We start from the raw sequence: 61,884 nt of genomic DNA on the forward strand, positions 1-61,884 counted from the left end.
TGCTGTATCATTAAAGGTGTTATGGCCTACAATACAATACAAGCACTTTTTGGGGTATTAAAATTGTCCAGCTCCACAATTTGTGTGTGTGCATGTGTGTGCGCATGCGTGTGTGTGTGTGTGTGTGCGTGCGTGTGTGCGTATGTGCACATGTGTGTTTGTTCGTGTGTGTGTGCGTGTGCAAGTGGGTGTAGACATTAATGTAGAACAATTTTTCCTTTCTTACCAAGGAACACACCGTACTATTTGATGAGAACAGTAAAGATCAGCAGCAGCTCTGTTCCAGTGGTATGCACTGAGCAGATGGGTAGGCAATTTTTCATAGCGCTTCTGTATGTATAATGGTGAGGGAATAAAGTGTTCAATGTTTTAAGTTCTCTACATAATTAATTCTTTACATATTTAACCCTCCTGTTCTGTTCATTTTTTAGGTACAGCAAAAATGTTCCCGGGTCAATCCCCATACAGGGGGGGTTTGCAAATACATGAAATGAACCATTTTCATTTAAAATGTTGATTACACTAATTAAGGCCAGTAGAAGAAGTTTCATACTGAAAAAATAATTTTAAGTATTTTTCCTAGATTTTCAAACTTTAAAAAGGGTCAATTTGACCCGCAACATAACAGGAGGGTTAATTTATTTTTCTCCCTCCTCCCTTGATGTAGGTTCAAACTGGGCAAGATATCCTCGAGACTGCCATTTGACAATTATCATATCTGTACAGGAGTTAGTCTCCAGGTTGGGACGGCCTTCCTCCAGAGGTTTATGTTTACTTTTGGTCAGAACTGGGTCCTTTTCTATTAGACATAATTAATACAGAAATGAAACAAGGGTTGTTGGAAGAGATTTAAATACACAAGGTGCATTAAGCTCACTTTTATTATGAAAAGGGGAAAGACAAAGCTTAGTGCTATGTTTATATCCTTGCTGAATGGAGACCTTAAGCTGTTTGCCAAAGTTTTGTCTCATCATTTAGAAGTTGCTTCCCACTCAGGTTGCTTCTTCCTGGTTTCGCTCAAACTCTCTTGTCCTCAGACAACATTCCCCATCTCTTACAGTACATATCTTATCTGTTACTTCAGAGAGAAGGGTGTCTGAAACTGGCCTTTTTGTGGTCTGTTCTAGAACGTATGGGATTTAGTGCAGATTATATGAGAATGGTCCAAACTCTTCACAGCAATGCTTCCCAAATTGTCATAACTGAGAACAACAGCTGCCCAAATTCAGTATTTCTAAAAGCATCTGTCTACAAAGTACTTTTTTTTCCTTTGCTATTTGCACTGTCCTCGTATGGCACAGGTAATACAGCAGTGTCAGCACATCTAATAAATTTCCATACGCAGCAAAAGAGTACAATATCACTGTATGCTGATGATTGTTTATTATTTTTGACAATGTATCACAAGCACATCCAAATGTCCTTAAATTTAAAGATTTTAACAGAATTTCTATTTTTATGATTAAGATGAAGTCATCTCTGTTGCTGCTTCACTCCCAACTGAATGAATCAGTCTGTCTTCTGGTATACTGCTGGTGTCTTACTTTATGTTTTTGGAGGTACAGAGAAGCCTGAAAATATTTTGGCAGTGAAACCATTTTTGTTGTTTCAGCTCTGTACTCCAGCATTTGGATTTCAAAAGAAACAAATGAATATGAGATTAAGGTTTCCTGTAGGAATTAAAATCTTTTTTTATATAGTCACAACCCCCCCACCCCCCGCCCCCTGCCCATTTTGGGCCCCACAACAACACAAATTTTGTCACTGTCCAAATACTTACGGACCTCACTGTATTCCCCTCCTTAGAAAAATACTTATGACTGTAATGGAACATTACATTACATGCAGTCAGACCTGAACAGATGGCCCAATATCCGTGGTTCAACGTCAGCACACTGCTGTAAACATAATGAAAATTTAATCTTAATTTATACAATGGGATCAGACTTCTATGGTCCTGATATCTCTTCCTCCTGGCTTCTGAGACAAAGTACACACTGTCATATATAAATGTTTCTGGGAAGCAAACGAAAGATAGAAAAAAATAATCTCTTCTGAGAAATAGAGATGAGCTGGCTTATTGGTGCTTAATTTGAAAGTGCGGTAGTCAGATTTTGGAAATCATTCACTTGGGGACCTGGAAAGCAATGGTTTGAAATCATTTCAGAAACCGAAGGACACTTACGATCTATCAGGTACATCTTTCTTTTACTGCATATTTACAACTCTGTTTGCCATGCCTGCTTATGGTGTGTCTTGGGAGACCCAGACTTTTAAGCACTCTATAGTAAAACTCCAAATATTTCTGCTGCTTTCAAAGGATGTGTCTGTATTATATTATAAACATTTCCCCCCTATTTCACAGTTTTATTAACCTGCAGATCTTGGTGATTTAAAACTGGCAAGACTTTGGAATAATGTGACTGCAGCGTTCCATAAACCAGATCTCCATTTCAAACTCTCCCACAGAATGTATCTAATACCTAGGAGACATTTTAAATGAAGTCCTAGCCACAATTGTCCTCATTGTCCTTTCATTGAACCATTGTCATTTTTCCACATATGACGTGGGAGTGAGGGATGTTATTCATCGAGGTGCACAATAAAACTCCCCCTTGTTCTCTTGCCTTGCTCCGTGCTGACAGCGCTGTCAATATGACTGAAATTTTAAAAAGGTTACAGCTCACAGGTAGCACCGCTTCAAAGAAAATTCAGATGGGAGCCACCTCACGCACCCCCAGTAGAAAAGTGAAAAAATATTCTATCCGACGTGTTTGTATTCAAACTCCCCACAGTTAGGATGGCTGAAGCCATTGAGACAACTGCTGAGATCGGTGAAATATTGCTCAGATTGGTAATAGAAAAGCTTTTTGAATGACTGTGCCTTTTACTACTGAATACTGTCATCAGACTTCTTTTAATGTCTTTGCCTTTCAGTTATCATTTATTCAGTTATTTAAATGTTCATTACTAAATGAAAACAAGTTATTCAAAAAAAAGGTGAAACACATAAACCAGTACTTATTATTTCCTTAAAGTATTTATTGTTATGATGTATAACCTGTGTATTAAAAATCCTTCAAGGGAGGGAGGTGTGAAAAAGAACTGTTTTGGCCTTTTCACATTATATACCATTTAGCAGACGCTCTTATCCAGAGAAAATTACGTAGCTTCTATATTTTATTTTATTTTATTTTTACATAGCATAATAATTTAAACCACTGGACATCTCCTGAAGCAATTCAGGTCAAGTACATTATTCAAGGGTACAACAGTACTTCAGAGATACAATTACAGTTCCCTAACCATTATACTAAACTGCCACCCAGGTTCATAAACAATGCCTCGCACACACAGGTGTCCTCTGTGGAAAAATATCAGCTGGACATTTTGAATTACAAACTCAATCTGCAGCGTATGGGCTCCTGAAAAGATCAAATTATATTTGTGCTATATTGCCGTGGGTGTTTACATTACAGTGACAGAACTAATAAATCAAATCAGGCTACATGGCGTTCAAACAAAGGATTGCTTCTACTGGCATTAGCTTCCTGTTCATAAATCAGCAGAACTGTAATTATGGTGTGAACCAAAATGTCTGCTTGATTATGGGCTTCAGTTTGAACACAGATACTCAAATTAACGTCAAGACAGACGGAGTGTCATTAATACTGCCGGCCTCAAATTTCCTATTTCACCATCCACAAAGGCCCCTATCTCTGTGCTCTTGAGGAAACAATAAGGACAATTTGCGTCATCGTGGTGGAAATGTTTGCCCAGCATCAAATGACAAAAATTCTGTTTGCTTAGGAAAGCAGTTTTAAAGCATTTGATATTTGCATAGCTCATGAAAGCACGGCAATGGCGAAAAACCAGTTAACAAAACCAACAACTGGTATCTTGTGCATTTCTGACACCAAGCATATGGAACACAAATGTCACAGAAAGCAGACAGAACACTGAAGTGTTTCAGTACAACTGGTAATGAATACGCAGTTTAGGTTGCCTGAAAAACCAGTGGTAGACCAAAGGGGTGGCACACTAAATAAAAGGCTTTTGTGTCTTCTTCAAAAGCTCTATCTTGGTAAACAGGTTAATGTATTCCTGCCCAATCTTACCATTTCAGACGGAAAAGAGAGCATCAAAGAACCATAAGCTAGCCTACGGCAGTGAATGTCTTTGGATTTGAATGTGTTTGGTCTCAGCGGAATTGTGACATCACTGGGACTTGAATAATAACCCACAGCCTTCTGCTGAGCAAGGAGAAGGGTGTCCCAGTTCTGCCTGTTTGTAGGGTCACCATACCCACCGCTGCCTGCAGGGAAGTGTGTTACTGGCCCTGGTCTTGCGTAACTGCTCGGTTTCACCAGAGATACTTTGATAACGGCAAACGGTCTCAAGTTTCAAAGAACTGCCAGTTAAGACTGATCTGGCTGTACTTATTGTTATCATTTCATCATATCTTATCTGTCTATCTAGAACTGTGGAATTGAGGGCTTTGGAAGTGGGCTTTTAACATTTTTAAATGCTCCGATCCTTGGCAAACATAGCTAATGGACACAACGCCTAGACCTGGAAATATGCATTTTGTCTGTAAATAAGGCATGATTTGGGGATCACACTTCCCTATGCAGCAGATTTAGTCCCAAAGCGTCAACTTTTAAACCAAGTTTAACACCTTCATTACCAGTGCACACCATCATTATAAAGCATTCATAAGCTTTTGTGTCAGACGTTTTGACTTTAAGGGCGACCTTAAGGTGAGTGGCTTGCTACACATGATGTAATTTTACATATCACCTGATATGGCATCCTTCATGTAGCACTACATACAGCACAGCCAGAACTCAAGGTGTGGCCCAGGCGCTGTTCCTCAGGGAGCAGCCACAGCAGAGAGGGTCACGGGATGCCGAGGGAACCAAATTACCACAGGCTGCCTATCTCATTCAGCGGCACATCCACAAGTGTCATCATCCGGTGAGAACAGCCTCCCACTGAGGGCGCCTACATTAACAAAGCGTTCCACTAGAATCTCCGTGCCGCTTTGACACGAGGGAGGAGAGGAGAGAAAGAGGAGGCGAGACTGAGGAAGCGACAGCTCCAGGGAAGTGAGCAGGCGGGCCTTCGCCCCAAATCTGTCACACCCAGTTGAACTCAGTGCCGTTTGTTTTCGTGACAAACACCAGATCGCTGGAAATGGCATCAAACATGACAAACCAGAGATGTTTCGTAATTATGCGGACTGATCAAAGCAATAGAGATGAAGCTACAGAGGAATTAATTATTTCAGAGACTGCAGGGGTAACAGTATCATATAAAAACTGGGATCAGTCCCAATCCCAATCCATTTTTTAATGAGCTTTTATGATCTTGCCAAGACTCTTTTCTAGTGTGTAAAAGCATCTGGCATCATGCTCTGGTATCCAAGCCTGACTGCAGTGGTGATAAGTGACCAGCTGGAACTGGAGGGGAAAACATAATTGTCCAGAGTTGATTGTGAAAAGAAGTTTTTAATACGTCCGCATGTCAATGTCCAACAGCAGCGACCCCTGGTGGATCGGATGTCTGCAGTTTGCCTATGTCAGCTGTGCATGAAGCATGACCCTCCAGTGCATTTACGGTGCAGCTCAGCAGAGGAACTGCAGAGTGAAAGATGAGGTGGTTGGCAGAAAGTACTATGGAGGACAACATGTGTTTTCTGCACTCTCCAGAACTGACAGACATTGCAGCAATAACATGGGCCTATGAATATTACTGGACATTCAATGTTGGGAAAATTGGGGTTGAGAACTGGTTGAAAATGGAAACAAAATGGACCTTGATGTGCTTGTGTGTCCATGTCATTTTTCCTTCTGGAACGTTCTATTTTTAAAGAACCTCTGCAGTCACTTCCTTTATTATGTGAACAGAAGTGTACGTGGGGCTTTTACAGCAATCAGTGGTGTCATTCAAGCCAGAGATCATCAATCTCAAATCCTCCCAAAATGCCCATTCATTTTACTGTGACTCTTCTACACAGCTTCTCTCTTATTGAACGCTGGCCAAAGGAAGATCTTTTGAGGCCATGGAAAGTTCTGAACCAGGATATTTTTTAACATTCCAATCAGACCTCGTAATGGCAAATACCTTCTAGGGAAAAGAACAAAAAATAAATAAAAAGCAAACATATTAATTGTAGAACTGACCCCCTGACAGTGCTTGTTATGCATAGGGCATATTCAGAATTGGTTTCTCATTACTAATGGATCTCAACAGAATTCATGACTATGTCGTATGATGTGGTTAAAACTTAATGGAGGTGAGCAGCACTTTGTCTGGGCACATAGGGTTTGGATTTCAGCACTGAGCATAGACTACAATTGGAACCCTCCACAAAGCCTTTCACCTCAATAGTGTTAAAAGTAAACCAAAATTCAAAGGCCCACTCCGTAATTTTGGTTGCTAATCAGCCGAAATTATGCAGATGGTAACTAAGTACTTTGGTAGATCATGGTACTCATAGTTTTTAACGTCTTGCACTAGTGTATTGCATTAGGCTACGGTGACAATGTCAAGTACATCTGAGGCATGCTTTATTAGGCAAACGTTAGCTAACTATTCTTATGTCTTATATGGCAAGTGAGTGACAAGTGGGTGATGCGCTGTGCAGCAACTACAAAACGCTCAGATATCAAAAACAAAGAAGAATGAAATGTGGAAGACAGAAGATGAACAAGGAAGTAGTGTCAGTCTGACAATTATTTTAAATATTTTGTTTCCTTTCAAAGTTCTTTATCGTTATTTTCATTAGGAGAGTAATTCTCAATACTGAAGTGCTGTAGTGAGTGTTATTTCTGACTGAATGTTATATGCATCATTACATACATTACAGGCATTTAGCAGACGCTCTTAGCCAGAGCGACTCACACAACTTTCACGTAGCATTTTACAATGTATCCATTTATACAGCTGGATATTACTGAAGCAATTCAGGTTGAGTACCCTACTCAAGGGTAAAACAGCAGGAATCAAACCTATGACCTTTCGGTTACAAGCCCAGTTCCTTACCCACTGTGCTACACTGCCACCTGTCCCATTTACCATTTCCATTATTATATATGTGGAGAGAATAAACCTGCTAACAGCCCAAATCTGCAGTGTCTCATCTTGACACAGACTTACCACAGGGTGCCTGTTAGGGTCTCCTGGTGCAAGATGATGTTATTGCCGTGAGTGCTAAAGCTGAACACAGGTGGAGCACCACTGCACCATCGTGCAATCTGGCATTTGCAGGTAATGTTATCGATTAGAACTTTCTGGAGTTTTTTTTTTTTTTTTTTTTGAAACAATGCCACACTCCACTGTTGCCATGGGGAAGGGCTGTTAAAGTACATGCTGTCCAAGGTTTTTTCTCTCCGACTTTAACTGAAAAAGTTCAGTTAACTCCGGAGACAGCATGTGGTTCTTATATCATTTTATGACTGTGTAACATCTGCAGATTTTACCATTTAAAAGAAATTTCCCTGAAGAAATATATAACAGAAAATTGAGATATATATATATACACACACACAAAATTAGCATTTCATAATGAGCAGTCTAGCAAGTTAAGAGTACTGCCCAACTACAACCCTTATTTTGTGTTCCTCCTTTGATGGCACTGAATGATTGCGTGTACCACATAAGGCTACTGAACCATGGTTCTCATGGTATGAAGTCCAGCAGCTCCCTTAGAGCTACTGTGCTGAAAACGAATTAGTTTGATTAATATAATGGTTATCAGGCTTGCAGATACCGTGTTTCAGGACAATAGGTTAATAGCTTACTATATTTTTATTATAAGCCCATGCATCTTCTAAATATATTAACATTGCGGGGCTGTTATCTGGCTTGTGTGGCTAATCTAGCTAAAACACAGATTTTCAGTGTAGCAACAAGCCAAATTGCCAGAAAGACAATGATTAGGGACAAAAATTGGTTGAAATGTTTTTTTTTTTTTCTACGTTTAAAAACACATTATGGACCTTTCATTTCTGTAAAGAAAATGCAAGTGTTACGCATGAAATGTAAGAATAATAATGCATTTATATGGCCCTTTCCTGCAATGACCACAAAGCGCATTACAGTGAATGGATACACTAGAGGCCGAACTGAAGAATTAACTACTGGTTAATTTCAGACTGGTCTTTTACAGCTTATATTTAAATTCAGATTAATTAAATAGCAAAATCTGTTGTGATCAAAAAATTAACCAAATGTGGAAACACAATGAAGTAGATACATTGAAATGTGAAGGTGAGAACAGGTATTCATACACTGGGCTCCCAAGGGGTGTTCTGTTGTATCTACTAGTGACCCTCTTAGTTAACAGTCATGAAACCCAGAATGAGGCTCACCATTTTATTTGCCAGCTTGGAATTCTAAAATTCAAGATGACTTTTTGCAGAGCCGGTGAACTGAACTCAAATATTCAATGCACTTTAAGTCAGAAGTTTATCTGCGTGAGGACCTGTCTAATAGTTGAAGATGACGAAGTGTATTACTGAGATCTTCCTCAGTGAAGGTTGACAGTCCTTCCTTGCACTGTTGCTACATGCCACCTCCACAAGTGGTTATAACTGCAGTGGTCCCTGTGAACCAGGGATAGGTTTGAACACAAAGGACCTCCAGAAAAAACACTGCAATGGGTTCAAACCAGTGACTCACTGTGACCCATTATTACCTGCTTTTTGTAGCTTGGTTGCTCCTTTAGAAGGTTACCTCACATGCAAAGGCGGTCACCTAAAAACCAGCTTGGCAAATGAAGCCAGTTCACTACAACATGCCCAGGTCTTCAAAGCCCATCAAGCCCCTCCTTATATCACCTGCGACTTTTGGGGCGATACCGCTTTCCCCGTTTCCCTCTCTTTGGTTGCCGGTCTCAGTCTACACCCCCACCCCCACCACCTGAACACCCCCTAGTGCTAGCCTCCAGGGTATCAGGCCCTAAACCCTGCTTTCCCTCATTAACGCTCACCTCTTCATAGACAGACACAACCGCTGCTGCAGTCTCCACAGAAACGCGGAGCAAAATAACGTTAGCAGGAAACATTCTGTCCTTGAAGCCGAACGGAGCTTCTGAAGAAAAGGGAAAAGCCAGCACACGCATTGCCATGGCAAGAGCGAGCACCGCTGTGACCGGCTAGCAGCAGTGTAGCAACGTGACTGACTGTATGGTCTGAGAACGGCAGCCAGAACCATCCTCTGCCTGACATCACGCTAACAAATCAAGCAATTGCCATATTACCCGGCTATAATTAGAACGGTGAACCATGTGTAGCTAACAGCGGGGGTAACGATGAGTAAGATCGTCTGCATTGATACACATTTGTTATACTTAAGACATGATTTTTTTTTTCCACAATAAGGATTTGTAATACTATTAAATTGGAATATACACTTCAGTATTCCACGGCTCTGAAGGTCAAATAATCGAATAATGGAATCCTGCTTTTTAAGCCACTCTCTATGTGCCGGATAAAGCTGTGGATCCCTTCAGCCAAAAACCACCATTCACTGCAGAGAGCAATGAATCAATGCATCCTCCTACACCTCCCACAAAAAATGAACCACCTGTTACTGTTACTGCTGGGCTCCTGCACTCTCTTTCATGCACACTGATGGTGAAAAGGCAGTCAGATGCTCTCTCAACTCTCCTCGAGTTTCCAAGCATTGCTTGGACAAATCTTTTAACACGCAAACCAAACACAAATGAAACCAGAAAGAAGCACGTCTTTTACTTTTACTAGCGTTTATGTAAACAGCATTCTGTTCTGAAAAAGAATCAAACATTCAATTTCCTACCAATTTGTATAATCGAAAATGAATCAAACTGGCGTTCTTCCTATTTGATTCATCAGAATGAATCTGTAACGTCCTGGCCCTGGGGTTTGGACAGGTTTCTCCGATTCATTAAGGTGAGCTGGCCTCTCGCATGCAGAACAATTGCTTCAGTCAATTTTTATTCAATTTTTTGTATGAACCTATACAATGTAAAAACGGAATTTAGGTATTCACCATTGTTTCAATTAAGAACAAAAGTGCTAAGCAACCAAGGAAGAATATGTGAAGGAGATTATTAGAACATACTTTTTCTTATTTTTAAGAAAAACACTGAATGAAAATCACTGCATTCTTTACATCCTATAGACAATTGCATCTATACACATTTATACACCTAGAATGAACGCATTGCCATTTAAACACATTTACAACCGGCCGTCGCCACTATTCCTCAGTGTCATAAGCAAGGGTCTCCTAAGGGGAAGTACAGAGGTGGTTTGGTGGGGCACTGTCGCTGTACCCCCTGATCTACAGTCCATCAGAATAGCCCAGTCCAGCTGTATAAATGGAAAACATGTAGAAGAAGAAACAGGGTCGATTCAGGGACTGGTTAGTGTAACAAGACCTTGATGAGGACTCTACGTTACTCTACGGTAACAAGCAGACCACACAGTAGTCCTCAAGCACAGTTATAGAATATGTCCAAGAAACGAAGCTGGTATCTTGGAAGTAGTCTTTTTTTTTTTTTTTTTTTTGCTGACATCATCTTGAGTTTCCTCTGGAACAGGGACAGCATTTTAGCCAAAGGCATAAATATTTCAACCTGGATTCTCCCCGTTCGTCTTTAAAGGACTTCCTTACGTCATGGTGTATTAAAAAGGTCACGGGTGTTTGGGGCCCGAAAACAACCTCTTTTGTCACCGGCATCAGTCCAGGGTGAAAGGTCAATGGCGGTCAAGCTCGCATGTTTCTGCTTCTCGTGAACCTCACGAAAAGTTTCCGCCCACTCTGGAGATAACGAATCACGTCTCCGGGCTACAGTGACAAGGTGCGCAGAATAACGTTGGCCAATCCCCAGTCCAGCTTCCCCTCCTTTACAGAGGTCCAGCTTAGCATCGCTGACGCTACAAAAACGTGTGCTGCGGTGGGCCGCCCTGATGTTATTTGCTATGTTAACTTACTTGGTTCGTTGAATACGACAAAAAATGAGACGGATGGGTTTGAGTCCTGTGTTCCCCAGCCAGACCTGTCCATCAACTGGACTGGCTCGGTAGTGACTGGGTTCCACCGGGCCCGGTGGGGAATCCTGTTTCTCGGGCCAAACAGGACCCTGTCAAAAAACAGGTTTGGGTGGCCTGGCTGTTTTCTGCACAGGGTGGGGAGGGTATGGGTGTGTGTGTGTGTGTGTGTGTGTGCACGTGCGTGTGTGTGTGTGCGCATGTGTGTGTGTGTGTGTGCGTCTGTGTCGGGGGAACTTGCATTAAAAGCAGGGCTCGGGAGCCGTTACAGCGTTGGGACCCGCCCCCCCCCGATCACTGGCCCTCGGGCTGGGGCTCCGCCTGCTCGGCGGGGGGCCTCGGGGGGGGCGCCGGCCGGAACACGGCCTGGTGCTGCCGCTGGCGGTACGCGATGACCGTGCCCAGCAGCAGGGCGATGACCGTCATGAGGTACAGGTCCCACTCCGGCCCCAGGAGCTGGTCCAGGTCCACCTGCGTCAGGAGGTCTGATAGCTGTATGGAGACAGGGATGGGTCAGAGTGTTAAAATACTGCTGTCCACTGCCATCTTACACCAACTGTTATCTACCGCTGTCTACCATTATCTACAGTCATTTACAATTATCTACATCTATCTAGCATTAGCTACAGCTATTTATCATTATCTGTGCCTAGGTACCATTCCCAACAGCTATTTATTATTAACTACATCTATCAACCCTTAGCTACAGCTATTTACCATTATGTACATCACGCTACCATTATCATTACCAACAGCTATTTACAATTATCTACATCTGGCTACCATTACCTACAGTTATTTACCATTATCTACAGCTATCTAGCACTGTCCACTCCTGTCTATCGTTAAGTGTTACTGTCCACCATTACCTAGCTACCTTTACCTTCTATTGTTTACAGCCACATCCCACTACCCACTGCTGTCAACCGCTACGTACCATTATGTACCTTCCATTATCTGCAGATATCTACCAGCGTCCACCATCATTTCCTGCCATCCATCATTACCCTACACCTTACAATGAGAGTGGACAGGGCACCCTCCTTGGGCAGTTTTTCCCTCTTTAATTCAGACGGGGAAAGCAGAGGGCTACATAGAGATGGGGTCACAGCTGTAGAAAGCGCCACGGCGGGGCATCAAACCCTCGACCATACGGGGGGGGGGGGGGTCCGTTATAAGAATGGGTCGAGAGTCGGCAGCCCTACGGACTGCGCTACGCCGTCTCCCCCCCCCGTCAGACGGTCGTTCTCGGCGGTCGTTCGCCAGCTCTTACGTTGAGGTCGCGCAGGTACTGCAGAGAGTACATCAGGCCCAGCTTGCACAGCGCCAGGAACACGGGCACCTGGGCGTCGGGGCTGGCCTCGGCCGCCATGTCGTAGAAGCGCTTCGCCAGGTGGATGTCCTTGTAGGGGGGTGGGGGGGGGGGGGGGGGGGGGGGGGCGGAATGGAAAAAAAACATGTAACCCTTTGAAGAGTACGTTTGTTGGAATGGTTTTCCAAAATTTTCTGTCATTTAAGTAATCCAGAACTCCATTGCTTACAATTACCAATTAACAATTATCGTGATTGTTACATCTGCATTGGAATGTTCAGTTAGCACTCTAACCAGAACAGTCTAAACATATGTGATCTTGCACCTTAATCCTGCGATGAGCAGGTTTTTTTGAATGCTGCCTGCTCACGTTTTGCCCTTTTCCACTTCCTGTTGGCTGTTCTAGAACACCATTGCTTTCAGTTACTAATAGCGGCTGCTACAGCATCAGCATCGGAGTGTTCGGTTCACATTCGTGCGCGGGGGGGCCGCGCCCACCTGCTTGATGCCCAGGCCCTTCTCGTGCATGTAGCCCAGGTTGAACATGGCCTGCGCGCTGTGCTGCTGCTCGGTGGCCAGCCTGTAGTGGATCACCGCCGTCTCGTAGTCCACGTCCGTGCCGTAGCCGTAGAAGTGGTAGTCCCCCAGCTTGATTCTGGCCACCATGTACCCTGCCCGGGGGGGGGGTAGAGCCATCATCAGTAAAAATCCAGTGGATTTGTGTAGTATAATGGGTAAGGAGCTGGTCTTGCAACCTAAAGGTCGCAGGTTCGATTCCCAAGTAAGACACTGCCGTTGTACCCCTGAGCAAGGTACTTAACCTGCACTGCTTCAGTATTTATCCAGCTATATAACTGGATGGAATGTTGTGCAAGTAACTCTGGATGAGAGCGTCTGCTAAATGCCTGTAAATGAAATGTAATGTAAAATGCAGTCACAATTGGGAAGACCCAGTTTCACGCCAAATGTTATCTACTATAATTTAAAACTATTCTCAAAGCAGGGTCAAAATTATATTCCTAAATGCCTTGGAGCTCTATTTAGATATATAACCAAAGGAAATTTGTAAGAGGTTTTATCCAGTGTACAAAAATTAAAGTGGATTTGCCTGTAAATCAGTAGGTATGAATGACTCCATTACCATGAATGGACAAGACTCTAGAATATCAATTCCCCAACGTGACTGAGGATTCGACTTGTCCATTGGAAAAGACCATTATAAGTGAAAATACAGACATCTGCTGACTTTATGGAAACACTAGAACTCAGCATTTAAAATTTTTTGAAGCACAAGCAAACAGTTGGAAACTGCAAGGCACAAACATTTAGACACACAAATTATTCATGTAGAAAATGGCTAACAGACAGAACTCAACAGTGTTCCTATAAAGGTTATTTAGGAAAATCTGTGTGGGCGGCTGTTTTGAGCATAAGCAGAAGCAACTGTACGTTTCCAAGGTAGATTAGTCACATTTAACCCTTTAAGAGCAGGTTTATTAGAACACTTTTTCACAATTCTATGCCAGTGTTCTAGAACTTCAATGCTTTCGATTGCCAATAGTGACTGTTACATTAGCATTAGAATGTCCAGTGAAAAGCATTCTAATAACACATTAGCGACCTTACACCTTAAAGAGCTGACATTACATGTACATCTTCTTCCCCCCCCACCCCCCCCCCCCCACCCCCCACTTTATCCTGTGAGGGACAAGCTGTGCCACAGGGGGACGGGAGGAAGGACGGACGCGGACAGAGTGAGGGACGTGTACAGAGAGGAGGAAACGTCGGCGGCGGCGGAGGGAGGCCGACCTTGGGCGGCCGCGCGCGTCCAGTGAAGCAGGGCTCGGGGGTACGTCTCGTTCTCGCTGAAGATGTTCGCCTCTTCTGCTTGAGAAACACAAGGGCGCGGGGAAGAGCGTTCATATCCGGCAGCGCAGTGCTACTGCTCAGCACGCAGCGAAAAATCTGCAGCGTTTCACCATGTCCTCAACAGAAAAAAAAACTAACACCGGTTTTTTAGTTATTATCACCAGTAAAACTTTGCACCCAGAGAACATGCTGGAATATTCAAGATCAAGCTTACACTGCCCCCTGGTGGTGACTGTTCTGTTTTACTAGTGTTACGCCGCCATTTTTCCCTGGTAGTGGTTGTTCTGATGTGCTACGCTGCCACTGCCCCCTGGTGGTGGCTGTTCTGTCGTGCTAGTGCTACACTGCCATTGTCACTGAACTGGATAAGAACCATTGTTCCCTGGTAGCGGATGTTCTGATGTGCTACGCTGCCACTGCCCCCTGGTGGTGGCTGTTCTGCTCTGCTAGTGCTACACTGCCATTGTTCCCTGGTATGGGGTTTTTCTGATGCGCTGCACTCAGACTGCCCCCTGGTGGTGACTGTTCTGTTGCGCTAGCACGGCACTGCCACTGCCCCCTGGTGGTGGCTGTTCTGTCGTGCTAGTGCTACACTGCCATTGTCACTGAACTGTGTAAGAACCATTGTTCCCTGGTGGTGGTTGTTCTGATGTGCTACACTGCCACTGCTCCCTGGTGGTGGTTGTTCTGATGTGCTACACTGCCGCTGCCCCCTGGTGATGACTGTCCTGTTGCGCTAGCACTGCACTGCCACTGCCCCCTGGTGGTGGCTGTTGTGCTTTGGCGCACACGGGCTTACTCTGGTCCAGGATGAAGGCCACGTTGCTCTGGGCGACCTCGTAGCCCTGCTCGGCCAGCAGCAGGTACTGGACCACGGCGGAGTTCGAGTCGCCCTCCTTAAAGCTGCCGTACGCGGTCATGAGCCTCTCGGACCAGCGACCGCGCTCGCACACGTTCTTGAACAGCTGTCGGCAAACAAAAAAATTAAAAATTAAAAAAAAGACAGAACGGGTCAGGAGGACGGCTTTTTCGGCACGGTCGAAAGCCTCGACCACAATGGACCGCCCCGTTTAGGCAGGTGGTACGAGGGTCCCAGTTTGAGCGAGCCTGATGCCAAGTGCAAGGCCTTGCGTAAAACAGGACACCTCAAGATGTGTCATTCAGTCTCATTTCCTTGCCATTCCAAGAGCTTGCTAAATATAAGCATAATAAATATAAGCATATGATGCAGCCAATCAGGAAAAAAATCTGATGTGGAAATGTTCATAGTGTTTTTAAATAAAATAAAAATAAATACTACCATTACTACTATTAATAACAACAACAACAACAACAATAATAATAATAATAAATCTCAATTTAAAATCACAAAATGTTGCCACATCGTCGCTGCAAGCCAATGGACTGAAACCCCTTGTGCGTGCGAGACGGCGCCCCCTGCAGGCTCACCTCCACGGCGGTGTGGCAGGAGCGCATCACGCCGGTGCCCGTGGCGTGCATCTGCGCCAGGTTGTAGAAGGCCAGGATGTGCCCCGCCTGCGACGCCAGGTTGAAGTACTTCAGCGCCTGCTTGTAGTCCCGCTTCACCCCGATGCCGTCTGCGGACACAAGAGTCGACCGACCGTGGCTCGGTGGGACTCGAACCAACGACCCGCGGGTGCCCAGTGCGTCGCTAAAACGAATCGCTTGCGAGTGCTGTATAACGTCACTCAATCTAATGATTGACAGGCATTAGGCGATTCAAACGACAAATGTAAAGAAATAAATGTTTCATTGTTGTGCACAGGGTGTACAGACAATTCCTACAAACGTAAGTGCTTGAAAACCTGTCAGAAAACGGGTTGTTTCGATCATGGATGCTAATTGGACTAGACAGTGTTCTACAGTAATTGTAAATCCAATACAGCGACAGTCAATCAAACAGTGCGCTTGTAAACATTATCACTCCGTGCACAAACTGCTACTTACAAATTACATTTAAAAATAAATAATATTGTGTTATCAATTAATTCTTATTCTGATTCTATATGTTGTAACCATTTTATAAAAGCCATACGGCACTGAAGGCCCTGCTGTATCATGAACAGACACAAATAGACGGGCATACAACACCCCCGCAGCTATGACTGCATTCACGATACAGCACGGACTCTCGTGCCGTGTTGCGTACGTGCGGTGGTTTGTCATTGGGTGGCTGTGTCTGCTGTGCGCGTGCGTGGCAGTGTGCTTCTCTGCAATTGAAGGGGGGGCGGAGTCAAACGGAGACGGCGCCCACTCACTGTAGTACATGGTGCCCAGCTGCAGCTGCCCGTCCACCGAGCCCTGCTCCGCCGCCTTCTGGAAGTACTTCAGCGCCAGCTCGTAGTTCTGCCAAAGCGAGGGAGTGAGCGTCGGGTCAGACGCGAGCACCAATCGCCTAGCGCCGTGCTTCTGAGTGACAGCGGGACTACCCAGTCCCTACCCAGGGACTACCCTGCAGGGTTTCCTTTACGACAGCCAATAAAACTCCCTAATCCGGCAAATCGACGGTCCGATTTAACCATTTTACGACCCCTCCTCCTTCTCATTAGCTCCTTAATTGCACAGGGACAAGTCACATTTATCAGCATACTTAACCTGCATTTTTTCAGTACACATCCAGCTGTATAAATGTACGCATTGTAAATGCATTGTAAAAAGTTGCGCAAGTCGCTCTGGATAAGAGTGTCTGCTAAATGCCTGTAATGTAATGTCATTTATAAGCATGGAATTCAGGCAATTCAGTACAGTGTAGAGATGCAGGGCTCCTTTTTGTCTGTAGTCTATGGTAGGTCAGGACACTATAAAGGGAAATGGAAAACCAGTAGAACTGGGCTCATTAGCCTAATGGGCACCCTCATTAAGAATCAAAGACAAGGATTACAACGCCATTAAAGCCTTTCAACAGGCCCGGTACCACTAGACACAGCAAAACAAACGCAATAAAATACATGTAAACACTGAGGTATAAAATTTAGCTTTCTCCACGCTGATGATGGAATGTGGGCATCAGGCCACTGCTTCGAACCGTCGCTCGGACACATGGGAAACTCACCACGGCCACGCCCCTCCCATACAGATAGGCCATGCCCAGACCACTCTGTCCCACCGGATTTCCCTGAGAGCCAACAGGAAGTGGAAAAGGGCAAAACGTGAGCAGGCAGCAGTCAGAGATATCGCGGTCGTACGTCACACGCAAAGCTAATTTGCATCACATTACTGCTCTTATGGACAGTGATCTGAGAACACAATGTCAGTAATCACCCAAGGATGGGCACTTGAAAATCCTTCCTTTACTCCAATACACTTTTATTTTACGTTCAGTTCTTTATTTTTGCCCACTGGCACTGCCAATAATACAAAGATAATAAGCATACAATAAGTACATAATACAGTATACACAACACTGTAGTAATGAAAATATACAGTAACAGAACACTTTTACGTAAGCTTTTGTAAAATGTTACAAGAATAGTATTAAATGAATGTAAAATTTTATTTTAGAAGCTCTATCTAAGGTTAGGCAGAAACTGGGCGGTCGCTCACCAAATCCGCAGCTTTCTTGAAGTACTGCAGGGCTGTCTCGTTATTCTGGGGTAGGGCCTCACTACCCTCAGAGTACATCTGCAGAGGAGAGCACGCGTTACCTTTGACCTTTCATACCCCGCCCCTTTTTCCTTTCACACCTCTTTAATACCTATAAATATTACCTCACAGTGCTTCTGTAGAGGAGAGCATACGTTACCTTTGACCTTTCATACCCCGCCCCTTTTTCCTTTCACACCTCTTTAATACCTATAAACTTTACCTGAGGGTACATATGTTGAGGAGCGCACGCGTTAGCTTTGATCTTTTGAACAAAATTGTAATAAAACTCAATAATGTAATAAATCTACCAATAATGATATAACTTGACAAATTATTGCTCCGGTGGTCACTTATTACATTATCCAGTTGGTAAAATGAAAAAATAACTACTCAGAGCAAGCAGTAACCATTAGACTGGCTTCTTTTTACCCCCCAGACAATGTAATGAAGACCAATAATGTCATATTTTGTCATGTTATTAATATTAAAAATTATAATAAATTGACCAACATCATCAGTCCATTTATTATAATAGTACAATTTCATTCCAATATTACACTTTTGTTGGCACTCACAGCAACATTTTATTCCATTACAGGTCAGTTCAGTCAGTTATTGCATTAGCAGTCAGATATTACATTATCAGTTGTTATACCCTCCCTAAAACAGGCCAAGTTTACCCCACAGTATATCCGTAGAGGAGGGCACCTCTCTCTCTCTCTCCCTGACACACGACCGCCACGGTGCGTGTGCGCTCATGCTAACGCGCGCGCGGGAACCGTACCTTCCCCAGGAAGGCCATGGCGAGCGTGTTCCCCGCGTTGGCCGCCTGGTTGAAGTAGTCGTAGGCTCTCTGCGGAGGGAGAACAGAGACGCGGGTGAGCGGGGGACGGCCTCCGTGCCGCGGTGATGCAAGAGTCACCGCGTTTTGGGCGTGGCCAAAAATGTCAGGCCGTCGGGGGGGTTACCTCGTGATTCTGCTCCACCCCCCGTCCGCCATGCAGGTGCAGCTGACCCAGCCCCACCTGGAAGGAGGGCGGTGATGTCACAAATAATAGAGCACTGTCGAACCTGGGCATGCTGATAATGGAGATGGTAGTAACAGGGCGTATAATAGTGGTGTAATACAGTATATCATAGTAATATAATAACAGTAATAGGGACTGTGTTCAATGCATGCATGCACATACGCGCGCGCACACACACACACACACACACACACACACACAGGGCTGCTTTAACCTGTGCCTGCACGTCGCCCTTCTCTGCCAGGAACTGGTAGTACTGGATCAGGTCCTCCTCCAGCATCCCGCTGGTCGAGCCGGGATTCTCCACCTCGTCCAGCAGCCTGATCCTCTGTACCGCACTGCCCCCCATTAGGGACACATCGCTGGCCACTGCACACGCACACACAAAACGCATACACATTTTACACAAATGCACACGCGCAAACACACATGCACACACATTATATACATACAAATACGCTTACACACATTATATACATGCAAATGTGCATACGCACATTATATACGTACAAATATACGTAAGTCACTCTGTATAAGAGTGTCTACTAAATACCTGTAATGTAATGTGACAAGCATGCACGTACTCGCACGCACAAATGGTATTTCATCTCCTACGGTTTTCATTATGAATTTAAAAATGTTTAAAATACTGTATTCAGTTTTCAATACCAATTTCTCAACACAGGCTACCAAATTTTTATAAAATGAGAATATTAGTATTGGACAGACTTTATTACGAGAATAGACTCTTACCGTGGTTGGCCACCAGTCGATAGTGAGTCAGAGCAGATTCACAGCTCTGAGGCACACCGACGCCTCCCCAGTATCTGTACCCCTGCAGCAAAAAAAAAAAGAAACCAAAAGAGGAAGTGACTTCAGGATGACACTAAAGACAAAAAACCAGCTCAGCTCAGCCGTCTCCACCCTGACAATGCTCACAACGAAAACTTCCCCTTTGCGTTCACTGATTTGTTTAGGACGCCCATGCAAGAATATGGTACATGGACTGCATTTACATAGCGCTTTTATCTATATATATTTATATATCCAAAGCGCTTTACAATTGATGCCTCTCATTCACCCATTCATACACACACACTCACACACCAACGGTGAAAGGCTGCCATGCAAGGCACCAATCGGCTCGTTGGGAGCAATTAGGGGTTAGGTGCTCCGCTATGTCGTCCCAGAATAGTGTCAATTGAGAAATTTCAGCCCATACGCCGGTTGAAGAGGGTACTGGTGGATTCCTAAACCATAGTAGAGCAGACCTGCAAGGCTTTTTTTTGTCATTTTTTTCATTTTAGAAAAATTAAACAAGGCCAGGTGATCAGATATAGTGGTGGTAACCAACCCTATTCCTGGAGATCTAGCATTCGGTAAGTTTTCGTTATCCTAATTTGGCACACCTGACTACTAATTAGCAGCTCGATAAGATCTCTAGCTGTTGAATGAGGTGTGCTTTGTTAGGGTTGGGGGAAAAAACCAATGGAATGGTAGATCTCAGAACACTGCTGCCCAGCTTGTCTTCAACCTTCATAAGTTCTCATAGGTCACTCCACTTGCTACTGGTCGCTGCCAGGATCAGGTTCAAAGCCCTGACTCACTGCAGCCAACAGGACAGCCCCCGCCTGCCTACAGGACATGATTCAATCCTACACGCCAGCTCGACCACTCCGCTCTGCTGCGGCGGGGCGATTTGCACTCACTGCCATCGGGGATAATGTCTTGAGCGTGGAGCTTCTCCACCCGAGCTCCCCAGCGGGCAGACTGCACCAGACTGTACACAGCTCCTCTGCAGGGTCACGCCTAAACCCGGATCACTCTTATCTCTTGTCTAGTAGCACTTCCTTGTATCTTTGTCTTGCAATTTTATGTTACACTCGCACTATCATCTTGATGTTGTAGCTCCTAATCATATCACTTGTAATCATGCCTCACTTCTAGTTTGACTTGCCATAATTTTACTGACTTAGCCTATGTTTACTGTGTGAACTAGACCTGATGTTCATGGTTATGGATAACTGGTGCTTAATGAGAACTGTATCTTGTCGGATCTGTGTTCTGTAGTTGTTCCAGTGACCTTCAGGGTGCACTTATTGTATGTCGTTTTGGATAAAATGTGTCTGCCAAATGAATGTACTGTCATGTAATCTCCAGGAACAGGGTTGGTTACACAGATTTACCACAGATATAAAGGAATATATAAAGAGCATATACTACAGATATTGAGATGTATTTTGCTACATCATGCAGCTACGGAGTAACAGGGTACATTGAGACTCACCAGTATCATGTGTGCCACAAGGTTTCCTCCTAGCGCTCCAAAGGTGTAGTAGACCAAGGCCTGCAAGAATAAAGGGGAGGAGCCGGAACGTGTGAGGATCTGCTCCGATGTCCGGTACTTTAACTGTTCATTCACTTCAGGGACCGCTTACCTTTGCTTGACTGGAATTCACCCCTAGTCCTGCTGCGTAAAGGAAGCCCAATGCCTGATGGGAGCGTGGAAATTGTGTCAGAAAACAGAAGGTCCACATAACCAGAAGTCCTCAAATTTATCAGGGAAAACAATTTATATTAAGCACCCATGCAAGCTCTGGGGAGCATGCTACATTGTTTAGGTTTTAAGGGGGTATTATGCAGTACTATATGAGCTTTTGAGAGCATGCTACATCATTTGGACTTTAAGAGTCTGTAATACTGTATGAGCTTTGTGCCATACTGTTTTGAGCATTAGGGAAGTATGCTGTACCGTTTGAGCTTTGGGGGACCCCTCCAACACCAGCTTCTCAAAAAGCTCCTTGGCCTGTGGGAGGTTCTGGGGCATGTAGTCTCCGAACAGCATGGCGTACGCCACCTTCTCCATGGCTTTGGTATGGCCCATGTCAGCCACCTTTGAGAGCAGCTTGTAGCCCCTGGAACGGAAGGGTACACACTGAGGGAACGTACCTAACTTTGCACACATATTTCACTAACTTCATACACAGTGCTTATATTTGCATATTAATAGAGGTAGGACCATACGGGGGCTTTAGGACCCCCCCCCCTCCAAATCTCCAGATTGTTATCATGTCATCCAGTGATTGCTTCAGTTTGTCATCAAGTCATCCAGTGAGACTGCTTTAAGATGACCTGGTCAGAACTGCTAGTTCTGACTGAAGAAGGGGGTAAGGAGAGCGAGGAAGAGGAAAAACAAAAGGAAGAGACCAATGGAGGAGTGTTCACTCACTCCTTCTTCTGGCTCTTCTTGCCAGTGTTGCTGATTATCCTGACGGCCTTCTGGTACAGGTCTTCCGCCTCCTCCGCCCGGTGTCTCTGTTCTGCCTGCTCCTCCGCTGGGGGGTGGGGGGGGGGGAGGGGAGGTTTTCAAAGTGCTTTAGCCCTTCCTTACATACAATTCAATATAATAACTAAACAGGAAATTGAAAATTGATAAAATGAAGGCCAGCAGCAGTGAGAGTGAGCAATGAAATTTTTCAAATGAACGCCCCTTGTGAATACTCATAAAGTTGCATGACAAAAGACAGTATTGCTGACACGGAACCAGAAACCTGTCCTTGGGCAAAACTCTTCACAACATATAGCACTGTATATTCCTGTAAACCACCACAAAATCTTAAGGGTAAGATGTAAAGGATGGAAGGAATTTGGGGGTTGACCTTCTGGCTTCTGCAAAACAAAATAAACTGGGGAAAGATGGAGCTGCCGTCTCAAACCATCGCGAGATGGATTCCGGTGTACATACTTTCGCAGAAGCCCCATTTCTTGTCGCGGTCGTAGTCGAACGTAGTGGCGCACCATAGCCTGCCGTCCCCCCGCCCCTCCGTGGTGCAGTCCGAGTACTCCTTCCCCAGGAAGAGGAAGGGGAAGATGCAGGGCTCCCCAGCGGCAGTGCCCCCAATCGCCACAGGAACTGCAGTAACCAGAAACACAGTCAGCAGGGACACATTAAAACGCAACACATGTACGGCAAGCAGGGGTCAAAAGCACTTGAAGGGCAGGAGACATTACTACAGTTACAATACAAATGAACACAAGTAACGCATTTCAATCCCTTCAGCGGTCTGTTGCGTTTCAGAATGTGTGCAAAATAAACTAGAAGAGTGCACTCAGTAGAGTGCAAATCTCCGCCAGGCATTCCAAACGGAAGCAGTTGCTGATCACTTGCGGTCCCTAGCGGCCGGTTAGGAGTTAGCACTCAAACTATTTCAATGGACAACAATGATGGAAATGAATTCAAATAAAATACTTGTCGTTGACCGATTTGCTATATATATTTGAGAATACAGGTCCTTGGCCAGCTGCCAGCATGCACCAACAAATATTAGGCTGATCAGCCCAGTAGTATGCGAAATTAGCTGCGGACAGAGACACAAACACACACACACACATACACACACACGCGCGCGCGACCAAATGCATGATCCCGTCCAGGCTCTGCCTGGCGGAGATAATAATTATTCACTGAAGCATGTTTAAAATGCTTTACGCTTTGCCTGAATCAGAACAAGGACTTGCTGTATTGCAACAGCCACTAATGTTTAACGCCATCCTGGCAGGCTATATATTGGATAACCGACAAAACCTCAATAGCATAGCTATCCACTTTGTGTTTGGCTAATAAATTAGTTGGCTTTCAATAAAGCACTAAACTGCACCTCTCTCATCGCAGACATTCTCACAGACTCCATGGCTCTCTTGGCTAATGTGATTCCCTCGGTGTCCACAATACAAAACGAATTTCATCATGCAATTGTGGACTCAATGACAGCCAGCATCATCTTGGTCTCTTGGAATTCTGGGATCTGTGTTACTTCAGAGATCTGGCACCTTCGCAGTAAATATCAAGTCCATTTAATCGCACAGGGTGCTTCCCTTCCTGTGTGTGTCTGCGTGTTTCTTGGGGGGGGGGATGGGGGGGCGGCAGTATATCATTTTTATATCAATGTGTTGGTGGCATTTACCCTCTTTCGGCTTTTCTAGTTTCGGGGCGGGCTGTGAGGGCAGGTCCTCCTCCTGGGTCGCGCCCGTCTCACCCTCCGCCTCCCGAACAGTTTGCCCCTCACTCAGCTCCTCTTCCTTAGGGGCATCATCCCGGGAGAGTATCGCCTGTCCCACAACATCCTTTGTGTCCTCTGGCACCTTATCTTCTGCCTTCTGATTTTCAAAGGACTGCAAAGCAAAGCCAAAGGAGAAACACTGAAAGCACCTCTACATTTTGGTACTCTCAGTGAGAAGTACAACCTCATTGAAGAACTAAGTGGCAAAACACCACAAATTTAGACATTTTCCTAAGATGATGTCGATTTATACAAATGAATCTCATCCATTGTCTGTTCTTATGTTATTGCAAGCGCTATTTAAACTAAACATTCAAGTGGGGAAAGAACGAATAGTCGGACGTGATCTATATGTTCATTACCTTGGAATCTGCTTCACCATTCATTTCCTCGACGTCTGCAATTACAAAAAAACACACAGTCAAACATTTACTCTTTTGAAAAGATATTGCCCTAGTCTATATCATTCGTATCACAAGAACAACTATGTTTTAGCTGCTTTGAAAATGACGTCTTAACACAGTGTATAGTGCAGTAGCCAGTATAGGTGTTTCCAGTATGCACCATGCAACACATAAACTAAGTTTAACTTAATGTAGCCCAAGTTAGTTAAGGTTAGCTAGCTAGGTTATGTCCATGAACTTACCAGCAGTTACGCCTCGCGAGATAACCAGCAACAGTGTAAACAGCAGCCAAGTTGTCACCATCCTGTCAAAAACTGACATGCTTGTCTATCTTCAGAAATATAATTTCAGCTAGCTAGATGGACAGTATAAAGCTAGCTAGCTGGCTAGCTATCGAACTATCAACAACCTTATCATCAGAACTTCCCGTTGACTAAAGTATAACACCGTTTCTTATGCATACGTTGGAAAAACACCGAATAAATAACTTAGGTCAGCTAAGAAACGAAGTTATTTATATTTGACTTGCTTGTAAAAGCCAGTAAGCTAGCTAACTGTCTGGCTAGTCTGACATTGTGTTGCTCCTAATACGAGATCAACAAAAATCCGACATTTTAAGTCTTAACAAAAGACTGTCGTACTAATCAATAAGCGCAGCAATTTTCCATACATTTAGCAAACGTTTGCTGTCATATATAAAGTCACATTCGTATTATTACCATCTACCGTTGGCTAGCTAAATTCAGAATTTCATCGGGGTGGGCTGTTTAACCCCGAGTAGTACTTCCTGACCTTATACAATACACCAATTGCAGCTTGCAATGATAACTATAAGCCAATCGTTGCCCTTTGTACATACCATTGTCCAATAGGATTTGCACACACCACAGAGTACGTCACTGGCTCTCTGTAGGGATTGGATAAACGGCACCATCCATCAAGGTTAACTGTTTTCACTGCTTAGGTTGAGTCTGAATATAAGCACTGGATCAGCTTTTATGCGCACAAAAATTGGTTTCGATACAATCGCGTGTGGGCAAACTGATTCTGATTCAGCTGTTTGGTGTAAAGTGTATGCAGAACGGAATACCGATGGCACAGACCCTCAAACTGACATCACACAGAGGAGGGTATCATCGAGGCGTACACAGCCACTGGTGAACAGCCTGGTATTCGTTAGGATTTTGTATCACCTGTAGAATAAAATGTCTCGCAGAAAATAATAATAATAATAATAATAACTTTGTGCATTACATAAAATACAGTTTAAAAAATAAATATAAAGATAAAAATAAATAAAATAAAATAAATTAAAATAAATATGGATTAAGAATAATCAGAACATAAGAAAATCCATACAATTCTAATGCAAAATCGCAACAAAATAAGAACATGAAATGTAAAACAATATAAGATAAATAAATGTACATATCAAAATATTAATTTCAAAATAAATAATCGGTTAAAAGCTAAATTTAAAAGCCAAGTTTAAGTTCTAAACTGACACTTAAAAGTGTCCACCTGAGTTTGCCCCTCTGAAAACACTTGGCAGGATGTTCCACAGCCTGGGGTAGTAATTTAAGAAGGCTGCTTCACTGTTGTATTGAGAGTCCAACAAACCAACATAAATGACTTGAGGGCTCATGCAGGGGTGTAAGGAACAAGGTAATCTGTGAGCATTGTTGACCCTTGATATCATAGAGAAATGTTAAGAACTGCTAATACTAGGATGATGTAAATTCTTGCACTCAGAATTTCTCTTATTATCCCATAACTTCTCCATTTAGTATGTTAGGAGATGAGGAAATGTTTGAATTTAAAGTATGAATTTAATAAATTCAAATGCAACTATATGCCTATAGCCACTGTAGCTTTAAAGCTTAAATAACTGTCAATGTATACATTGCACCAGGTGCATGATGCCATGATAGCCCTAAATGTCAATCTAGCAACAACAAAAAAAATAGCCACTTCTATTCTAAAAAACAATAAAATAACATTATTTTGTAAACTTTCATAACAATGCTGAATTCTTTCCATTTTAAACCTCTATTTTACTAAGCAGGTCAACTGAGAACTCAATTATCTTATGCAGTGATGACCAGTTGAATGGGTTGCGGGTGGGGTGTGCAGGAGTACTGACCTAGGATCAGTTTCGCCATTTAGCTCATAATGAAGGTTAGGATCAGAACAAGGAAAACCTGATCCTAGATCAGTACTCCCACTCAGAGACACTTTATAAATTTGGGCCCGCATTTCCAGTGTGCTAGTTAGAGTGTAAAGGACACCTCATGAAGACATTTGCCTAAGGCAGCAGGGCACATCCCATCAGGACTATTCAAATGTTCAACTGGAACTTCCAGCATTGGGGGATGAGATGGAACAGGGGTGTTAAACTGATTCCCAAGGGGGCCGCAGTGTTGGTGGGTTTTATGAGACCACCCCAAAAACCAGCAGACACTGTGGACCTCCAGGACTTAAGTTTGACACCTGTGAGACAGAATGTTCAATGTAAATAATACAGACTTGACCATCAGGCTATTGTCAAGAATTATTGGTGACACCTCATCCAAATTAAATGGCTTCTAAATAATACCAAGTGCTGAACTGAGTGTTGTTGGTTTTCGCACATATTAAAAGCTTTAATTAGCTTTTTTTAATTATTCAAAAAACCTCACCAATAGTTGGTGTATCCCTAATAGTCTTGATAAGTTCAAATGGCATCATTAGCAAACATAATTTTGTAACTGTCAGAATAGCATAATTTCTTAAGTAAACTCAAGCCTATTCAAGGATGTTTCAAGGTGAGCTATTCCTATTTTCACACAGTTTAACAGAATAAATATAAAAATATTAAATATGAATCCACATACATTTAAAATGTTACAGAATTTTGAAAATACGAAGGCCACAGCTGCATGTCCTGCAAGGAGGTTAAACCGCATTGAAGGTTATTTTTAAAGCTTAAGTGGAGTAATTTGCTCATTCAACAATCACAAAGAAAGCACAAAGAACACTTGGGGGCACATGCATATATGACCCTTTGGCCCCTCTGAGACAACATCAAAACACAAGCAGTTCCATAAAAATTGTATTTATTTATATTATCGTGCCGACTTATCTATAGAAAGAACAAACCGAAAAATACAGCCCAGTTACCAATTCGAAATAATTATTAACTGAAAAGGACTTTTATTTCTACCGATTTGACTTTACCAATCCATTTCACTTCAGCCTCTCTCTCCTTCCAGGTCACATGTTACAGAGCCAGAGAGCAAGCCCAGGCTCAGAACCACTCTGTCATAACGCAGCCTTTCCATCTGTCAAGGCACCATTCAGTCATGCTCACTAAAACAGCTAGTGCTTGCAGCATCCAATATCTGCGCCAGAAATGAAAGCATTGACACACACAAATAAAGATAGGTGACAATCGTTTTTTTTTTTTTTCCCCCTCCCTCCCTTTTTGTCTCATGGTTTCAAGTTCAGAGGTCAGAGGTCTAAGGATGAGGACGACGTGGCCCCTTGTTTTCAGTAGAGCCTCGCCCCGTAGCCAAAAGTCTGTTTGATGGCCTCGAAGTAGTAGCGCTGCCAGCCTTGCTTCGTCCTCTCCTCCTCGCTCACTGGGACCCCTTTGCACTCCGCCCTGATCTCGGTCTCTCCACCCCGGTCCAAGAAGTTCAGAGTGATAGTTGCGTAGTGCTCTGGGGAGGAGAAGGGGGAACATTATGTGAAAATTCAGCCAAAAATAAAACTTCCACAATGCGCAACATGTCCATCAACAGCTGAGTACACTAATCCAGGAATGGTCAGAGACCATGAAAATAGATCTGTCCACAGCTATGGAAAAGTCAGTATTTATTTTTGATAGTCTATATGATAGACGGATAAGATATGACAAACAAATCGACAGACAAAAAGGTAGGAAACCTACCACATGGCCAGGTCTTGAACCTCCACTTCATGACAATTTTCTCCTCAGGAATCTGAAAAATTTTAATTTTTGTTTCTTTGTTTCCTGGATCTTTGATAATGTAAGAGAACATACGTGGTCTGCTGACATGCACCCACCCACCCCTCACTATCTTACCAGCTCCTGGAACTCTCCAGAAACGTTCCCCTCCATCAGCCGAAATTTGCCCCCCTTGTCTCCGTCCACCACAGCTGCCCCGTGGGTGAATGCCTGCACCATCTAAGCAGACAAAGGGAAAACCCAGACTTATTACAAAGACATATCTGCCATTATGGGGTATGTTACTGGTGACCTGTGGCCACCAATGGGAATGTGAGGCTTCACGACCCCCCGAAACAAGAGGAGCCATCTTACCATTAGCAAGTCAACAATTCAAACCTATCATATTGACACGTGATGATGATCACAGTCTGTTGGATGCATGGCAAAGCACGCGCTCATCCCACCTCGCAAACTCACCTCCTGGTTGAGGAAGATTCTGTAGAGCTCCTCCGGGGAGGTGAGGAAAGTTTCCTTCAGGCTGAACTTGCAGGTGGGGATCTTCACCCCAGTGCTGGGCGCAGGGGTGGAGCTCCCACTGTCAACCTGCGCGTAAAGAGAGACACCATTGGTTCACATCATGTCCTTCATTACCACTAAACACACCCCTTTGTCTAGAGGCTTCAAACCTGGCTGTGAGCCAGCATGCAACAGTCTCTGGAGGTAAGAACTGGGTAAAGCGTCCAGCCAAGGTTGTCATGGGAACAGAGCACAAAGCACTTAGTTCACAATGTCCAGTCTAACTGCACCAACAAATGTCAAAATGTATTCATGTTCATGAAGCGGACATAAATGTAGCCATGTTCCAGTGCTAATGTCAGAGTATTCTCATAACTTTAACTGGAGAAAACTGTACCCCTAAATAGAAAGCCTCTGATAACTGATATTCACCATCACAAAATTTCAGATATGTCCAGCACTTTTCATTAAACGATATCATATTTCATGCTTAGTGGCTTCGAGAATTTCATAATGGATCTTCCTGCCGACCAACATAGAAATAAATTTTAAAATCCCATGTTTGAATATCACGCATCACAACACACACATTTAGGAGCTCAAAACACGGAATAGAAGGAGGGGAAAGGGCTTGCTGAAAATGATGTAAGAATGACAAAAAAAACTCCAAAGCTAAATTCTTACACACCCAACCAAATCCCAGCATACAATGTTTATACTTGCCCCAGTTCAGAGAGCAAACTATTTTAATGGTTTGAATCTCTTAAGGATTTCACAACCCTTCATTGTCTCTTGCCCAACATCTAAGGCGCTCTTCTATTGCAGGCCAACGGTAAGCTAATGTGCTAGCAGTAGAACCAGAATCTTCACTGATATCAACAATCCCTAGCATTTACACAGACCATAAGCTAGCAGCATTAGCAGATGAGATCAAATGTCTTAGGTTCGCCGTCAGGCCCTTTCCTCCAAGGTAAGAGGACTTCACCCACCCGGGTTTTATCCACTTTGGCCTTGGACTGAGACTCCTCCTGGGGCTGCTTGCTCAAACCATTGGCCGTAGGCAAGATCATCCCCTGAGTAAATTCTGCAACAAAAAAAAGAAGATTCTGTTTTCCACCTCAAGCCAAAATAGATACTGATAACACGACGGAACAGAATGTCTCAGTCAGAGGTAAAAATGAAACAAAAATAACTTCCGTGCGACGATTTCAACATTTGCACATGCAAATTGTGCCTATTCTTTCCATTTGCTGTTAAATTTTCGTATGTCTTTTCCAGGTTTCCAGGTTCCAGAAGTCCATTTGTGCCGTTGTATAATTAAATGAGAAAGCTATGCACTTGCCTTAATTTGGGCAGGTAATGACACAAAGTTGACCGACATATCAAATCACGATTTTGGGTGCCACTGTACCAAAAAAAGCAATAGCTCTGTGAACATTCTTTTGGTGTTCATTGTAACCATGCCAGTTTTCACTAGCATCACACCAACAACTTACAAATTATCAAGTGCCTACTGTCCTCTCTAGCACTAGAGTTTGGTTCCCGACTCGAACAAAATGGCTGGCCAACATGAACCTCCAAGCTACAAATGAACAGTTGCACTTCAGCCACACTGCCCCGGCAGAACCAGCGAAATGGAGCTTACCCGTCTTCAGGTGGCCGATGTAGCTCCCCAGCGCGGCTCTCACTACTTTGACTCCCTCCTTTCTCATGAAGCCCAGCAGCGGAGTGTCCGGCTCATCTTTACAAAGCGACACAGAGATCTGTGGGGACGACCAATGAGAACCGGGTCACCGGTGCCGTTTGATCAAGACAAAAACGCTGCGCTAACAAGGGGACCCTTTTTCCCCATTTGAATCCGTTTTCATAATTCACTTTTTACATACGTACATCCAGGTCATCCATGTCATTTTCATCCGAGAGATTGGGAACCTCCACATTGCCTTTGTACTTGATTCCTGTTTTGGATGTTCCTGTGGTAAAGAGGGAAACTGCATCATGCTGCTCACACACTGCTGGTTCAAACACACCTTAGGCCAGGCTGCCAAAACAGAAGTCTTTCCTAGAGGAACATTTACCCAAGTGGCTTCCAACTCTGTTCCTGGACTTCTACCATCCTGAAGGTTTTCATTGCAACCCTAAATTGGTACACCACATGCTAAAGCCTGATTTATACTTCTGCGTAGAATCTTTGTTAGGGTTGGCGCCAGTGGCGTAGGTTCCGTTTGAACATTGGGGGGGGGGGTATTAAGTTGGGGGTCCTCCCCCAGGAAATTTTGAGTGTCAAACACTTCATTTCCTGAATTCTGGTGAATTTTTATGCACCAATTTGTGCCATTTCTGCATCAATTTGAAAGTCCTCTGCTTCTTTCATGTTTTTATTGGGGGGGGACAAATGCACATGTTCTAAATATTGAGGGGGATGTATCCCCTGTGTCCCCCCCAAAATCTACGCCTATGGTTAGAGCGAAAACCTACAGGACAGTAGATCTCCCGGAACAGGGTTGGGAGCCACTATTCTACCCTCTGTCTAATCGACCAGAGTCAGTGCTACTGCTCAGCGAGACTGGAGGAAAACTGACCGACACCTTTCCTCCCTTAGCAACAGTAAGCACTGGTGCAATAAGGATCAAAAGTCAACATTTTAATGACTCATCTCCAAAAGGGCTCACAAGGGACGGATTGGTCAAACGTTTTTAAAAGAGTGCTTTTCTTGTTTCTTTTTTAAAATGCAGATTTCACACAGCATACCTGTCCACGTGGCCTTGATGTTCCACTCGTAGAAGAAGATGAGCTTTCCTTTGCGGTTGTTGATGGATGCCTCTCCCTCCAGCTTGTCAACCTCTGTTACCTTGCAGACGCCGTCCTCCCCCTCCACGTGCACTCCCAGGAGCAGTTCCTTCAGCTTGTCCGTTGACCAGTTTGTCGCATCCCGCTCAGTCCTGAGGGAGTGAATACATAGAAGAGCTGCAGAGAACCAGCAGATAGCCAAGAGTACCAAGGAGCTTAAGACTTCCAGATGACATTGGGAGAGCCTTTACATTAGACACAAGGAAAGCAGCAATTTGTGAGAATATGCCTATTCCAGTGTCACTTTTGCATCTGGTGCACCAATATTCCTCCTCGTGTAGCCTGATAACATTTTGTAAGTTATTTTGGGGGAGGGGGTATACAAACGTATACCTTTAGCTTTACTGAAGCTTGACATGCGGTCATGGATCAAAAATAACCCCCATGTGCAACTCAAGTGGCTGCCCTGCCCAAGAGCTTGAAATAGACTAGCGAATCAAACTGGTCTAAGGTCTTAGAGCCAAAGTATTTATACCGCGACAACATAGTGTTACTGGTCCATTGTTTATTCTACTTTAAAAACCAGCAATCCGTTGAAGTTCATTTTATTTCCAACGTCAGATATTCTTAGCCACCTCTAATTTTCACCATCTATTACCTATTGCACATCGGTTTGAGTGACAAGGCCAAATGCATGGCAATTACTCCACACTTAACACTCGTCCTTTCATACAAACATGCTGGACAAGTGCTACAACTTTTCCATTCATGTGCACTGCGTCCTTGGAGGTGGTAAAACAAAATAAGCGTACCGGATTAGCTAACCAAGAAAATACTAAATAAATGTTGATTACGTAGCAAATGAAACAGGTTATCTAAATAGCATAGCTAGCGCGATACATGGCTAGAAAGACACTAGCTATTTTCAGTTACGATAGCTGTCTGCTAGCTTTCAAATCAGTTACCGTTGCTTGGTGAGTAGCTAGCTAGCCAGCCACCCCACAATTAAATTATGAGTAAGGTAGTTTTCTGGTGATCTTGGAAAAAATATTGTGACTGTCAACAAAATCTTCGCCATCGTAACCCAATGAAAATAGTTAAAGATAGATAAAGGGCATTCAGGGCGCGGGCCAATTAATTCATTGTTACTATGTTAATTTCTGCTTTCAGATCAGAGAGCTAGTATGGAGATTTCATGTTAGCAGCCACATCTTAGTGGTTAGGGTTATTTATGCCAAATTAGTTAATGTTAGAGCGACAACAATTTCGATCGTCTTCAGACAGTCTTACCAGTGCCAGTTGTTGACGTTGGTTGCATCGGCTCTTTCTTCTACTATCCAGCGTGGATCCCCTTCACCCCACTTGGCCATGATTGATGCTAGGGGAGGTAGCTAGCTATCCCTAGATCGAACACACCACTAGATAACGCTAGCTACTTCAAGAAGCACAGGATGGTGCGAGTATATAAGCTATGTTAGTTAGGTTAGCTAAACTAGACTTTGTGCTACTCTAACAATCAGCTATAACTCAAATGCCCCGTAACTACAAATATCCAATGCAATATATCGATAAGATCTCTAGTCGGTTAGGTAGCTAACTAATATGAAACGGTTAACTATAACGTTGGTTAGATAACGTTAATGTTAGCCGAGCCGTTTGAATATCAGACTGCCTATAAGACGTATAATCGTTCTGTTCCTTGCTAACTAAGAACGGACTTTGCTATGTCCGCAGTGCGCCTGGTCAGATGGCTTGTACAGAACAAGCTAGCTACTTTTCGAGAATGGTCAGGTTGAATCCTGAAGCTGGGATTCGAGATCACGCCGTAGAATGTACTGGAAACGGAACTGAGCTGAGTGTTGCATTGAAATGTCTCCCCCTAAAATGATCAATTCCAGAATTTACGTTCTGCAGTTAAAGCACGTAAGTACGAATGCTTGGTTGAGTTGTATTTTGAATTTAAATTAATATAAGCAACACATGCAATGCGTATATGTACGTAAGGGTTTCAGCATGACTGCAAGATTAGTTTAATGATTGCGTATGTTAACGGGCGCCTCTTCAATACAGGGGTTGCGCAGACGACAAGTGGGAGAAGTGGAGTGGGATAAAGTTGTGCAGATATGCGCAACGCTTTCCGTACGCGCAGTTTTCACCAAAACCTACCTTACAGAGTCCAGTTTTATGAAAGGGAGAAAAATAAAAGTATCATCAACATACAGCTGTTGAACCCTTTCCTTACAAGCATATAACTTTTCCTGTGTACTAGAAAATAAAGTGCATTAAACCAAAAAAAAAAAAACATTCTTTGGGCACTGTTGTATAATTCTTAGATAACAAGCTGCACAATTAGGCTAGGCTCGACAGATCATTTCCAATATCCTATCAGCAGGCAGACAAGAATATCTTGTTTGAATCCACAGTTCAGGTGCTGAAATAGCTTCAATGCAGGATCGTCCGAATATTACAGGAGTGTGCAGTAATGTACTCAGAGTAGTAAATGTAAATTTACCAGAATGAAGGTGAGGTGTGAAGTTTTCTAGGCTTTGGTTTGCACCCTAGCAGCGCTATTTTGAGTATGCTGCACAGTGAGTTGCCTGGGTAAAGAAAGCATGGGTGTGATGAAGCAAGGAAGAGAAGATGGCATGAATGAGTTTCTCTGGGTTAAGCAAGGACCTAGATCTGGAAATGTTTTAAGTGAAAGTATAATGTATGCATATATGTTTGATATTGTTAATGAAGGACAGAAAGGAATCAAATGTCTTTCCCAGATTTGTCACAGCGGAAGCCAAATTTGTTGGCACATTGTGACCATATTTTTTGACCGCATCTTTTGATAGCTTTTACAGAAAATGGTCCGGATGTAATACCCAACATTGCAGCTGGATTGGGTGAAAGCTCTAGGAGCTGGATATGAGTACTAAATGTTTTATTTATTTATTTATTTATTTATTTATTTATTTATTTATTTATTTATTTTTATACTAAATCCAAGATAGCTGAAAAGCAATATTGTCGACACTAAGGGCATATCATTTGCTGGTTAGGAATATTTACTGCAAGGTTCTACGAAAAGTTTGTTTGAAATATCTGCTTTCATTGCAGAGTAATCAGCATATAATCTTTTTCCTAGTGTAGCACTCCACGTGGTCATATTTCATGCAACTTGCTGTGTACTTAGGCCCCCTGGCAAAAAAGTACCAGGTTTGGCATCAATACAACAAAGCATCACAGATATAGGACTTGCTTCCTGTTTGGCACCTTCAAATTTGTTTGTATACAGTGGCCATGTTGTTTGACCTAGCAACCATCTTTTAATACCTTTTGGTTTCACTAATCTCCAGATGATGCCTGCCAAATATTGCGGTATTCTGTCAAATGCTCTTGGAGGAAATGTCTTTTAAATGTTTTTCAAAAAATTATTAGATTACTCCATGAAGAGAGACTGGTTGTCCATAAGGAGAGACATAATGTGAGGTGGTAGGATTCAAGTCTCTAGATCAAAAGGGGTAGGAGCTATGATTACTTTAACATTGGAAATTCAAATGACAGTTATAGTACCACCAAGTGGCCAATCTGTGGTACTATAACTGGTACTATACAAAATCACCCAATGGTCATATAAACATACCCTCTATGAATGTCTCAAGTTTCATAGGTCTTCCACGTGTGGTTAGGCCAAAACTGGGAACAGAGGAAAATTGCTAATATCTTTTCAAAAATTGTGGCAATAAAAAATGGCTGCAACACAAAAGGTACATATATGTTCCAGATGAGGAAATGTATCACTATAACAAGTTTTAAATATCTAAAAGGCTACGATGATATTTCATGAACTTATGAATCTTGAAAAAAGTGATTAAATTGGTCCAATACTTTAGGGTTGGGCTCATGATGTGAGCGACTATATAATTTCATAAATTTACGTCAAACATTTTTGGAGTTATATTTGGAGACATGCACACATCAATTTTTATTGGCTTACTGTAGCCATATTGTTTGACCTAGTAATATCTTTTAGCAACTTTTGGCCAGACTACTATCTAGAAGATACATGCCAAATTTGGTGGTGATCTGTTCAATAGTATAGGAGGAGATGTTGATGTGGAAATTGAAGTGGGTGGGCACGTTCAATTTGGCAGGACCTAAGGATCATGGAGAAAAAAGAATTGTGATTCAAAAAAATGGTTCAGTTGTTCAAAATGGTGGATGACCTGACCCCAAACTTGGTGACTGAATACCTGGGCCTGTCGATTGTCAATGCACAAAATTTCACAAAAATCTGCTGAGTGGTTCCATGGGCTGCCATTGACTCCCATGACAGAAATTATAATAACAGTGAAAAATTCGAACAACTACAATAGGTGGCCCCTAATAATAATAATGATTTATAAGTGACTTTCAAAAAACATTATATATAACTTTATATAATTCTTTTTGTTTGGGGGGGGGGGGGGGGGTTTAGGGAGTGTGAGTTGGCCATCTTTGGAGCTGTGTCCAGTGTGAGCATTGGCTTTCTATTCCCTGTTTTCCTTGCTGAGTTGCACATGAGTGTTTTCTGCATATCTAGCATTTGATAAGAAGTGGTGGCTGACATCATCATGTGCTTCAGAGGAGGAGCTCAGGCTTTTCTGCATTTTCCTGCATCAGCTTCGGAGGGCGGTGAGAGGTGCAGTGTAAGCATGACTGGGCATTCTAAACATGACAGAAAAGTGGGAAAGGCATTAAACACAGCTTTAAAGACAAATTAAAAGCTGTGTTTGAATGTGTTTTCTTAGCAACAGAAGCTTTGTGAAGGGCTGACAAGCATTCACAACGGTGGTTCTGGAAGGAAAGGACGGGGCTGAACGCCCTCTGGAGTAATAGGCCCCCTGGGTGTTATTCTCTTGCAGTACACTAGATGGCACCAAACACAACCAGCACTTTTATGAAAAACCTGTGAAAATAATCCACTGTGAGATTTAGTTTCTCTGTATTAGAAGGCCTCTTCTGACAGCCCTGCTCAATTTATTAAATATGTTAAACTACACATTAAACAGGTGTGGATTATTGTGGGCCTGCATGTGTAAGTATCATTGTTTTTGTTTCATTATCCCGCTCCTTTTGAAATGCGTTCCTCCAGCCTACATGCTGCTTTTTGGAAATTAAATTGACATTACATTACAAACAGGCTGTACAGCTTGCTTCTTGGATAATAAACAATATAAATAAACTGCAAATTAAATGAATAAAACAGGTCTATACTAAATACAAACTGAATAAATATTCTAATATAAACTGTTAATTTAGTATATTTTGCAAATTGTATTATTAATCATTTCAAAAGTAGTACATAGACAAACTTTGCTGAACAAAAGTAATGAACAGAGCAGTCTCACTTCCTATTGACTGTGTGCATGTGGATACTTTATACTCTTCATAGCTGCACATGTACATCGAACAGGCTGCAGCCACAGCACGAATATATTGCACACAGGTATACCCCAGGCTTGTAAAACAAGTCCAGCCTGATCTGTGACTGCAAAAATGTGACTGAACCAATATTATCTGAGAGCAGACAGGAGAGGTAAAGTGACAGGAACAGTGGCTGTTAGTCCCAAGATTAGTTCCTATCTCACTTTACTATAGGTTGGCACCCAGTGCTGTGAAGCACCTATGAGCATTACACTGTACGAGTGGTTTCTCTCTAATAACTATGGTTACGTACCTGTCAAGGTTGACAGTTGCTCGCCTGAGAATGAATACTGCGACTTAAAGTTATGAAAAACCACACTTTTACCAAGAGCCGTCAATAAAACAAAGGTTATACGTGCATTCTGATAGGCTAAAAGGAGTAGCAGTCATTTGAGGCAGTAACAAAACCAGTAGAGTCAACCATAATGTTGGTGTAGTCAACTGCCCTGATGGTAATGTCTTTCAATCTACACGTTGGGTGCATATACAACGCTTAATGCAACATTGAACCTCACTCAGTGTCTGAAAAGTCTAGTTCACTCTTAAGGGTTTTTATGTTACTAACTACTGCAAATAATGTGATGTCCTGCAAAAATCTTGTATGGCCATAAATAAATAAATAAATTAATTAATTAATTAAAAAATAATAATAATAAAATAAAATAATAATAATAATAATAAATAAATAATTATATATATATATATATATATATACACAAACACACACACATACACACACATTGTAATAAAGTCAGTTAAAACCCCTATGGGTTTAAACCCCTAGACCATAGAACTGAATTACAGCTGGAACAGCTAATCATTATTTCACAGATTTGGATAGCTGTTCCAGTTGCAATGCTGGTCTGTGGTGTAGGGGTTTAAACCTGAAATGACACTCCAGCTAAGCACACTGCGATTGATCATGTGTAACAAAATCATGACGTGTTCAAAAATATAACTAATTTTTTTTTCCTTTTTTTTTTGGTTGCTCCTAAAAGTTTTTTTTTTTTTTTTTTGGAAATACGAAGTGTTTGCACCAACTAATTATATGCATCTTCAGAAGATGCTGTTCTGTGCCCCTGGGTGCCAGTCAAATTAGTCATATTAACACTTTAACCATTATGTGGCTTTTCAAACTTTTATGTTGTTAGCACTTGCCCATTAAAATGAGATTTATGGTCCTTCTTGAGTTGTGTTTTCACAGGTGTTGAATATGTCACACTGACAGTGGGGGGGTGGGGGGAGAGAGGCTGCACTTTGTCATTGCTGCAGTCCTCCTAAACCCCATCTGCGTGCGGGTCGGCTGCCATTGTGTCTTCTGTGTGGGCTTGCAGGGCCCAAGGCTGCACATATGTTGGGGGGGGTGGGGTGTTGCAAACAAAAGAAACAAACAGAAAAAAACCCTAATCTCAGTTTAATTTGAGAAATTAGGGGGTCTCGTATAGTGGTGCTAGGAAGTGGAAATGCCATAATAGAAAGTTTGACAGATTAAATTTGTTAACTAGTTTCGAACACCTGAATGTAAACCTAAAGAACACGGCTGAATTCCAGGTGACTCTGCTGTACCCTTTAGCAACCAAGGCACTTCACCTCAATTGCTCAAAGTAAAAGGAAAATGATTAAATACAGTACATATAAAGGGATATTGTTTATAGTAGGTTTCAATCACTGGTACAAATGTATTTATTCTCTGACATAGTGCCGTACATTCCCTGCGACTTATTTAATAAAACGAAAATGAAGCAGGCTACATTACGTGGCTCGTGTGCGCTCTCCAAACATAACATTTTTAATGTGAGATTGCCAAAAAAAAAAAAGGTTTCTCTGCCCAGAGTATGGTTATGCTCCACGACCTTCATTACATAAATGTGCAGACTAGAACACAAAGTTCTTAAAATAACTGATGAAAAAGGAGAGTTGCTACAGCCATCTCCATTCGGCTCATTTCCACCTCAGCGGCAGCTCGTAGGCCAAGTGTTTTAAATTTAGGTTTAGCGTGCTTCGAATGGAACGCATTAGTCACAAAAATGCAGGACCCGCAAACAGTGTGCATATTGTGCCACTGTCTGAAGACCTTGGATAGGATCTCTAGTTACTTCTGTGTGGCTTTTGTTCCCGGTTAAAACGACGGCCTGTCGATCATCATGCATGTGTCCGCCCACTTCACCCTTCCTGCTGCAGCTGGCCACTGAGCACCAGTGCTACGAGTGCAATCGGTGTCGGGGAAGTCGAGAGAGCTGTAACGTTACCTTTAACACGTACAACCTACCCACTAAGAGCTTATGACCGCCTCCGGTGCAGAATAATACACTCAAAAGGTAAGCGCCAAGCAAAAAAGTGCGCCTTATATTGAATCGTACCGCTTAACAGTAGTTTCACGAGGTTAATACATTTTAATAAAACTAGCTTTCAAAAAGACTAATCAATGTGTGTTGGCCATGAAACACGCATTTAATGCGGAAGTGTCCTGGAGGTTCCTTTACTTACTCTGGGGACTTGTGGGTAATGAGCATGTGTAAATGATTTAACATTTAATCGGTTTAACGACTGGCACGTGTGGCTGTTTAACTCTGCAGTTGTGGCGGTTGAATGTGTTTAAAAGTTAGGCAAGAAAGACTTAGGGTAGCTAGCAAATTCAAAATGGCTCCCATCCCTGTTGTTGTCGCCTCTGCTTCACAAGCCTTCGTTTCTGCAGAGGGGAACAAAGCGTCTGGTCAAAACAGGAAGTCGTAATTCAACGGAGATGATATGCGTTTTACCATTATGAAGTTATTTGTGTTGCATTGTCCATTTATACCATAAGATGGTGATGGTATTTATTCATTCTAAGACTTTTAACCGGGAGGGGAATATTGACAACGTCAGTGCGGTGGGGGAGGGAGACGTGCACCAGGGTGGAGCTTGAATGCGTTTGGGAGGGAGACTGTACTGGGGCATGGACATTATCCGGAGGGAGGGAGGCTCAAGTTGAAGGGTTCTTATTTAGTGAGGGCATTTTTACACAGTGGCACTTTAACTGACGTAGGGGGTTGGCGCTGAAAGGGACGGGACATTTTAAATGTCAGAAGCGGGCACTATGAAAAGGAGTTCCATCCTTTTGCTCTGAGATTGGCAGCGCATTTCAGCAGTGAATTGGCTCAAAACAACTTTTTTTGCGCTTCGTGGAAGTTTTGAGTTTACATAGCCTAACAGACTTTCTAATAACGGTAGAGCTTGTTAAATTCAGCCTACATTTGCCTACCCATTTTCAGATGGCTAGCCCTGCTGATTTAGAAAGCTAGCTGAAGTTGCTATTTGCATAGGACTGGGTTTTGCATTTTATATTGGGATGGAGTACATGTGAATAAAGATTTAGCAGTAATCTTGCACAGCTGTTTATTTGCCTTTGTATTTCCCACAATCACGTGAAGTTCGTTGTGATAATGAATACTTGCACTACTGTCCCGTTTTTCTTTGTCACTGTAGGTTCAGTGTTGGTAGCGTTTACTAATTTTAACAAATTTCCCAAGAATGGACCTTTTCCCGAATTTCAGTGGTTGCCCCGTAATTTCTTGTGATTATGCAATGTATTTTATTTTATTTTTTTGTAATGCAAACGTAGCATTTCTCCTAACAAAGACCTCTGACACGCAATTTTTCCGGTGTCATTTCTGAACTAAGGAGATCTGGTAGAACTTTTAAAATGACAATATACGTAGCTTTTCCTCATGATTCCGAATTGGGGAAATAATAAACGGCCTTATATGATTGCAGGACCAATTGTATTCTCATCCGTTTCTGTGTTGTACTGATAATGGACGTGGGCGTATAGTGTGATTAGGCAGGTATCTGGCTGACAAGTCGTGCTTTGCCCAACCCCCACCCCCATTAAGAAAAAAAAATCATATATATATATATATATATATATATATATAATTGGCATTAAATACTATTTTTTCATCTCCCTTATAAAATATGCGGAGTATGAGAGCAATACGCTGTGTTCTTACAGTTATTGTATGTCTATCCATCGTGGCAGCGGCCGTTGTCTTTGCCAGGGATGTTGCAGCAGCAATTTTGGCCTGTCAACTTGGGTTCTAGTGTGACCTTACAGCGCCGCCATGTCGCGTATGTAAGGTAGGGCAATTGCATTAGTTTGAGAGAGCCGTATTATGTCTACTGACTGTATGTATTGATGTCCTGTAGACCAGATTATATTATTAGCGCGTGGAATTTCCGTGTCGTTTCTGAAATGTCTCTAACCCAGAGAACTTGCACCGGATGTTTCTGTCTCTTACCATGAAAAGCATTTTTATTTGATCGTTTTTGTCTGGAGCCTAACGGTTTGTTGGATTGCTATCCAAAATGACTGGCAGGTATTGAAAAATATAACAAGTTTCAATAAATGACAATGATATTAAAGCTTTTTCATGAAAAAGTGTTTCAATTGTCATGTTATCTATACGTAACTACATTTCCCACAAATTTTCATCAATTCCCTGACCACACACGCACACACACAGTTAATGCAGGCTCAGAGTCAGGCTGGGTTTATGCTTTGATGTGTTTGTTGCTTTCACGTTTCAGTCCTGCTGCATGTTTTTGATGTGGTTGACTGGCCTTGTGACAGGTTTCTTTTAGTAGTTAACAGAATCTGTGTACAGTAATATTTAGCATTCCAATTTACCATTGTATTCTGTGTAATTAATAAATTAACATAAAAATATGTTTTACACAATTCCTGATTATGTTCAAGATGGTTTGATGTTTTATCATTTGAAAAGTTGCATTGTAACTATAAGGATTTTTCTCCAATTGCGTAGCCTAATACAAACCAGTTAAGTGAACAGTGAAGTCCCAGTGGGCTAGGTTTGATTTGGTCTCCTCTGTACTGATTTGAATATGATATCACTTATAATGATTAGCTGTGAACCATTAATGCAAGAAATGTGTTATTGGAATGCATCTTCCCGTATGAAGAGGCAATTATTCCATGAATGTGTGTTTGTAAAAGTATTATTATTAGTATTATTACTTTTTACTGGCACTTTGCACAAATTCATGTGTGATTTGTCAGTAAGGAATGCCTATCTTATAATCAATTGTATCCCTTTCACCTCTTATTTTCCTGTAGCAGTTTAAAAACTGTGTGAATGTCTTAATGTAGAAACAAAAGCAGTTCTTTACACCGTTCGTGAATGCCAGCAGCTAAAGTGCTGTCCAAAATTATTCACATCCTTGAAGATGAAAGAAAGACTATGAAATAAGTCCTGAGCGACACTGGTTTAGTATTCGACCATACAGAAACTTTAAAGATCTTGCAGGTCCTTTGATCTGGTGCTTGTGGACTGCTCTCCAGTTCAAACCACAAATTTCCAATCAGCTTTGAGGCTGGAGACTGGGATGATCACTGCAAAGCGATTTTGAGATGTGGTTCGGATCATTGTCTTGCTGAAAGATCCATATGTGACCAAATTTGAGGAAATTTGGTCTTTGCTGTTTCCATTGGCTCAAGAGCTCCAAGTCTAGTAGGTGCAAAACAACCCCATATTATCAAGGGTCCACCATCATTTTTGGCCAGAGGTATGACATCCATTTCAGCTTACTGATCTTCACACCCTCAACCCTTCCAAAAAGAAAAGCTTGGTTGCATAGAGGTGGTGTCTAATCATACTATGGATTTTTACTTAAATGAGCAAGTTAATGTAGGTTTGCTCATGTTGGATTTTTGGGGCGCGAATGATTGTCACCTGTTTTCTTCAGCAAAATCTTTTTCTCTGAGCAATTGTCTTCATAAAAGATTGTATTATGTAATAATATTCATTATTTTCCATTTTTTGGAGTGTATAATATAGCTCATAACCTGAATTGTTTATTTTATAAAGCTGTCTTTGACCGTCTTTGTCAAGGGTTTGAATAATTATGGAGGTCACTCTTAGTCAATGAACGGGGGAATTGGAGGGAGGGGGCGACTCAGCCGTAAGTATTTTTTTAAAATGTTTTTAGTAAGTCTTCTGAGAGAGGCTGTGGCTGGTTACCTTTCTCACTCTTCCAGCGGGGTCGGGGGGCTGGCTAAAGTTTGGTTATTCCGCCCACCAGGACCCATACGTGTGACTGGCCTAAAACGGGCAGAAAGAGGTCAGAACAAGAGCCGTTTGTGGCTAGTACAAAAGTGTGGAAGCGCTGCGATCGGGAAGAAACCGCTATGTTAATGCCAGTGCTGCCCAACAGGACAGGTAGAGCGCTGCAACCTTTAGAAAAAAATGATTGTGTCTGTACGTGTGAACTTGTGTATATATACTCTATATAGTATATAGTGTTTGTGTATCTCTTGCTGTTTAGTCACCTGTCTGTCATTAGGATGTAGGCCCATTGAATAAGGTATTTCTTATATTTCCTTTAAGCTATTACTGCAGTTAAAAAGTAGTATTAAAACAGTAGACGCTGTCTGTAGCTTTACTGCATTTTCTATGAATAGATTATCTAATTGAGTTTAGATTAATTGTAATAATGGATACCAGTCTGCATTTTTACTGCATTTTCTATGAATAGATTATCTTATTGAATTTAGATAATTTGTAAAAATGGATTCCAATTATGTGGCTTGGTAATTATAAGTAGCGAATTAAAGTGTGAATAAAAAGAAGCCCTGTTTTGTATGTGAGTTCACCTTTGTTTTATCTGTTATTTTTGTGACACGTGTCGTCCGCACGCACTCACCGGTCCTCTCCACGGTTTCCCCCCCGCTGCAGGACGAGCATGTTTCCGAAGGGCACCAAGCGCAAGTGTTCGGACGGCGGCGGCGGCGGCGACGAGGAGGCCGCGGCGGCGGCGGGCGTGAAGACGGCGTCCTACAGCCTGCAGCGCCAGTGCCTCCTGGACATGTCCCTCATCAAGCTGCAGCTGTGCCACATGCTGGCCGAGCCCAACCTGTGCCGCTCGGTGCTCATCGCCAACACGGTGCGCCAGATCCAGGAGGAGATGACGCGCGACGGCAGCTGGCAGATCATGACCGAGGCGCTCAGCGCCAGCCAGGGCCTGTCCGACCGCCTGGTGGCCTCCGAGATCCTGTGCCGGGCGCCGACGGGGCGGGAGCCCGGAGAGGAGGAGCCGAAGCCGCTCCCGCCCGTCGGGGGCCGCCCCCCGGAGGAGGAGGCGGAGGAACAGGAGGAACAGGAGGCGTCGGACGCCGAGGAAACGCTACGAGCGGTCGCCACGGAGGCCGATTCCGCCTACGTGTCGGGGGACGCGGACCCCCACTGGGAGGCCAGGGTCCCTCCGGAGGAGGCCTCCGAGGACGGGGACGCGGACGACGAGGGCTGCAGCTTGGAAGAGGAGGAGGAGGAGGAGCAGAGGTCCTCGGAAGGCACCAAGACCATGGACCAGGTCTATGGGACATTTGAGATCAAGAGCCCCGCCCCTAGCCCAGACCCAGCCCTGGAGGAGCTGTTCTCGGACGTTGACGCCTCATACTACGACCTGGATACCATGCTGACAGGCATACAGGCCACGCCCAAGGTTGGACCATATGACCTGCTGGAGAACCTGTCCTCACACGCGCCCAGTTCCACCTGCCGGACCGACCTAAACGAACTGGACCACATCATGGAGATCATTGTGGGCTCATGAAACACTTTTTTGTCTGCCTTTTTTTGTTTTGTTTTTACAGAGAAGTGTATCCGTGTCCTTATTTTGTTCCAAGCTCCGAATGAGCATGTGTGTGTGCCCGCATTCGTCAGTCAGTCTGCGTGTATGTGTATGCGTGCCTTTGTGTTTGCATTTGTCTTTCTGTGTGTATGTGTATGTGTGTGCGCACACGCGCGCAGACGTGTGTGAGCAGTGTGTTTAAGTGGAATGCGTGTTAAATCTAAGGCTCTTTCAGGACAAGTTGCCATGTCATGAAGGGCCAAGATTGAATGAGCTGACCATTGTAATTTCACTGACATACTTTTGGTTTCCTAAATTGTGTTATATATGTTCTTTCTTCTTGTTTGTCCATTCCTTTATTCTTGGATTTGCCTTGTTTTTAATTTATTGTAACTTTGAAACACTACATGAACTGAACAAGCAACCATAATTTTTAAAGCTGCACATATTTTCCTAAAAAAACAAACAAAAAAAACATCAAAAATGTATGTATATAAATATATATTTTTACAACGTATAAAAGTTGGGAAATGTAAAGAGTACGTATAGGTTTTTGTTTTGTTTATACGTTTCACCTAAGATGGGAGGAAACTGATTATTTAGTCTTGCAGACAGATTCACACAGTGTCTTCCAATGAGCTGAAAGAGCTCAAATGTATTTTAGATGTCCAAAACGGTGTTACCATTGTGAAGCACCTTAGTTTCTGTCAGTGTTTTGCCATATCCATAGCCTCATGCTGTATGTCTCCTTCACTCATGCTCACGTGTTCAACGGTTGTCGAATGGCTTGCTTTTTCCTAAGTCTGCTGTTTGGGAGCCATGTTCTTATATTTGTACATTTACAAATGAAGAATAACAGTTAAATTATTGCATTTTAATTTATTTAATTTATTAAATGCAAACATGTCTGATGGGTTTTGAGTGCTCACAAACTTGCGTAGAATGAGCTTTTCATTTTCTTTTGTGCTGTCGTAAGGTAATGTCAATATGCATTTTACAAATTGTAAATGCCTGCTTGTCTCTATCCTCGAGAAAGTGGGTTTTGTCCACTTACTATGCAGCAAGCATTCCAAACAACTTTTCAGTTAGTATTCAGATTAATTTAGTATAATGATTGACTGGTTATCGAGTCTTTTTTAAATGCCAGTATTATGAAAGTACTTCATTGTATACTCCCCTTTGATTGATGTCAGTGAAGGTAAACTTGAGTCAAAACCTGATTTATATGGCAATTAAGACCTAAAACTAGGGTAGATTATATGCAGTTTTTTATTACAATGTAGCATTTTGTATATATTTTAATAAAAGGTACAAAGTACAGAAAACACTTGTCTGTTCTTTCCTGTGTTCCATTTTCAGCCTTCATTTGTAGTAAAGACTACATTCATAATAGAGGTGAAGCTGTTCCTGTTGTGGTTGCTCCTGGTCTAGAAACGTAAAGGTTTGTGATTACTTGAAGTGCATTTTTTTTTTCCTTTGGACCACAAACCACCAATGCCCCTACACCAACTATTGTAAATCTTGCCTGTTGTCAGCAATTTGTGTATGTATTCAGTAAGTACTCAATGTATTCTTCATTTCACATAAGGACTGTTTGAAAAGTCCATAAAGTGAACTATCCCTTTAAATGTATTATTTTTAGGAGCCACACTTTCCAGATGCAGATCCTAGATCCTAGATAGGCATAATTTCTTATAAATATCATACTTCGGCTAGCTAAAGCATTTATAATTTTCTTTATAATTATGATCGTGTTCAGCTTTTCACAGACTGGAGATTGTCTGACAGAAGCACTATTTACAAGTACATATCTGCATTTATGAATTATTTATTCATAAATAGTGCTGGCACACTTTTTAGTTGCCAGCACAACTTACTTTGAATTGGCATCAACACTACCAGTAGCGCCATAATATAAACCCAACGCACAAACCTGGCGAAGGGATCACCGAACTCTTAACTATAGAACGGAATTAATCAGACATGACACTGGAATGGAGATTCTGTTTTGAGGTAAGTAGTTGACTGTAACTGGTCCTAGGCATTTTCGCCAGTTGGCTGCAAAATTTCAACCAATGAGAATTCAGGGTTCAGCCAAGTATCAAGTCAATTGTTGAGTTAATAATCGCTATAACCTCAGAACTGGTTGCATGACAGTTCATATGGTATTTTTTAATTTTGAATATGTAAAGGAACGACATTTATACAGTGGCGCATTCTTTCCTCTTTTACACAAATTGTAGTAAAGAGGAAATTGACACGGCCTTACGCTTGACGCCATATTGGCTGCTTACACTCCTAAATATTACACCTTTATACGTTCAATAGGTGAGACTTCAAGCGGGTGCCATTGAAAATAATTATGACACTGACTGGATACAGCGAAGAGAATATTGTCCAATGACCAGGCGTTTCTGACGTGCCTAAACATAATATTAAGTACTGCATGACGCAAATGTATATGGATCAATTTGGTGGGCGCTCGATGGTGGGCGCAAGACTAGCAGAAAGCTGCCGTACGTACAAGTAATCCTGAGACCAATAGCGTTATGTCGTCATGAGCACTGACGTTTCAGGCAGGTTTACTATTTATTTTTTAATTATTTTTTATAATGTTACAGTATTTCAAGTGGTCACGTTTTTGGTTCGTGAGTGAGAAGCTGAAAATGGAGCGAATGAGAGGGATAGGAAAGGGATATGAAACAAACAACCAATCAGACACGGTTACTAGGCGGGCCTGATATTCCATTTGACCAATGAAGTGTTTCCCACCTGACGACCGTCAATCAGCTGAGCAGTTCACTGTCTTTCGCGTAGGTTCTACAGTTTTGCTAGAGTTGTCGAGGTGAGCGGTAGCTTGCTGTACTGTACTGAATGAGTTGAACGAAAAACGTTTTTCAGACTTTGGACTCGCAAACATTCATATGAACACGGAAAGTCGGCATAGTTAGCCACAAGAGTAAACGTTTTACTAAAGACACACGGCGGAAGAATAGAATATTTTAGATAGCTACCAAGCTATTCTCGTTTATATTATTTGGCACATATAGCTATAACGTTAGTGCTAGTTATCTATTTATATTTGGTTGCCTTCGTATGCTGTCGATAGCTAGTCGGCTTACCTGCTAGCGAATGTTATGTAAAATAATGGAATGGGGCAAATGGGCTTCTTTTCCTACCAAACGTCAATGAGAAGAAGGAATAACGCAATTCAGACTGCTTCTATGTGCCGACTGGACGGCGACACAACCGGGAAGGAAGTTGACCAACCAGATGCCCTTTCTTCTTCAAGGTAATGTTAGCTTGTTGGCTAACATTAGTATATATTACCATTGCTTTCAATTTAAATTTTCATAATTTTTTTTTCGTCGAGATGGACAGCTTGCTGTTTAAGTTACAAAATGCTAAGTGAGATAGCTAGTTGTCTACTTCTGTGTTGCATATTGATCCGTTAGCTTTTTATTTCGGTAGCTACACTAGCAATACGCAAAAAAGCGAGCATCAGTTGCCGGACGTTATTTAAGAGTACCAGTTATGAGCTAACTTGTGTGAGTTACTGTGCTAGATAGTTAGCTGCATAAATAGTAACTTACTTAACTTGGGAGTACACTGTTGGATTGTGTTGTATAATGTGTTATTTACTACCAACTTGTGTCACTTGTTATCGATAATGTTAAAAAGAGACTGGTAGACGTAAGATAACGTTTGCGTTAGTTGGCTAGTTTCGGCAGTTGTTGACTAGCTACCGTTAATATGTTCGCTTAACACTTATAGCGTTTGCTACTTCCCATCGATTTTGAGTTCCGCTGACATTCACGAAGTGCCCAGAGTCAGCCAGCCAAATTGTGATGATCAGGTTTAGGATGCAGTCTAGTTCCCAAATTCGACTGGCATGTATTGATAGCTACGTTAACGTGCACTCTTTCGGTAACGATACCCCGGCAGACGGTAGTCTAGCTACGTTTGCTGGGCAGTATAATGTATACATAACGTGGCTAGCGTTAGCAAGCTAGTAGTGTTGCCACTAAACTAGCGCTAGCCGGCTAACGTTATTTAGCTACCCAAGCTAACGAACACGCACAGCAGGTTCGCAGACTTAATCTTTAGCGCTACCCCTGTTTAACTTTTATTCCAAATCCTTACTTAGGCTAGTGCTATATTGTGTGGCTAACTTGGGCTGTTTTGATGTAACGTGAACAGTAGCTACCTTGCTAGTTAAGGTCAATCACTAGAAAAGAGTTGAGTTCGCTATAGCGGTCGTAGCTAGCTAGGATAAAACAAGTCATGGTTTAACTTGGTAGTTGGTAGCTAGTATTATGAAGAAACAATGGTGCACACTGTTGCTGTCTGTAAAGTTAAAGATGACTTACTGAAGTACGGTACGATCGCTCTTAGCGAAAATGGGATGTCCAGTTTAGGCAGGACCTTTCTGGCAGGCACCACAAAAAATTGTGTTGAAACTTACTTTGTCAACGCTGACAACTTTGCAGGAATATCAATGCAATGTCTGATAAGATCGGATGGAAACTATCCCACACCATCGGGATTGGGTTTTGGGAGGATTACGTGACCATAATGGCTGGACATGATGCTTGGGGACGTATTGGCACTGATTGAGCCGCTTTGCAATATTACAAAAAATTACCTGCGCAGGCAAATGTCCATTCAGTTCCGCAGATGGCGTTTGGGCACTAACCATGGAATGTTCAGTGGTCCTGGTTTGGGAACACCCCCCCCCCCTCTGTTTTTTTCCCCTAACATGAGAGAGGCAAGTTTTATCCACGTGTCAGTATGAAGATCTGCACATATAGTTTGTTGTGTGAGAGAACAATCCTTAAGGTATGACGAAGTGAACTGCATTCTCACTGTGCGCTTCAGACAGCAGCCTAATGGTTTCTTCTATACCATACAATACAGAAGACAGACATGGGGCAAACAAGTTACATAATACAAATCACAAGACAGCAGGCCATGTACGTAACAGAATAGAATCAAAGAGAGGTGGTCAGGAAAACACACAAAAAAAAATATATATTTTTTTTTCTTCATAAAGTTATGGAATAATTCAAAGCGCATAAGGTAGACATGTGGAGGTCCTATCTTTACAAAGGATCCTAGTTAAAGTTTCTTACACCTGTGTAGATGGTGTCTGCAACCGCATTAACTTCTGTCCACTGACTTCCTCTTTCTGGATTACAGTGTCTGCCGAATGCCAAAATGTCATGAAAATGTTCAGTCGATCACCACACATTTTGTGACAGGCAACGGGCAACGTTACCCGACGTCTTGAAATGTCTCATTTGTGGCGTTCGTTCACGGTGTCTCCTGTTTATTTCTTTAGGCTGTGTGTGTGGAGGTTCGGGATGACAGCGCGTCGATGTGCCAGTTGTCCCTAGAGATAGAGCGTGAGCTCTTCCTAGGTCTGGGTTGAGCCCTGAGAGTGGCAGTAGAGGAGGAAGAGGACGGGGGGGAGGTGGGTCTGGGGCTGACGGAGTGACTAACGCTGTGTGGCTCATGGAAGTGACTCACACGATCTGGGGGCCGGATAGACGACTCGCTAGCTGCGTGCGGGTATTGCGCAACGCTCCGCTGCCGGCCCTTATAAAGACTTCCGCCCAGTTATGAGGCCGGTCTACACCCACTGCTTTCATTACTCATAGCCCCACCCACTGAGTGTGTCATCTCCCTTCGTCCTATGGGCCCGCTTCCCTCTCTCCGCTGAGTTAACATGTCAGAGAAACAAGACTTGAAAGATTGTTCAAAATTTGCCTTTACTTTTTGTTTGCTGTTACATTGATGCCATAGCATGTATTTTACACTGCGTAGTGATCTGATAATTTCTCTGTCAGGTTATGGAATACTGGTCCTTTATTTAACAATTTAATTTCAAAAAGGCTTCTGATAGTTTATCGTTCACTTGATGTTGTGATGAAAAATCTAAGAGAATTAGCCTATAATAATGAAACTGAAATTACCTTCCTCTGACGTTTCTCTGTCAACTGGAAAAAAAAACTTCTAGACATGCTGTACCTCGACTTAAGAAAAAATAAAATGTATTGAGTTAAAAAAAAATTATTTTAAAGAAATTTGTAAGAGACCAGTACCCCCTTAGCATTGCATCCCCTGGCAGCACCCCTCCCACCTTGCTTCTTATACAGTGTGGCAGTATCCGTACACCATTCTGATGGCACCAGTCTAGCTGGGACCCTGATGTCTCCTGATGACAGAAATGTGTGTGGAGGCAGGACTGCTTGTGAGAAGCCCTCAAAAACACAGAACTATAATATCTCTAACAACTGTTTACCATGTTTCCCTCACCCAGGCACGAACTGCACCAGATACATGCCTGCTTCTTTTTACAGTGTATTTATAGATATCCATCATGATTTAGCTACAATTTAAGGAGCATAATGCATCCACTGTTGTGAAAAACAATAGGAAATGGGCTACGTTATGTTTCATTTAGCATGTGTATGACTAGACAAAGCTGTAAACACCTCCTTATAGTTATTGTGGTATGATACATTCAGCTGTATTTTTGTCTGAAGTGGTACCAAACCTGGAAGGGTTGTGTAAAATGGACTAAGGGGATCCTCAGTTTTCTTTTTACTTTAAAGAAAGGATTGCGTGCCATGTCTGTCCAGGGCTGTTTGTCTCTGAGATTAAAGGTCGCTATGTGGTCACAGTGCAGAAGTGATACCTTTCAAAAACCAACTTGCAGACTAAAGGCGATGAAGCAGTTGGACAACAGCTTCCATTTATGGTACGCCTTCATGCTGCGGCTCGCACGGCACACATCTACTGCAGCATCAGGGTCCGGGTCAGATATGCAGAGCCACCCAAAGTCTGTTCACTGAACCGTTCCTCATTCAGGCAATATAACTCATTTATGATAACTGGCCAATTTGCCAAAACGCAGTCGTATCATATTCAGAGACAAAGACAATGCGCGGATTAGAAACGCGGGGCTAGATGCAGGTAATGATGCCAGGGAAGAAGAGACCCAGACGGGCCAATCAAATGAAACACTGCGCTCATCAGTTTGGGCGAGATCCTTGTTTAATGGTCTGTGGCACGAGGACTGTACACGTCACTCCGAAACGGTTCGACGTGAGAGCCGTGGGATAACGGGTCAGAGAAATAACCCCCGAAGTGACTGGAGCGCAGGTGGTATAGCCTGTTCTCAGTTCTGAGGTGCTGCTCTGCGCTACTCTACTTCCTTCATCGCCAGCACCAATCATAATCTTCGAGGTGTTGCACAATAGAGATGCTCACTGTACACCAGAGGCATGTTTGGAGTTTGTTCCTCACGGTCGAGTGTGTAATTTGCAGTTTCAGTGCGATGGTGGTCATCGCTCGCTTTTCATCATTTTTACAAGTACCTTTTTTTTTAAAGTCCGTTGCGGTCCTTTCTGTTTATGACGAACGGCAAACCAGGAGCGGGAAGAATGCAGCCGTACGTTCGTACGGCCGTTTGAGCGGCCGATGTAAACTAATTAATTAGCGAGAGGTTCGTTTCATAAGCGTCGGGGCCGAGCTCTGGCAGTCCCCCCCCCCCCGTTCCATTTATAGGCCGCTGTTGCTATCGGAGACGGGCGGCAGAACATCACAGGGTTCTCCCCCTCTCCCCGGCGCGGCCGGGACGCCGGCGAATGGCGGCCTCCGGATCCAGACGCGGAGCTTCTTAAGCCCGGCGTCGGTGGCGGCGGCGGCGTTGAAAAACCCCCAGGGGAGCCCGGCAGACGCGGTGCCCCGTTCGGCCGGGGAGGGGACCGAGTTATGTAAGCAGCCTCGAACGCGCGAGCCAATCCCGTCGTCCCCGCCCGCGTCCGCGTCCGCATCGTGGAAAGAAGCCGAAGAAAGGGGCGAACAGGAAACCTACTGAGGCTGCGCTTAAGATGTGGCCGCCTTGTGGCCCCGCAATAAATTCCTTTTTTCAGAAAGTGGAATTTGGAGCAACACAACCGTCGCATTTTCCCTAGAATGAAGGAGAGCCTTTTCTGTACCACGTCAGAGGTCTGCTGTGTATGCAGATGGTGGATGAGAGCAATTGAGGTTAAAAACTGCAATTCACAGTCATTTCAAAAAACCTGAACCTGACCCCTACGTTCTCTTAATTCTGGATTTGGGAAGGTAGTCGCAAAATTGGTGGTGCATCACTGATGAACTGAAAGAACTATCCAGACTATGAACTAGCCCAATACAGTGACTGAGACTTTGACAAGGAAATTTGCAGTTGTCTGTATCAGTGCGGTTATCGATTAGTTTCTTTGGCTTTCAACTCGCTAATAAACCATCTCAGGCTGAAACCCTGCCATGGGCTAGATTACACTTGATTGGTTGATGTCTTTAACTTCACAGTATTAAGGATTTAAGAAAAGGAATGGCTCTTATCAGCTTCTTTTAATAGGCGTGTTAACAGGAAGTTGTCTAGCTGTGACCAACTTTACGGTAAAGAGTCTGTGAAGCCCTTCTAGGAAGTTGTGCTCTGATAGTGGTTTTTGGGGCTAGGCTATATGTCAGTTCTGTGATCTGTTAGGAGTTTTAGGGGCTATGTGTCAGTTCTGTGATCTGATCGGGGTTTTAGGGGATATGTGTCAGTTCTGTGATCTGATAGGGGTTTTAGGGGATATGTGTCAGTTCTGTGATCTGATAGGGGTTTTAGGGGATATGTGTCAGTTCTGTGATCTGATAGGGGTTTTAGGGGCTATGTGTCAGTTCTGTGATCTGATAGGGGTTTTAGGGGCTATGTGTCAGTTCTGTGATCTGATAGGGGTTTTAGGGGATATGTGTCAGTTCTGTGATCTGATAGGGGTTTTAGGGGATATAGCCTATGTCAGTTTTGTGATCTGATAGAGGTGTTGGAAGCTGTGTGTCAGGCCTGTGACCTGACTGTTGTGTTGTGGGCTGTATATCACTTCCATAGCATGACACTGGTGTTGACAGCTGTGTCAGTTCTGTAACATGATACCGGTGTTGACAGCTGTGTCAGTTCTGTAACATGATACCGGTGTTGAGCGCTTTGTCAGTTCTTTGACCTAATGACAATGTTAGGAGCTGTATGTCAGTTCTGTCACCTGAAAACAGTGTTAGGCAGCTGTAATGTCACTTCTGTAACCTGATAGCAGTAGGGGGAGATCCAGGGACTCTTGGATTGTTTGTGCCTTCTTGTTTCTGATTAGGAGTGCGATTGCATCACCTGCATGATTGCATCATTTCAGACATGCCCTCCCACTACAGATTGTCATTTAATGCTAATGAGGACTTCTGCAGAAATGAGTTTGTGGTAGCTGGAGAAGGTAGCTCACTGAGATTTTTGGCCTGATGTACGATTACTGGCAGACACTTTTCATGGCCAACAAAAAGAATCAACCAATAAAATTTATTTTACCGGCTGGATGTTTCCATGGTAACCATATGCGGTCCAGTAATTTCCAGTACTTTTGCCACACTGCACTGGTTGGACTTTAGGTGAGTTCTGGTTTGAATGAACGATTTGGAGGACGAAGGAACGCTTGGCATACGAAGGGAGATGGCGCATTTCAAATTGAGCAGCACTTTCAGTTTCACTCACTGTTATGACCAGTCACCGTACTGCTCATGGCCGCTATATTGTTATGGCTGCCTAAACAAAAAATTGCGGAGGGATAGCTGGGTAATGGAGTTTACAAGGAGCAGTTTTTCAGTTGCTGTGGGTGCAGTGCTGTGGCAGAAGAACCCCTCCTTTGGTCTCTTGCTTATAGCTTTAGCTGGTCTCGCGTTTACGTGTGATAGGAATAGCCGTCTGCTTTTACTTGAAGGTAAGCAGTAAAACCGTCTGTTAATACGGGGTCTTTGGCTCATAGCCTAGCGCAACTTGCAGACAGTAGCGCCGTAAACAGCGTTCCTTTCATGCAGAGGCATAACGAATCCACTCAGAGCCCCCTGTGCCTGTGGACTAGCCCCGCGTCTTGGAGCTTACCTTCATGCCAGCAGAAAGAACCCGAAGACTGAAACTTGCGTATGTCTGACATCATCGTCCGCACGCGCGGCTGGACGTCGGCTGCAGCCGCTCGGATGAAAGGTGGAGCGTCCGGCTATCCGCCCGCTACGCCGCCGCGCCCCGGGATGCTCAGCCTGGCGGTCGGCTGGCTCCCGCCTGGGGGCTCCCATTGGCTTCCCGTCTGGGAGGGGGCAGCTACTGTTCTGCTAAAAATGCTCTTAAAAATAAGATCTTTATTTTTGAGATCTTGTTGAAAGAAGTTTAAATATTTTCACTTTTTGATATCATACAAGTGCCTGGCATGACAAAAACATGTTAACATGTTGCAGAAAAATATATTTAAATATATATATATATATATATATATATATATATATATATATGTGTGTGTGTGTATGTATGTTTATTCTTATGTCCCATGTTGTGTAGTTTTTGGCATTCTTGACATTACGACCGGAGACTCATGTCCCCTGCAGAGGACAAAAATGAATTGCTGGGTCTCAGATGATCTCAGATTATTCCTGGGGGCCTGTTTTCCTGGGGTAACCTCTTCTCTCTACATCTCCCTGTTCTCCGCTCATGTCTGTTTCTGTCTGTGTGTCTGTCCTCCTGCAGGTACCTGGTGGGCCGCGGCGTGAAGCGCAAGCGGAGCGAGAGCGAGGAGGAGGAGGCGGGGCCAGAGGCCGGGCGGGCGGGGCCTGAGCCCTGGGGGGCGGAGTCTCACGCGCAGGAGAGGCAGCTGATCCTGGACCTGTGCCTGAGCAAGCTGCAGAGCTGCTACTCGCAGGCCGAGCCCAGCCTCCGCCGCTCGGTGCTGCTGGCCAACACCCTGCGCCACATCCAGGACCAGATGAGGAGGGAGGGCGTGGACCCGCCGGCCACGCCTGCCTCCTCGCCCCCCCGGGCCCCGCCCACGCCCCGCCACGCCCCCCAGCTGCCGCCCGCCGAGCCCGAGGGGCCGGCCTACTCTTCCTCCTTCTCCTCCTCCTCCTCCTCCTCCTCCTCCTCCTTGTCCTCTTCCTCCTCGGTGGACTCGCTTTTTGGCTCCTTCGAGATCTCCAGCACCACCAGCTACCTGACGGACCTGGCGCTGGACGACATCTTCGAGGACATCGACACCTCCATGTACGACCCGACCGACTTCTCCGCCCTCACCTCCCCGGACGAGGGCCTGAAGCCGGTCCCCGCCTGCGCCCCGACGGGGGCCCTGCAGCTGTGTCTGACCGACCTGAGCGAACTCGACCACATCATGGAGGTCCTGGTGCAGTCCTGAGCGAACTCGACCACATCATGGATGTCCTGGTGCGGTCCTGATGGAACTCGACCAAATATGGAGGTCCTGGTGCGGTCCTGAACGAACTCGACCACAACCTGGAGGTCCTGAGTGAACTCGACCACATCACGGAGGTCCTGGTGCGGTCCTGAGTGAACCTGATCACAACCCAAGGGTCCTATTGTGGAACTCCCGGCTCCCTTTTTTCCATTTCTTGCATTTTGGGGACTGGGAATAAGAAATAGTTTTTAAAATGGTATATTTATATTTTTATACAAAGAACTCTAAATATATTTATGTAAAAAGTAAAGTCGGTGCCTCCCTAAAACACACCTACTGTAGAATGAACGTACGCTTTTTTCTGACTTTGCCGGGAGCATCGGTGCCATCGTTTTCCAGAGGAAACGAAAGAAACTGTAACGTTCAAGCACTTCAGCAAAAGAGAAACGCGTTTCCGTGGCTTTAACGTGGAGGCGGAAAGAAACGGTGTATACCCGAACTGGTGCTTGGAAGAAATAACGAACAGGGGAGTAGCCCTGCAAAACAAAACGTGGAGACTTAGCTTTTATACGTCATTCTCGAATGAAGCCTATTTATTTTAGTGTGTATGGATTTTAGCTGATGGCGCAATGCTTGTGACGTGACATCATTCTACCTCTTTGGCGATCTGTAAGGGGCTTTTGTCTCTTAGCCAGCAGCTTTCACTGTTTGTACGAAAGACTGGCGGTTTGAGCGCGAGACGGTCCGGCGCTCTCGGCGAACTCGCGCTTCTAAAATGCAGGGAAAGCCGGCGATTCGTCGGTAATCCCGACCAGAAGCGGCTCGCCTGTTCCTGCGCTGCACCGGTCCAGCTTTTTTTTGTACCTTTAAAATGTTTTCAGAAGTGCAGAATTAAATCTGCTGTCCCACACAAGTGTTTCTTTTCTTTTTTTTTTTGTTTTGTTTCTACGGCAACCCCCTACAAAATTGTGCCTATGTGGAAAGAAGACTGTCCTTAAGTCGAGATGCACATTATGGACTCTAACAAGGACACCCTGGTCTGTAGAACTTAATGCGTTTGTCTGATTTATTATTATTATTATTATTATTTGGATCTATGGTCAGTTGTGTTGTATTTGGTTTCGTTTTAGTTTTGTCTGAAGACGTCTTGAATTCTTTGTCCCACAATTCCACTCGCCTTGGATTGGCCGGAACGTTGCGCTGCCGCGCGTCGTCGGCTGGCCTTGAGCTCTGGCTGCGAGTCCAGTCCAGCCGCCACAGCCTCAAACTCCCTTTCAGTATCGCGCTTCTATATTCCTCTGATATATCAGATAGCGTTTTTTTTTTTTTTTTTAATAAGAATTTATTAAGATTATGTTGAGTTGCGTTTTAATCAACGAAAAGCCTAATTCAAAAAAAGGTTTGTCCTTTATTATTAAGGGGTATTTGTACTGATGTTTTTCACTTTTTACAGTAGTTGAACTCCTGAAACAGGAGGGGAGCGGTCCTGTTTTGCAAAGGCAAAGTGCAATAAAGGCGGTCCTAGCCGAGGGATTCTATAGGCTACCCCAGGGTGTTAGGAAGAGAAGTGAAGGACGGTCTGTAGACGGTGGCTTCTGTGCCGGAGGGTCAGTTAACTCTCTGCACGTGTGCGCGTGTGTTCTGGAGAGCAGACTCGCGCAGCTGGCCGGCTCTTTGTGCTGATGCGGGGTTTGGGGAGGAGGAGGGGCCGGACCCCGGGGCTCCGGTCTCGTGGAAGGGCCTGTGACGAGCGCGGCCGACCTATCGGGGCGCTCGGCTGCTGACGTGGGAGGAGCCAGGGGCCGTCCTTATCTTTCCCACCCCCCTCCCCCGCCTTTGTTAGGCTGAAAAACAAATGTTAGCGGCTGCACGAAGTCCCACTCCTCGCCGCACGGAATAACAGGAAGCCCGGTTAGGCAGAGATGTTCAGACTGTCGTGTTGTTTACTCCCATTTTTACGTAAAAGAGAAGGTGCAAAATAAAGTTTATTAAAGGTTTCCCCCCCCCTTGTAATGAATTAAGATTTAAATGCATTTTTGTTGATATAGTGGTGTGCCTGTACACGTCTGAAAAGTCAGGGGTCGCTGTAAAAACGTTTTTGGAAAAATTGATATAGTTTTCCCTTTTTTAGGGGGGGCCACGAGGAACCTCAAAACCCGTTCCGATGTGGCAACTTTACAGTTCGCGACCCCCACACGCAGGTCTGGCGATTTCGCAGCGAACGGAGCAGGCGCTCGGTTTTAAGTGAGCCTCTTAGGCCGTTCTTACCCTTTACAGACCCCGTTTCAGCCATCAGTGCAACTAAGCGAAGTCAAGGAGACCCTTTTCAGATCCGCGCTCTGGCACATTAGCCAATAACCGGTGTGGAATTGTGAGCGAACGGCGCTCTATCTTGTGCATTAGATGAACACACTGTAGAGGTTTTGAGCTTTATAAGCTTTTTGTATATATTTGTATTTAAACAACTTCCTGTGTGGTTCTGTTGTTTTTTCCCCCCTGTATGAAGTTACTCTGATCATGTATTTCATTTTATTTAAGAACGAAAGGAGAAGACTTCAGTTGTGCACCTCGCCTCTCTCTGCCGTGTTGCTTGGGATGAGTGACTATGTAGCTTAATAAACATAAATATTTTCATTAATTTATTTATTTTTGTGATTGTACCCGATTTGAATGTATGGATGTGCTGTATTCCCTGGAGAGACGCGATTTCTCTGTTATTGGCAGAAGGAAAAAAGGAACGAGTCGCAGGCTCATGGAGGTGGAGGGGGGCCAATGGTCTGTGAACTTTTGTGGGCCCGGGAATAATATAGTAATTTTGTCTCGGGTCCAGGGATTTCACCCAGCAGGCCTGCTCCCACCCAAACGTTGAACAGCTGACTTTGATTGGAATTTAATTCACAAATACAATTCCATTAATCGCTAAGCCTCCCTCTTTATGTCTTTGAACTTTTCGGTGCGGATTCAAGATTACCGATAACAGAAACCCTTCAATTTTAGCTTCCAGAGGACCGTTCGATTGTTTTTAAGTCGGTTCTTCTTTCTTCTGCCAAAAACGTTCCCAAAATTTCAGCTCGGCCCCCCAGGAGGACTTTTAAATTCCACACATCGCTCTCCTGTTTCTGTCGGTCTGTCATGGGGACTCCTCAGAAGCTGTTTCTAAGGTAACCAGCAGACACAGCGCGCTGGTTTCCATCAGTATTACCACTGAGAAGCGATCGTTCCCGTTCAAGCCTTTCCTGTTCTAACCATGCAAACGACGACCACTTCTACTCGCAAACAGCCTGGAGCCAGGATGTGCAAGCCGGGGGCCAGCGACGAATGAACAGTGAGCCAGCCTGGGCCAATGGGCTTGAACCTAAAGTTCGTTATGTCATGAAGTACTTCTTTTCTGTGACCTCATTGGTCTTTTTTGTGTCTTCTTTGGAATGATCTAAAAGCCAAAAAAAAGTCCCAAATGCTATAATACTTCACTCATGCCCCAAGTGCAATATAGACTTCAAATGTTTCTGTTCAGAATTTTATTTTGTTTGTCTGGAGACGGAACCCCACCCTTTGGAAAAACCACTAATCTGTTGAGAGTATCATGACAGTTGGTCAGTGGTTTATTTAAAAAAGAAAAAGCAAACTGATTAACACGGACCTTTAATGAAATTGTGCGGACAATTCACGTTTTACTTTTTTTTTTTTTTTACAAAGTATATTTTGCTCTCCAGTTCTTTGCATCTTATTTTAACACAAGGCTGTGTGTGTGTGTGTGCACATGTGATTTCTGTACATAATTTTACCATCCTGTCATCTTTATATTCTATGCAATACTATTGTAGCAGGTCAGTAAGTCTATAATTAAAGTGGGAAAACAATCTTGCGTGCTGTTTTCTCTCTTATGGTTTCACTTCTTCATGGTCCTCAGGCCTTTCACTGTTTGTGGAAGAGATATTTCACCCTCAGGGTCCTATATGGAAGTGTCCATGTTGGCACCTCGGCCATTACATAAACCACTAGCTGGCCCTGGCATTCACTTCGCCTGGAAGATGTCGTGAAGAGGTTAATGTGCTACAGTGGATCTCTGAGTATTCTATTTTTAAACAATCAGACACTGCAGTTCTTTTACAAAAAAAAGTGTAAAGCTCTTGCATAAAACGTTAGAAAAAGATTTGTCTTGGGTTGCCCCCTACTGGTTGATCAGGATACTTGGTCTTACTGCAAGTTGCTAATTTATGATGAAGAGGATGGTTTCCCTTCCTCGTGGCCAGAGTCACAGCTTCTGGGATTGAGAGTCCGCAGTTTTATCTCTGATGTGTAGTCTACACACCGTTCTTTCCCATTTTACAACCATGTACACTTCAGTCGCATGGAGGCTGGGCCATTACAGTACATAGAGCAGTATGAGACCTTAAAATGTATGTACAAAAATGTTTAAGGGGGCATTTTGTACATGCTGTCAAGTCAGTAGAAACAAACAAGATGGCAACAGTAATTCATTAATGTGAGCATCTAAATTACAGAAAGGTAATGGCTGTTCAAGCACTGGCATACTTCTGCCTTAATTGACAGAAGTACTGTATATTAGTGCATAATCATGCAAATATTAAATATGCTATGCAGGTTGTAATTGATGTAGAATCTGAAATGGCATTTATAGGCTTACGAGTGGCAATTTTCACAAGCGCTGTACAAGCAACTTTTATAACATTTTCGTATTGTTAGTTCTTACCTATTAATTCATAAAAGCATGACAAAAAGCATGACAGGTACGTCCCTCCTTTTTATTGTCCGTCCAAAATTTTGCTCATAATTCCAAAATTACAAAGATTTAAACATGATTTAAAAAAACAGAAAAGCAGTCCCATCTTGATGAATAAAGTCCCATTTTAGAAGCTGAAAGGGGAGGACGGGAGGGGTAAAAATAAGTATTCCTGTGAAACAACCAAGGGCTCTCCCAAAATAAAATGTTAAAGTTCGGTACGTTTTCCGGAAACTCCCCGCGATGACCAGCATTTGTACGATACATCTAGCCTGTAATGTTACTGAAACGCAGAACTGTTATACAACTGGCAACGAAGGCACGTGTGTGAGTAACTAGGTATGCAATTCACGCCCTTTTAATTACACATGTCCGTCCAGAAATGTGTCCGCAAACACGCCGATTAATTCTTAATTCAAGAAGCGAAAAATTCACAACAGCACCACCTTGTGGCCAGGTGAATTAATGGCCACAGTGGGTGTTGCACAGGCGAATGCGTGAAAGATTGCGAGTCGTGCCACGGGTCCTTCTGCGTATAATCATGTGACAAACAAAAGCAGCTGCCTCTTGGGGGAGCTAGTATGAACCTAGGAAGGATGCAGAGTGACGTTCCTCCTGGCTTAAATTGTCGGCATTTACAAATTCCTTAGCTTGCATTCTGTTTACATTTTTTATTTTTTTATTTTTTTTTGGCAACAGGCAGTGTATCACCTGCAGGCGAGATAAAATTAGCAAAGGCTTACCGAGAACCAAGGGTCCTAAAAACAGTCCCTCTTAGTAAAGCGTATATTCTGTATGTACACTGGTGGAGCGTATATGCTTTATGTACAATGGTGCAATCTGCCCATGGACACCCACACCACAGTTCTGGGGAGTGTGGTGGCAGAAGGGGGGGGGGGGGGGGGGGCGGGGTTAAGCAGGAGAAGAGGGAGCAGGATTGGGGGTGCAGGGGATGTGCACCCGGGAAACGATCACATCCCCTCCTAACGCATCTCTAACTTGGCTCACCATCTGGAGCAATCGTCTCCATAAAAATACTATACATTAAAAAAATATACACAGCCGTTCTTTCACTTTTTTGTATCTATAATTAGGACATTTCATTACCATTATTATTATTATTATTACACTTCAGTACTGGCCTCCCTTTATTCATGATCTAAGCATATGTAAAAACCAAAAAAAAGAACTGCACCGGTTACACTGCGATGGGGTGTTAAGCTCCATGT

General features: G+C 43.4%; 4 protein-coding genes across 6 annotated transcripts; 2 read left to right on the forward strand and 2 right to left on the reverse strand.

Annotated features, from left to right (window-relative positions):
- Nucleotides 1-9,746: 9,746 nt before the first annotated feature.
- On the reverse strand, nt 9,747-25,114 carry LOC118230453 (protein sel-1 homolog 1-like). Its single transcript, XM_035423482.1, has 22 exons — nt 24,561-25,114; nt 24,277-24,311; nt 23,819-24,026; nt 22,600-22,767; nt 22,084-22,189; nt 21,607-21,769; nt 21,293-21,346; nt 21,142-21,201; nt 19,608-19,689; nt 19,069-19,223; nt 18,795-18,851; nt 18,611-18,679; nt 17,785-17,862; nt 17,294-17,356; nt 16,500-16,587; nt 15,670-15,818; nt 15,020-15,185; nt 14,161-14,235; nt 12,850-13,022; nt 12,313-12,441; nt 11,242-11,531; nt 9,747-11,197 (listed from the first exon to the last, which is right to left on the reverse strand). Exons 1-21 carry the CDS (start codon nt 24,637-24,639, stop codon nt 11,334-11,336), a joined length of 2,355 nt encoding a protein of 784 aa, XP_035279373.1. The 5' UTR covers nt 24,640-25,114; the 3' UTR covers nt 9,747-11,197; nt 11,242-11,333.
- A 2,282-nt stretch (nt 25,115-27,396) lies between these two features.
- On the reverse strand, nt 27,397-33,436 carry LOC118228797 (activator of 90 kDa heat shock protein ATPase homolog 1-like). Its single transcript, XM_035420221.1, has 9 exons — nt 32,867-33,436; nt 31,538-31,728; nt 30,677-30,759; nt 30,432-30,549; nt 29,776-29,870; nt 28,748-28,873; nt 28,406-28,507; nt 28,250-28,301; nt 27,397-28,019 (listed from the first exon to the last, which is right to left on the reverse strand). Exons 1-9 carry the CDS (start codon nt 32,944-32,946, stop codon nt 27,847-27,849), a joined length of 1,020 nt encoding a protein of 339 aa, XP_035276112.1. The 5' UTR covers nt 32,947-33,436; the 3' UTR covers nt 27,397-27,846.
- A 5,601-nt stretch (nt 33,437-39,037) lies between these two features.
- On the forward strand, nt 39,038-45,981 carry LOC118230856 (cell division cycle-associated protein 4-like). Of its 2 annotated transcripts, XM_035424266.1 has the most exons (3): nt 39,038-39,348; nt 43,109-43,245; nt 43,762-45,981. In XM_035424266.1, exon 3 carries the CDS (start codon nt 43,769-43,771, stop codon nt 44,636-44,638), a length of 870 nt encoding a protein of 289 aa, XP_035280157.1. In that variant the 5' UTR covers nt 39,038-39,348; nt 43,109-43,245; nt 43,762-43,768; the 3' UTR covers nt 44,639-45,981. The 2 variants fall into 2 exon arrangements, with proteins under 2 accessions (XP_035280157.1, XP_035280156.1); XM_035424265.1 differs by lacking the exon at nt 43,109-43,245 and having other exon boundaries at nt 39,052-39,348.
- Nucleotides 45,982-47,420: 1,439 nt separating this feature from the next.
- LOC118230857 (SERTA domain-containing protein 2-like) lies at nt 47,421-59,776 on the forward strand. 2 transcript variants are annotated; one of them, XR_004765934.1, is made up of 3 exons: nt 47,421-47,948; nt 55,254-55,974; nt 56,016-59,776. XR_004765934.1 is itself a non-coding variant. In XM_035424267.1 (2 exons), the coding sequence occupies exons 1-2, from the start codon at nt 47,809-47,811 to the stop codon at nt 55,909-55,911; spliced, it is 798 nt and encodes a 265-aa protein (XP_035280158.1). In that variant the 5' UTR covers nt 47,421-47,808; the 3' UTR covers nt 55,912-59,776. The 2 variants fall into 2 exon arrangements, 1 of the variants encoding a protein (XP_035280158.1); XM_035424267.1 differs by having other exon boundaries at nt 55,254-59,776.
- Nucleotides 59,777-61,884: the final 2,108 nt, after the last annotated feature.

Source organism: Anguilla anguilla, chromosome 6, assembly GCF_013347855.1.
Source record: "Anguilla anguilla isolate fAngAng1 chromosome 6, fAngAng1.pri, whole genome shotgun sequence".
In the NCBI taxonomy this organism is placed as follows: domain Eukaryota; kingdom Metazoa; phylum Chordata; class Actinopteri; order Anguilliformes; family Anguillidae; genus Anguilla; species Anguilla anguilla.

Coding starts and splice junctions, on each gene's coding strand:
- LOC118230453 (XM_035423482.1), bottom strand. CDS start 24,639: ATGTCAGTTTTTGACAGGATGGTGACAACTTGGCTGCTGTTTACACTG. Junction 24,027..24,276: donor ATGGTGAAGCAGATTCCAAG/GTAATGAACATA, acceptor TTTGCTTTGCAG/TCCTTTGAAAATCAGAAGGC. Junction 21,202..21,292: donor TGAATTCCAGTCAAGCAAAG/GTAAGCGGTCCC, acceptor TTATTCTTGCAG/GCCTTGGTCTACTACACCTT.
- LOC118228797 (XM_035420221.1), bottom strand. CDS start 32,946: ATGGCCAAGTGGGGTGAAGGGGATCCACGCTGGATAGTAGAAGAAAGA. Junction 30,550..30,676: donor ATGACATGGATGACCTGGAT/GTACGTATGTAA, acceptor TCGTCCCCACAG/ATCTCTGTGTCGCTTTGTAA. Junction 29,871..30,431: donor CATCGGCCACCTGAAGACGG/GTAAGCTCCATT, acceptor TTTTTGTTGCAG/AATTTACTCAGGGGATGATC.
- LOC118230856 (XM_035424266.1), top strand. CDS start 43,769: ATGTTTCCGAAGGGCACCAAGCGCAAGTGTTCGGACGGCGGCGGCGGC.
- LOC118230857 (XM_035424267.1), top strand. CDS start 47,809: ATGGGGCAAATGGGCTTCTTTTCCTACCAAACGTCAATGAGAAGAAGG. Junction 47,949..55,253: donor GATGCCCTTTCTTCTTCAAG/GTAATGTTAGCT, acceptor GTCCTCCTGCAG/GTACCTGGTGGGCCGCGGCG.